At 37.9% G+C, this 60,666-nt stretch overlaps 7 protein-coding genes across 17 annotated transcripts in view; 4 read left to right on the forward strand and 3 right to left on the reverse strand.

Moving 5' to 3' along the window:
- Positions 1-463: 463 nt before the first annotated feature.
- Positions 464-10,153, forward strand: LOC122083055 (protein PIN-LIKES 3-like). Its single transcript, XM_042650726.1, has 11 exons — positions 464-804; positions 1,448-1,616; positions 2,866-2,945; positions 3,061-3,185; positions 3,561-3,682; positions 4,956-5,180; positions 6,349-6,444; positions 6,995-7,095; positions 8,357-8,409; positions 8,528-8,713; positions 9,664-10,153. Exons 2-11 carry the CDS (start codon positions 1,482-1,484, stop codon positions 9,786-9,788), a joined length of 1,248 nt encoding a protein of 415 aa, XP_042506660.1. The 5' UTR covers positions 464-804; positions 1,448-1,481; the 3' UTR covers positions 9,789-10,153.
- A 5,547-nt stretch (positions 10,154-15,700) lies between these two features.
- On the forward strand, positions 15,701-27,755 carry LOC122083387 (protein PIN-LIKES 1-like). 3 transcript variants are annotated; one of them, XM_042651166.1, is made up of 12 exons: positions 15,701-16,407; positions 17,503-17,680; positions 18,916-18,995; positions 19,120-19,244; positions 19,597-19,718; positions 21,205-21,420; positions 22,292-22,384; positions 22,952-23,052; positions 24,146-24,198; positions 24,315-24,500; positions 26,276-26,302; positions 26,424-27,755. In XM_042651166.1, the coding sequence occupies exons 2-12, from the start codon at positions 17,546-17,548 to the stop codon at positions 26,537-26,539; spliced, it is 1,254 nt and encodes a 417-aa protein (XP_042507100.1). In that variant the 5' UTR covers positions 15,701-16,407; positions 17,503-17,545; the 3' UTR covers positions 26,540-27,755. The 3 variants fall into 3 exon arrangements, with proteins under 3 accessions (XP_042507100.1, XP_042507102.1, XP_042507101.1); XM_042651168.1 differs by lacking the exon at positions 26,276-26,302 and having other exon boundaries at positions 15,702-16,407; XM_042651167.1 differs by having other exon boundaries at positions 15,703-16,407; positions 26,276-26,558.
- Positions 27,756-27,988: 233 nt separating this feature from the next.
- On the reverse strand, positions 27,989-30,193 carry LOC122083748 (cell division control protein 2 homolog D-like). The gene is made up of 8 exons (XM_042651640.1): positions 29,914-30,193; positions 29,453-29,594; positions 29,212-29,273; positions 29,002-29,113; positions 28,803-28,896; positions 28,648-28,717; positions 28,423-28,561; positions 27,989-28,309 (listed from the first exon to the last, which is right to left on the reverse strand). Exons 1-8 carry the CDS (start codon positions 30,144-30,146, stop codon positions 28,217-28,219), a joined length of 945 nt encoding a protein of 314 aa, XP_042507574.1. The 5' UTR covers positions 30,147-30,193; the 3' UTR covers positions 27,989-28,216.
- Positions 30,194-35,557: 5,364 nt separating this feature from the next.
- LOC122084089 (DEAD-box ATP-dependent RNA helicase 42-like) lies at positions 35,558-41,257 on the forward strand. 8 transcript variants are annotated; one of them, XR_006141828.1, is made up of 5 exons: positions 35,558-35,717; positions 35,870-39,566; positions 40,083-40,164; positions 40,448-40,481; positions 40,630-41,257. XR_006141828.1 is itself a non-coding variant. In XM_042652136.1 (3 exons), exon 2 carries the CDS (start codon positions 36,007-36,009, stop codon positions 39,538-39,540), a length of 3,534 nt encoding a protein of 1,177 aa, XP_042508070.1. In that variant the 5' UTR covers positions 35,558-35,717; positions 35,870-36,006; the 3' UTR covers positions 39,541-39,566; positions 40,448-41,257. The 8 variants fall into 8 exon arrangements, 1 of the variants encoding a protein (XP_042508070.1); XR_006141826.1 differs by having other exon boundaries at positions 35,870-40,164; XR_006141824.1 differs by having other exon boundaries at positions 39,787-40,164; positions 40,448-41,257.
- A 1,815-nt stretch (positions 41,258-43,072) lies between these two features.
- On the forward strand, positions 43,073-48,066 carry LOC122084090 (protein FAR1-RELATED SEQUENCE 5-like). The gene is made up of 2 exons (XM_042652137.1): positions 43,073-45,801; positions 47,560-48,066. Exons 1-2 carry the CDS (start codon positions 43,660-43,662, stop codon positions 47,725-47,727), a joined length of 2,310 nt encoding a protein of 769 aa, XP_042508071.1. The 5' UTR covers positions 43,073-43,659; the 3' UTR covers positions 47,728-48,066.
- A 1,248-nt stretch (positions 48,067-49,314) lies between these two features.
- On the reverse strand, positions 49,315-55,189 carry LOC122083427 (diacylglycerol O-acyltransferase 2D-like). The gene is made up of 9 exons (XM_042651230.1): positions 54,634-55,189; positions 54,436-54,510; positions 54,186-54,271; positions 53,214-53,320; positions 52,980-53,135; positions 51,854-51,940; positions 51,286-51,383; positions 50,693-50,780; positions 49,315-50,253 (listed from the first exon to the last, which is right to left on the reverse strand). The coding sequence occupies exons 1-9, from the start codon at positions 54,834-54,836 to the stop codon at positions 50,152-50,154; spliced, it is 1,002 nt and encodes a 333-aa protein (XP_042507164.1). The 5' UTR covers positions 54,837-55,189; the 3' UTR covers positions 49,315-50,151.
- A 1,170-nt stretch (positions 55,190-56,359) lies between these two features.
- Positions 56,360-60,666, reverse strand: part of LOC122083663 (diacylglycerol O-acyltransferase 2D-like) — a 5,828-nt gene continuing 1,521 nt past the window's right edge. The window contains exons 4-9 of one of the 2 annotated variants that reach the window (XM_042651533.1): positions 59,757-59,863; positions 59,523-59,678; positions 59,161-59,247; positions 57,830-57,927; positions 57,182-57,269; positions 56,360-56,878 (exon numbers count right to left, since the gene is read on the reverse strand). In XM_042651533.1, coding sequence (XP_042507467.1) covers positions 56,843-56,878; positions 57,182-57,269; positions 57,830-57,927; positions 59,161-59,247; positions 59,523-59,678; positions 59,757-59,863 — 572 coding nt within the window. In that variant the 3' untranslated portion in view covers positions 56,360-56,842. The remainder of the gene's footprint in view (positions 56,879-57,181; positions 57,270-57,829; positions 57,928-59,160; positions 59,248-59,522; positions 59,679-59,756; positions 59,864-60,666) is intronic. The other variant, XM_042651532.1, reaches the window with a different exon arrangement.

Here is a 60,666-nt window from a genome sequence, read left to right on the forward strand (position 1 = left end):
TTTTTTGTTCCAAAAAAAATAGAAACAGACCATAAGTATACCAAACAGAAGATTCATTTTTTCGTTCCAATATAACCAAAAACTTTAAAAACGTGTTTTTAGAACGATACCAATCGGAGCCTAAAGTTACGTGCTCAAATCGCTTATCTACTCTTCTGTTATAGTAAGAAGCCCAACGGTGACGTTGGTGCTTACGGCCTTTTGGTAGAAGAAGTGACGAACAAAGGCCTCAAGGTGATGAGGGTTGCTGTAATTCTTATCTATTTCAATTTCCAGCGCAGTCATTTCGGTGCCCTCGTGATTTTTTTTAGTCCTTTTACGGTTTGTTTCCCTGTTACTGCAAGCAGCTCGCAGCTTTGCCATGCCACTAATAATATTATATATAATTATGGGACACTGCGATGGAGAATTCCTCTGTTTCTGTTCTCTATATAATAAATGTAGTAATGGGTTCTGTCTTATGAAGCTAACTAGTGCCGGTGAATCTCTCAATAGGTTCTACTCTTGTTGACAATTTCGTTTTGGTTTCTCTTTTCCCCTGTAGATTCAGGATATAGATTGTTGAGGTGGCTAGGCTAGACTTTGGACCTTGTTCTTTTTTATTCTTATCTTCACCTTCAAACCTCAAAAGATTTCAAGGACTTAGTTGTTTGTCTCAGTGATCCCATCTCCAGTTTGCGTGGAAAGAGTTGAACTCGACCCCCCCCCCTTCACCATTCTGGGGTTTGTTGGGTTGGAGCAGAGAAGAGGCAAAGGAAGGTTTTTCATATATTTTCAAAGGGCACTCCCTTATTAAGCCACTTGGTACCTTTTTGGTCTACTCTCCACTAATTGTTGCTCAAAAATCTCTATTTGCATAAATTCGTTTTGTTTTAAGAGAGCAGGACTTGTTTTGAGACTATCTAATAACTCTGATAAACTTGAAACTGGTTCTGATGTTTTCTTGCAAGACATTTTAAAGGAAGGATTTTAATAGTTTTGAATCTAAAATGAAGAATTAGAAGAGGAAGAACTATTTATTTTCAAAATTTTTTGGGCAATAATTTTCAAGGTTTCTTCTTCTGCAGCATTGTATTACCTCTAGTTATCTCTGATAAGAAATGCTGGGGGTGGTGGTGTTGTTCTACTTCTACCTAAAGGCAACCTCCTATGTTCCTTAATTACAATATAAATTTTGCCCGTGGGGGAGTTGAGCTATTAAATTATTATTTTTCTTAACTGAATATTGGAGACTCAATGCTATTCTTCTCAAGCTGCCACTCAGTGTATCGGGGAACTCTAATAGAAAACATGATATGCTTCTTTCCCTCCCAACTCTGTTTAAACGTTAATTGTTATTTTTCCTCAAAGAAGTCCAGGTCATTATTTTCTAACTGGAATATTAATGTTTTAGATTGTACATGATAAGAAACTTATTTTAGAAATTTTCTTGTATTGGAATGGACAGAGAAAACTCTTGAGATTTGTAAGAAATTCTCAGCATGGCTATTCTGGATCTCTTCATTGCGGCCTCAATTCCAGTGCTGAAGGTCCTATTAGTTACGTCTCTTGGGTCCTTTCTTGCATTGGACCGCATTAATATTATGGGAGGTGATGCTAGGAACCATATGAATAAAGTGAGTTCTAAGTACCTCCATCTTTTTATTTATTTATTTATTTTTTTTACAAGGTTGAATCTAGTCATTCAATAATTTTACTGAAAATTGATAAATTGGTAGTATAATTCATAAGTTCTGGTCTCCAATCTTCATATCTCTTATGTGCAGTTTTTTCATGATTTATCCTGGGGTGAAGGGCAAGAAGAAATATAACATGGGTCACGGGAGGGTTCTATCTGCAATTAATTTTGTTCCTCTAACAGAAGATTAGGGTGAAGAGATTGTATTTCTTGTCACTTCCAATGTTACATTATCTCACATATTTGTTTGTCTATGGACATCTTAATATCATTTCATCTATAGACTAATCAAGATCAATCAAGCAGTGGGCCACCTCTTGGAACTGCATCTTGTAATGGTCCAGTGTGTGTGTGTGTCTCTCTCTTTCACATCCAAGGGGGCATGCTTGTATGTGTGTGTATGGTCCATGTTTTCTTGAGTGATTATGATAAAATATCAACTTGATTTGTCCTTGGATTTCAACCACGTAATGAGCATCCTAGGTCAATTGACAGGCTTACTGCATCTAGTTTAAAATTCCAGGACTTTAGCTCTCTTTTTTCTCTGTGAGACATACATTTGGCTCTTAATTCTCATCACCAATTAAACTGGTACAATTAGGTCTAAAAGATTCTCTGACTACTGTGTTCAGCATCTACAATTTGGTGAAAATAGAATGAACTATGGGCTGTCAAGCATAGAAAAAAATTACATAAAACAATCCTAGGCCCAGCTGCTGAAGCCAGGTACCCTTTGGCAGTTACATTTATTCTGCTAAAGAATGAGGCTGATGAGCCCTGTAATGCTGCAACCCATCCTCTGTTTCAGAAGAACCTCCACAGGGATTTGGTCAACTGAGTGAACCCTTTAAAATGGGCTGATCAACTTTGTCATCCATTGCTTCTTACATGCAATTTCTGATCTGGCCTCAAACTAATGGTGATAAGGCCTGTGAGTTGTTTCTGTTGTTGTCTGAGATATGTAGGCAAGTTTGTAATGTATCAGTCATATTCGGCAGTTGTTTGAATTTTATTAGAAGAGACAGGAATTACGGCAGGGAACAACAGTTCAATTATTGGACCAATGTTTGAGGAACCTATTTTACCAGTAAAAGATTTGTGTGGGGATTTTTGTTTTCTAATATTTCACTTCTAAAATCAAACTGATTCTTCTTATTAGAAAGCTAATTAACTTTACCTGTGAACAGGTTGCGTTCTTTGTATTTTTTCCGGCACTTGTGGCGTCCAACCTTGCCAAAACAATTACATATGAAAGCATGAAGAAGTTGTGAGTTTCTTCTAATCCTGTTTACAACATCCATTTACGTTAAGATGAAATTTACTGTCTGATTCACTTGGAGATGAATCTCTTTCTCTCTCTGATAATTTTTGGTAATGTGTAGGTGGTTCCTTCCTTTAAATATTTTTATTACATATCTCATTGGTTCAGTGCTTGGATGGTTGCTTATAAAAATCAGCAGACCTCCTTCCCATCTAAGGGGCCTTGTCTTTGGTTGCTGTGCTGCGGGTAATTCTTGTATGATTTCTTAAATTTGTCTGTTAATTCTCTAGGCTCACCCTGTGATTTAATCTCATGCTGAGTTCCTTAAAACATGATTGAAAAGAAGAGTTGGGAGGTTTTATTTATATACTTCCATTGCTACCAGTGTTACTATACAATTTTTGGCTTCTCCAATTCAAGTGACTACTTGGTCCAAATTACTAGCTTGATTTTGGGCCTAGAGAAGCTTGAACTTTAGCACTGCAACCACCCAATGTCTGCTAATTGAATGGTGAACTGTGTAGGGAGGACATGCCATGCTGCCAGTCATTATGAAAAATTTGTACAGTTAGATTACTGTTTTGTGCGACACCTCATCTTTTTTCCCCCTGATTGAAACAGGAAATATGGGGCCTATGCTTATCATCATCATCCCAGCGGTCTGTAGAGAGAAAGGCAGCCCATTTGGTGCTCCTGATGTCTGTAGTACATATGGACTGGCTTATTCTTCACTTTCTATGGCGGTAGATTTCTTACATTTCTTAGAAATAGCTTTCTGGGATTTAAATTTCCAAAAAAATGATTAGGGATGATAAGTATCTGCTTATTATGAAATATAAGAACCTCGACAAACATGTGCATTTAGATACTGCAACCATGAAAGGTTTCCAATGGGTAACTTGCTCATGAGTGTAAAAGATTAAACAATCTGTATAGCATTCTGAAAGAAATTAATAAGTAGAAAATCATGAAGAAAATAACACTAGTTATTTCTTTAATAATACTCGAAAATGATTCTATTTCTCCTAATGTTTTGATGGTGCATTAGTTTGTCCTACTTTTTCCTGTTCTCGTAATTCTTGTATCTTTCTAGTTTCTTGATTTAATTTTTGTAAAATTAAGAATATTGATGTGCTGTTGTGACTAAGTGCATCATAAGCTGGGACCCGAGGCTGGTAATTGCAGTCTAATCAATTGGCCAAATAAGAATGGTCTTGATCTGCCATATGTCACCTCTACATGTGGCTAAAAAAGCCCTGTAACTGTCCTGCAAAACCAGAACAGATAATCTTTGGCCAAAATTAGTTTATTTTAATTTATTAAGCTTTTACTATATATTACTGTTTATTGAGTAATAATGTGTTCTAGAATTTGTCGCATCCTTAGTAAAGATTTAGGAAATGTTTATTGTTGTGGAGATCTCAAAATCTTTTGTTATCCCTTCCTTTCTACAATCAACAAGTCATCCTCTTCATTGACCAGCTGTTGGTTTGGTCGGACACCATTTGGATGGGCATAACCTGCAAATTCTTACCAATTATATAGTTTGAACCTTTGATGTATCAGCTGACTTTAGCCACCAACCCTAGTTTTTGTAGCCATTGAAGTGTAATTCTTTACCAATAACTTTGTAAGTAGACAGTTGAACAATGTGACCATTGGGTAATGACAAGCTTAGAGGCAGCTAATTTCCATTCGTTTCATAGTTGGGCCAGTGCTTGGTATTAGGAGCAAGGAGAAAGAACTCATGTCTGTCTCGTCAAAAACCAAAATTATGTAATTTCTTACCTTCTCCTCTTTCTACGCACCCACCGATGCACATATGCATATAGATCCATAACAGAAGACATTTGAAAACCATTTCTTTGCTATTATGTACATCATATGTATAGTAATCATATGGAACAATAACTAATTTTTTTGCATCTAGGAACATAAGATTTAATATTCTTGCAGTCGTTGACTCTAGGCAAACTTATTTCAATTTGTGTTTTGGTTCTTATTGTGATAATTCAGATTGGGGCCATTTTTTTGTGGTCATATGTGTACAATATTGTGCGGGTATATTCAAGACGGGGCACTGAAGGGATTGATGACTCCACAAGTAACTCTTCAGAGATACCTTCAAAGGTACTCAATGGGAGTTGCACAGAGCCTCTACTTTCAAAAGATTTAACAGTCTTGGATAACCATGCTGACCGTTTTTCACTGCCACGCACTACATTAGAGGCAATACAACAGGTTATTTCCTGCTTTATCATTATTACAATGAATTCCCCTTTCTCACCCCCCCCCTTTTTCTTTCTTTCTTTCTTTCTTTCTTTCCTGTCCTTGGTGATGTGTTTGTGTCCATGTGGACTAAGCATCCCTCATTGGGAGGAGGGTGATAACAAGAAGGATCAATCTAGATTGATCTTTTTCATTATCAAAGAGGTTTCAAAATGCTTTAAGTATTAAATAATTTTTTTCTTCACCCATGAACTTGGGTAACAGGTTTGCATCCCAGAGCAATCTAAAGTGGCTAATGAGTCTGATGTATTTCCGCTTAGTGGGCATCCCACATACACTTTATATATTGGCCATGACACCCTCTCCTCATGCTTAGCGTCAGCCAGTAGTGCAATGCCATTTGTTAAAAAAAAACCTTCTTCTTTGGACACATTTGAACTTAAAATTTGAAATTTAATGGCTGGTATTAAGGAAAAGTATGATAGATGATAGGCAATGGATCTGACAGTAAACCAAATATGTGATCAATCAATAGGGTGCCCTAGGTGATAGATGGCCAGAATCAACCCCATTATCCTTCTGCATGGGTGAAACAAGAGCAATCACCTGGCAATATAACACCTGGAAATAATACAAAACTGATATAGAAAGAAACGGTAAATGAATGAGATATGTTGTAAAGAAAATGGAAGTCAGAATCAGTTGTATCCTTACAATTTACTGTCTCAGAATTCACCTTCTATTTTTTTAGGGAAGTTTTAAGAAATTACCAAATCTAAACAACTGTTTAATGGGGCCTTCATGCTTCCCATTGAAAATGAAGATATTTGCAAGATCCTTACTATATTATTAACAGAACCATCCTTATATGTTTCTGATAATTCTACTCATGGTTCCAAGGAACACTAGATTTAGAAAACATGGAATTTGGACTCTGGAAAGGCAACTGTTACAGTCCATTGAAAACCCAGTCAAGCATCACTCTAACCTATTTCTTGGAGAAAATATTGACATGAGAAGTTCAATTTGGGTTGTTCGCTATTGGATGAATGGACAGATAACTAAATCCTGTTGTTTAATACATGCGCGCATTTCCACTCTAGTTTCCAATATTACTTTATCAATCGTGACAAGTTTGGGAGAGAGAATTGAACTTCTTTTCTTTTATGTTTTGTGACAGGTTTCAATTTCAGTTAAGTTTAGACAATGTTTAAAGATGCTTTCTGAAAAGATCAACAACTTGAAGGAATTGTTGACACCTTCTACCATTGCAGCGGTATGCTTATCATGCTTACGTTTTTCTTCAGTAGCCACTTGTTTTCTTCAACAGAGGTTGATTACTATTAAGTATAGACTGTAGCATGATGCTTGAGGTGGGAACCACATAGTTGTACCACCTAAGTGAACTTCCGGTTTGTGATTCTAGCTTCCATTGGTGTTGTATGGGAGGAAATGTTATGTACTGCATTTGTTACAGGTGTAAATCCTTGTTGAAGAAAGTTTTGGAAGTTCGCCTATCAGAAAGCATCATATCCAACTTATAAGAACATACATCACATTTACTCCTAAACAACAACAAGAAGTAATATGTAAAAAATTTCTTGAGGCTATCCTTTTACTAGGACATGAACTTGTTGGCTTTATCTTTTGTATAAAAAAGACTTTGACTTCAGACTTATTTTAGATTCCCACCTTTCTACTCTTTTGCTTACTTATGTGTTTTTTGTAGAGTTCCTTTTTAAACAAGATTTCATTATGAATGAAAGAAATTGCAAGTGAAAACATCTTCATAAATGTTGGCTAAGCTTATTTTGTTTTCTTTGTAGATTGCTGGGTTTTTTGTTGGAGTAGTCCCTCAAATCCGAAGGTCGATGATTGGTGAAAGTGCTCCTCTTCGTGTCTTTGAAGAGTCAGCTTCTTTGCTTGGGTATACAGCCTACTGAAACTCATGCCTTAGATCCATAGGTCCATATATAAATTTCTTCAGCTTTAGATTACTCATGCTTAAGCTCTAAGATCATATCTGTTCAGTTTAAATCTGCAATTGGCGTAACTCTTATGAATTCCTTCAATCCCTCAGTTCAAAGTAATAAAAGAGAATAAGACGAAAGGAGAGGAGAAGAAGAAGAAGAGAGAAAGCAAAGTGCGTGGAATGCTCAGGGGGAGAGTCAATTTCTCTCCTCTATGTTTACTAACTTGTCAATGTTATGTAGAATTACATCAATATTCACCACACTACCATAAGAGCACCTAGGGAGGTAAAGAAGGAAAAATACAAGATTATAACAAAGTATAGCCAAGTACCCATAATACCCTTATTACATGAACTCTTACACCCCACCCCCCCCCCCAAAAAAAAAAAAAAAAGAAAAGAAAAGAAAAGAAAAGAGAAAAAGTAAAGTGCCATATATTTTCTGTCCTTGATGCTAAACTGTACATATTCCCGGCCTATCACCTTATCAGATCATTTATGGATGTCTTTTAGATAGATGGTCTTCGAAAATCTATACAAAACCGAGACTAGGAAAACTATTTATTGGGTATTGTATATTCTCACACATGGTTGCATGTCATAAAATTTGTTCTCTAAAAGTTTGCAGAGGCTCTTTTGTTTCAATGTACACCACTAAGGTGTCTTTGAGTTCAATCTCTATTCCTAGTATTTATGGGGAAATCCCAAACTTCAAACTGTGCCTCGTTTCGCTTCTTTTCAAACTACTAAACCACCTTTCAATGAAGTTGTCAATTGTAAGTGTTTGATTTCCTTTGAGGAACTACAGATTGTATGCCTCTTAATGCTATACTCGGTATCCTTCCTGACTTGAGGACATTTTGTATATCAAACCCTCAAATGGATGACCATTGAACAACTATATGAGTTGTAGATCTTGATGTTTCTATTCACGTAACAGTTGGCTTTTCACACCGCTAAAGCACCTTTCAATCCATTAACCTATTCTTGAATGGATGGTTAAAACCTATTGGGTGGTTCTGGGGTTATGTTCTCTCTGAGAAAGTTGCTTTTGTTTTGCACTGCATATCGTGACATCAACTACGCAGACCACTTGTCTTCATTGCTCGAACCAATCTAACTCCATGTTTTGTCATGTGTAACTTGGATGACCCATATTTGTGCACCTGATTAAGTTGTAAATCATTGTTAATTTCATTCTCATTTCGATTTGCAGTGAGGGAGCCATCCCAGCTATCACCTTGATAATGGGAGCAAACCTTCTTAGAGGTAATCACTGATTTTGATATTGTACTTTCTGTGGATATTAAAGGAGATAGGTTCTTGGTGAATCTTTTTCCAACTCTGTTAAAGAAAGATCTTTTCTGACACTTGCATTGTCATTCAGGTTTACAAGGGTCAGATATTCGTGCATCCCTTATCGTTGGGATCATTGTAGTTCGTTATATTGTACTCCCACCATTGGGCATCCTCATTATTAAATGGGCATTGCATTTTGGCCTGCTGCACCCAGATCCATTGTATATGTTTGTTCTTCGTCTTCAATTTGCAGTCCCACCAGCAATGAACATAGGTATGCCAATTTATTATCATCCAATCTAACTCCATGTCTTGTTTTGTCATCTTTGCCTCATTTTCTGTGTTTTGTGTCTGCGGATGGGAATGTCTTTCTGATTAAAATTTGAAAGTAGTCCAGTTCTCTTCTTCTTTTCTCCCTCCCTTTTTTTTTTGGGAGAGAGGAACGGTCCAAATATTTTTTTAGGATCAGTAAATTTGGAGCTCCGTTTGCACCTCGGAGTTCTGATCATTTAGAGTGACTCAGGATGGGATTGTAAGGATTTCGCAATTATATTAAATGTTTCTTATGGCTTAGGAAGCAAGGGTCAGAGTTTTAGAATTGTAACATTAGATCGGTTTCTGTACTAGGAACTCCAAAGGTAGGAATAGGACCGACCAAACATGCATATTGCAATTTGATAGCATTCACAGTAGGATGCTCATTTGAAAGTTGCAGCTTGCTCAAATCCAGTTTTCTGTGCATTAAATAGTAACTGAACACCAGAGCATACCACTGTTGAACTACTGTATAAAAAAAAAAAAAGGAAATTACACCTTGGTTTTAGGGATTACGAGTTGTCTATAAGTATTTTTACAAAACTGTTGGTCAAGAATCAGAGATTTAATGTTTAAAAACTAATGGTTAGGTTTGTGTTTGACATGGGGAACTGTGAAGATGGAAATAAGTTGTCCTTTAAAATAAAAATTGGTCCGAGTTTCTCTACTCTGTGGGTGTGGATTGATTGTCCACATCCACTCCCATTGGAACCATTGCATAAGGGATGGGTATTTTCGACTTCGTCAATAAGGTGTGGGAGTGTAATGATGACCTAAGATTCCAATCACATGGTCACATCACTTGTGGAAAAGAAATTTCTCTGTTTCACTGGTGAAGGAAAACTTGATCCAAATTTTTTTAATCATTTTCTTACTCTGTTCTGATTTGTGTTTTTATGAAATTTACAGGAACAATAACCCAATTGTTTGGTACTGGTGAGAGAGAATGTTCTGTTATTATGCTATGGGCCTATGGATTAGCTTCGGTTTCACTTACCCTTTGGTCAACCTACTTTATGTGGCTTGCAGCTTGATATTGCTTCATCCTGAGGTGTTTTGACTAACTAGAAACCTCACAACCAAGCATGCACCATTTCAGCCTTCCAGGGGCAAATCTTTTATTTTTTTTTAAGGGGGTGGGGGGCATTTCATCAATACATGTTGATGATGATGCTGCCAATTGCACCATGAGATGGCACGAAATCTAACTGCAACCACTTGGAATAGGGCAATTTGACTTCTTCTTTTCCAAAAGAGGAGGAAAGGTGCCAAGGGGTTTGTTTTGTCTTTTGCCTTTTTTTTTTTTTTTTTGGGCTGTGATAAATCAAACACTATAATCTCAGGATTGCCTGTGATTATATGTAATTTTGTATATGGCTTCGCTATAGTGAATGTAATGTAATACACAGCTCATTGGAGTTAGAAAATGAGTTTTTCATTTCAACAAGTTGATAATGATAGTGTGGTACATAAACATGTGCTTTAAGATAAGCAAAAGGAGAAGTTTTCCTTCATTGTGGGTGAAGGAAATATCCACCAATATATCGTCCATCATTACTCTCCCGATATGTTGGAGGTCGGAAATGCTCTTCATTGTTCCAAAACACCCTCCATGTGCAATGATGGACCATTTCACCGTGGGTGAAGGGAAACTCAGTTCAAAGTATAATCAGATTTATGAGCGTTTCAAAGGGTTAGATGTGCAAATAACTTAGTCATGTTCAATAAGATGTGTTAATGCATCCTTCTTCATGGTGGATGGCTCCAGATCGTTCATCTCTGGTTGGTAGACCCAACATATTTTCTTCTTATTATATATATATATATATATTTGACTAAAAGTTTGGTTGGTCAGTAAGGCTAAGAATGTGAATTTAAAATTGAAATCGTTTATTGAAATCGAATCGAGCTGTTTACATTGAAACCATAAATTTCAAATTGGTGGGACTTTGAAAGGAAATAGGATGAAGGCCATATCAGCATAAAGGAAAGCTCTACTTTCAATAACCCCATTATAACCAAACACATCACTTTCCCTTGTTTTTGGGAAAGTAAGTACAATTTTCCCATACCTGGAATCCCATTCCATTAAAACTCCTCTACACAAATGGGGCGTGAGGCAAATATTGATTGGATCAAAACGATGAAAACTAAGAAGGTAAAAATGATACTAAAATAAATTTTTTTGTAATCATTTAACATGATTGTGTAAATAATTTCAGAACATTTCAAATTTGATTATAATAGTTAATTTATTTTGAAACAAGATTTCTTGATGTTAAGAAATAAAATAAATATTATATTTAAAAAATATGATTACCATATTTAATAAGAGTTAAATAGAGGGGATCTCAGTGTTGAACTTTGCGATGGCATACGAACTATGCATTACAAATACTTTCTTCGAGAAAAAGCACATTTAGCTACTTATAAGAGTGGATTGCATACAAGCCAAATTGATTTCTTAATGACTAAAAAACCCGACAGAATGCTTTATAAAGATTGTAAGGTTATCCCGGGAGAGAGTCTAACGACACAACATCGACTGCTGGTCATGGATATGCAGTTTAGTATGAAGCAACACAAGAAGTGATCCACTTAAGCTCAAAAATAAATTGTAGACGACTACACAGAGTCCCCCCAAAATCCTTTTCTGATAAAGTGATCGAACGAGGCTCGTGGGACTATGTGGGAAATACTAATGAGATGTGGACTGCAATGACGACTACCATTAAAGAGGTCCTAAGTGTGATTAAGGGAGGGTTGCGTACCCCTAGAGAAACCTGGTGGTGGAACAACAAGGTTTAGAACGCCATTCAGAAAAAAAAAAAAAAAAAAAAAAAAGGAATGTTTTAAGAAGACTAACGAAATTGAGGATCGAACAAGATACCACAGAGCTAGGAATGAGGCTAAGAGGATTGTGGGGAAAGCTACAGCAAAGAAATATGATGATCTATATGAGAATCTTAATACAAGTGAAGGAGAAAAAGAGATCTATAGGATTGTTAAAATAAGAGAAAAATTGAACAGAGACTTGGACTAAATTAGATGCATCAAAAGCGATGAAGGTGGAGTGCTGATACAACATGAGGACATTATGAAGAGATGGGGTGATTACTTTTGTAACCTACTAAATGGAGGCAATGGGACTGAGAGAATGGACATGATTATAGAGGGAGGGTAGACACGACACCGATCGCACTTTGGAAGAGCTTGATGGGCAGTTACGGCAAGTTGATGAAATCAAAATTAGAGAGGCCATGCGAAGGATGAATATAGGGTGAACGACGGGTTTGGATGAGAGAGCTTGGGAGGACGTGGGGTGGCTTGGTTGACCAAGTTGTTTAACAAGATCTTGAGTACAAAATCTATGTCAAATGAGTGGAGGAGAAGCATTGTGGTTCTGATTCATAAAAACAAAGGAGATGTCCAAAACTGCAATAACTATAGGGGCATAAAACTTATGAACCACACTATGAAGCTATGGGAAAAGGTTATTGAGGCCCACCTAAGAAAAAAAACCAAGGTATCAGAGAACTAATTTGGTTTTATGCCATGAAGATCAACAACAGAAGCCATTTATCTTCTAAGGAGGCTTATGGAAGTTTTTAGAGCCCACAAAAAGGATCTACATATGGTCTTTATTGACCTAGAGAAAACATATGATAGAGTCCTGGGAGAACTAATTTGGCATGTCCTTCAGAAGAGAGGTCAGAATAATTATGTGGACATAATTAAGGACATATACGAGAGAACGGTGATGAGTGTGAAAATGAGAGACGGGCAATGTAACGAATTCTCGATCACGATTGGGTTACATGAAGGATCTGCTCTAAGCCCCTATCTATTTGCACTCATTATGGATGACCTAACGACGCACATCCAAAGCCCAGTCCCATGGTGTATGCTATTTGCGGATGATATTGTCCTGATAGATGAAATTGTGGACGGGATTAATACTAAACTAGAGTTATAGAGATTAAACTTGGAATCAAAAGGTTTTAGGTTAAGCATGACGAAGACAGAATATATGATGTGCCCCTTTAGTCAATCTAAAGGAGGGGAGGGAGTGGTGAAGCTTGGGGAACAAGAATTACTTCGGAGGGACTGTTTAAAATACTTTGGGTCTATCATTGACAAAAAGGGAGGTATAGAGGATGATATTGCTCATAGGATTAAAGGGGGGTGGATGAAGTGGAGAGACACATCGGAAGTATTATATGACAAAAGAATACCTATTAAACTCAATGAAAAATTTTACAGGACAGTGATACGATCGGCTATGATGTATAGAGCAGAATGTTGGGCCACCACGAAAAGTAATGTGGACAAACTGAGTGTAGCTAAAATGAGAATATTGAGAGGTATGTGCGGAAAGGCCAGGATAGATAGGGTAAGGAATGAGAATATTAGATATGAAGTGAGGATTGCCCAATCCATGACAAACTCTGTGAGAGCCGTTTGAGGTGGTATGGCCATGACCAACGGAGACCAATGGAGGCCCCAGTGTGGAAGAGTGACCAGATTCATCGAAAAGGTGTTAGAATAAGTAAGGGCAGACCTACGATGACTAATAATGAAGTGGTATAAAAAGATATGCAAATTGTAGGGCTCGATCCTAGTATGACTTTGGATAGAGTTTTGTGGAGGACAAGAACCCGTGTTGCTGACCCCCTATAAGGGATGTTTCCATGATGTGTCTCTATATTCTACGATACTCTCTAAACTTTTTTCTCCTTTTAACTTATCTTTTATGTTTCTTTACTTTCTATTACTTTACTGCATTGGATCCATGTAACCAACCCATTCAGTTGGGATAAGGTTATGCTTATTGTTGTTGTTGTTATTGTTGTATTTAATAAGAGTTAAGATAATTACATAGAAATAATTACAAAATTATTTATTCATTTATTTTTCCCTTTACTTGCAGCACTTCTATGGTCGTTGTATTGGCAATAAGTGTCATAAGCCTGCCAAACAATATAAATTATAAAATTGGTCACATGGATATTATGTGCCTTTCTACACACTCTTCTTGACTTGTGGGACTCTTATATACGAATAATAACATCACTCATTTTCATGCACTCTTCATTCTTGTAATGATATAAATGTTAAATGCTCATATGTACGACTAGATGATCGTATAAACAAAGAATCTAACCTCCTATTCCCATTTGCTTGTCGTGTGAAAATTTATTTCACACATGTAGCATGACGAACCCTTACCTCAAACAATAATAAGTTTCCTTTTGAGTATCGTAGTATCCTCCTAAACCAATGTGGTTAGAATTGTTAATTACTTAAACTTGCATCACTAAAATAAATATAACACATAGAAAGCGATATATAATTTGACATTTGACGATGCTAGTAAAAAGAACTTTTGATAATGAGTTGATGATGTAAAATTGAAAGGATAACATTAACACTTTAGTCAAAGAAGGAACGGTTGAATGGATCATTGTTCACTCATTCACTCATTAAAAACACCTCCACCAATTAACCCCGAAATTTAGAGTTGATAAAGCGACTGAGACCCTTAACTCTCTACACCACAAACATAAAAAAGATCTCAATAATAAGAGCTGGTGTTTTCTAGGTGGGACATAGGAGTCACGGTCAGACATAGGCATAGGGGCATCCGAGCACGTGCCCAAGATAAGCCACAAAGAAAACTTTGACCTTCATAATTAATATGATAATTTTAATGCCTTCATTGCAAGCTCAAACAAGTCTAGACGAAAATTCGAGGCTCTATTATGCAGTATAAGAGTGTCAACATATAACTGAAATAGTTTATTAAAAATTGAAATAAATCAGTTATGATCGAACTGAATTGCATCATAGGAATACAATCCAATTTTGATTTTATAGCCATAATCCTGGTTCGATTCAATAGAGTGTTTTAAAAGTTTTAGAGTTTTAGTGTTTGGACTTTTGATGGGTCTCTACTCAAAAAAAGAAAATATAAAATGAAAGTATTAATCGAAAGAGCATGACGAGATGGAGTTTCACTTTCACACGTCTTGATTTCTTGATTTACATATCATAATTAATTAGTCATCATATGTGTAATATATAGATAGAAAGTATATTGTCCTTAGCAAAAAAAAAAAAAAAAAAAAAAAAAAAAAAAAAAAAAAAAGGTATATTGTCTCGACTCTTTAGAAAATTTATTGTATGTATGATTTACACTAACCTTAGGATTCATGTTAGCTATCTTCTAAGCCGACAAGGCTTATTTAATATTATATCTATATATAACAGTTGCAAAGACAGATTTTGAGAAAATAACATGTTACAACTTACAACAGAGGTAAATTTCTACAATTATACTATCTCGCTCTCTCCCTCTCAATTCCCTACTCTCTCTTTGATATATGATCTATCAACGGGTTATAAATCGGTTGTGAACCGAATAACAAAAATCGATTAAAAACTGCTAAAATTGAAATTAAAAGAAAACGACTCTGACTTCAACTAATTCCTATCTGGTGCAGTTTTGGTTTCACCTTATCATAATGTAAACCGAACTGAAACCATATTGAATAACTGAAACCGCACCAATTGACACCCCTAAATTGCCAATACAAGATATCCACATTTCCCTTTTATATTATACATTCATGTCAATAAATTTTTGTTTAAAAGAGTTTTCTAATTCTTACAAAGAAGGATTCACTTGCAAATCTTTGCATCATTATTCCTTACTCATCTCATCCCCATTAATGTCATCGACATTCTCAAACCCAAACCCCTTATTAAGACCTCTCATTTAATAGATTCCTCCGCTTCACTGGGAGATTCTACCTCTTTGGAAGACTCCACTTTTTTTTTTTTGTTCTTGAAATTCGTTTCTTGGGGCACTTTGCCTTCTTCCACTTATTTTGGAAGACTCTTCTTGAAAACATATTATGATAAAATTCTATAAAAGTGGTCAACCTGGTAAACCATTGACTCAAAATCATCGCTCTCTACCTGAACTTCTTATCATACTTTGCTTTGAAGATCTACTGAAATAATACCTTAACTGCAATACAAACTCCAACACAGATATACTGAAAAAACACAAACCCTAACATGACGTTGGCGCTTACGGAAGCCACAAGGTGACAAGAACAGCAGCTGTTCTTGATCCCATCGGTTTCCGGTGCCAGCGCAGTCATTTTGGTGGTGACCTCTTATTTTTTATAGTACAGTCCCTTCCGAATCCTTCGTGTTGGGATCTTGCCCTGTTCCTGCAAGCAACGTGCCGCTTCGAAATTGTAAAATATAACCGTGACACTGCGATGGAGATTTGTTCTGTCATTTAGTCAATAAATGTAGTAATAATTATGTCTTACGCAGCTTTGCTGGTGCGGGTGAATCTGTTTATGGATTCTACTCCTCGTTAACAATGTCGTTCTTGAGGATCAGGGATTCAGAATATATATATATATATATATATATTCGTTGAGGCGGCTAGGTTGGGCTTTGGACTTCAATTTATTTGCTAATTATCCTCCCCTTCAGAGTTTGAAAGGACGTCAATGACTTAAACTGAGAAACCCATCTCCAGTTCTGCGTGGAAGAAGTAGAACTTGGTGCAGAGAAGAGGAAAAGGAAGCTTAGCCAATATTTTCAAAGGATTATCCTTTCTTGAGCCAGCTGGTACCTTCTTGGTCTTACTTCACTAATTGTTGCTCCAAAATCTTTATTTGCGTGAATTCATTTTGTTTTTTCTTGTATTTCATGAAGTTTTTGCCCAATTATTGACTTTTGACAGAGCAGGACTTGTCCTCAAAGACTCATTCAAGTAATTTTGATAGACTTTAGATTGGTTCAGCTGTTTTCTTGCAAGTTCTCTGTTTTACCTTTCTACCACACTATCAATTGTATGAAGATATGGGATTGATATAGATCAATCTATAATTATTTTCTAAAAGAATTTACAATTAAATTTAATTTTTTATACTATTCACAGTTGCTCTGTATTTCTCCATTAACTTGCACACAGGTGGGGAAAAGTCTATTTCTTTCCAGCAAATTCGAGCTCCATTGCGTCTGACATTTCAAGGGGTGTTTTCAGTTTTGAATCCTAACGATGGAATTTGTAGAGGAAGAACTCTTTTTATGTTTTTCATGGCCACAATTTTCAAGGATCTAACTTTTGGTTTATCAGAATTGATGTTTTAGAATATGGTGAGCTATGGAAATTGTTCCCCTCCCATCTCTACTGTAAAGTTCCAGTTGAACAGCTGAAGCTTCTGTTTCGATGTCTTAAACATAACCAAGAGTCAGGGGTTTGTAGTGTTTCTTCAGTTTTAGATCTTTAAAGTGATGTCTAATACAATCAAACGATCAGTTTTAGATATTTTAGAACCGTCAAACTCTTCTTCTGCTGCATTGTATTACCTCTAATTTAAAATGTAGGGGATGGTAATGTTCTACCTATGCTATGCTTCTTAATTAGAATAGAAAATTTTCCTTGGAGGGAGTTTAGCTATCAAATCATATATTTTTTCTTAACCGAAGATTGAAGTTGCAAAGCTGTTCTTCTCAATCTGCTACTCAGTTGATCAGGAACTCTAATAGAAATTTTAATTTTGCTTCTTCCCTTGTAACCCTGTTTAAATGTTAATTATTATTAGTCCTCGAAAGAAATTGAGGGTATTCTCTGCCTAGTTGGAATATTCATATTGCATGCTTTTGGGGTTTTAGATTGTTCATGTTAATAAACTTATTTTATAAGTTTTCTTTCATAAGAGAGGACAGAGACAACTCTTGAGATTTGTGAGGAATTCTTAGCATGGCGATTCTGGATCTCTTCATTACAGCATCAATTCCAGTCCTGAAGGTCCTATTAGTTACGGTTCTTGGGTCATTTCTTGCATTGGACCGCATTAATATTCTGGGAGAGGATGCAAGGAAGCATATGAATAGAGTGAGTTCTAAGTTCCTGCATCTCATTATTATTATTGCTACTATTAATTTTACAAGGTTGGATCTGGTCATTCAATAATTCTACTGAAAATTTGATAAATTGGTCAAAATTTCTGGTCTTAAATCTTCATATCTCATGTTTGCAGTTTTTCCATGATTCATCCTAGGGTTTGTTGGGGGGGGGGGGCTGCAAGAAGAAATATAACATGGGGGATATGTACTTGCAATTAATTTTTTTCCCACAACAGAAACTTAGGGTGAAGAGACTTTCTTGTCCCTTCCAATGTTATATAGTCTCACATGCTTGTTCATCTATGGACTAATCAAGATCGTTCAAGCAGTGGACGACCTCCTGGAACTGCATCTTGTAATGGTCTTGTCTCTCTTACTCTCATATCCATGCGTGCATGCTTGTGTGTAATGATTAAGACAAAATATCAACTTGATTTGTCCATGGGTTTCAGCCAGCTTCTAAGCATCCTGGATTAACTGACAGGCTTGCTACATCTAGTTTGAAATTCTTTGGGACTCCCCTTTCTCCATCCTCTCTCTGGCTTTTGGTCTGTCTGTGACAGATACCTTGGGCTCCAAATTCTCATCTCTGATTAAACAAGGACAATTAGATATAAAAGGTTCTTTGACTACTACATTTAGCATCTACAATTTGGTGAAAATAGAATGAACTATGAACCAGTGAAGCATAGAACAAAATTTTATAAAGCATCCCATGCCCTAGCTGCTGAAGCCGGTACCCTTTGGTGGTGCCATTTATTCTGCCAAAGAATGAGCACCATACTGCTGCAACCTTTCTTCCATTTCAGTAGAATCTCCGCAGGAGTTTGGTCAACTGATTGAGCCCTTTAAACTGGCTTATCAACTTTGTCCTCCATTGTTTCTTTTGCAACATGCAATTTCAGAACCTGCCTCAAACTAATGGTGATGAGGCTTATGAGTTGTTTCTGTTGTTATCCAGCCATGTAGGAAAGTTTGTACAGTATCAGTCATATTCCCCAGCTGTTTGAATTTGATTAGAACAAAGAAGATTACTGCAGGGAACAAAAGTACAATTATTGGGCCAATGTATTGAGGAACCTATTTTACTTTGAAGTTTGAACATAGTCTTTTGGAGTGTCAGAGTACAAGATTTGTGTGGGATTTTTGTTTCCAAATATTTTCACTTTTAAAATAGAATTGACTCTTTTTATTTCAAAGCCAATTAACTTTCATTGTGAACAGGTTGTGTTCTTTGTATTTTTCCCGGCACTTGTGGCTACCGACCTTGCCAAAACAATAACATATGAAAGCATGATTAAGTTGTGAGTTTCTTCTAATCCTGGTTACAACATCCATACAAGTTAAAATGGAACTTACTATGTTTGATTAACTTGGAGATTGATCTCTTTCTCTTTCTCTCTCTGATAATTTTTTGGTAATGTGTAGGTGGTTCGTTCCTTTAAATGTTTTAATGACATATCTCATTGGTTCAGCACTTGGATGGGTGCTAATACAAATCAGTAGACCTCCTTCGCATCTAAGGGGCCTTATCTTGGGTTGCTGTGCTGCAGGTAAATTTTTGTATAAATCCTTAAATTTGTCTGTTAATTCTATACACTCACCTTCTGATTTAATATTATGTTGAGTTCCTCGGAACATACCATTAAACAGAAGAATTGGAGTATTAGTGTACAATTTTAGGCTTCTCCAATTCAACTGACTACTTGGTCCAAATTACTAGCTTGATTTAGGGGCTTGGGAATCTTGAAGTTTAGCACTGCAAGCACCCAATGTCTATTGTCTACTATGTGAATGGTTGCCGGGGGGGGACATGCCATGCTGCCAGTTATTATGAAATTTTGTACTGTTGGATTACTGCATTGTGTGCCACCTCATTTTTTTTCCACCCCCCAATTGAAACAGGAAATATGGGGCCTATGTTTATGATCATCATCCCAGCCGTCTGTAGTGAGAAAGGCAGCCCATTTGGAGCTCCTGATGTCTGTAATACAAATGGACTGGCTTATTCTTCACTTTCTATGGCGGTAGCTTTCTTTCACTCCTTAGAAATAGCTTTCTGGAATTTAAATATACAAAAATTTGATTAGGGATGATGAGTGTATACTTATTATGAGATATAAGAAGCTCATCTAACATGTGTTATTTGATATGGTAACTGTGAAAGGTTTCCAATGACAAAATTGCTCATACAAGTGTGAAAAAGTGAAAAATTTGTATAGCATTCTATAAACTAATTAGTAGACAACCATGAAGAAAATAACTCTCGTTCTTTCTTTAATAATGCTAGAGAATGATTGTATCACCTGATGTTTTAATGGTGCATTAGTTTGTATTATATTTTTTTTTCCTAATTCGTAGTTCTTGTTTCTTACTTATCTTTGTGGAAAAAATCAGAATGTTCATGGGCTATTATGACTAGAAGTGCAAATTGAGGTGGGTCACGAGGCTAATGACTGGAGTTGACAAGAGAATTGTAGATGTGGCTAATCTACATGTTCCCTAAATAAGGAGTGTCTTGATCTTCCATGGCACCTCTACATGTGGCTAAAAGCCCTATAACTATAGGCTCTAAGCTTTGCAGCACCAAAACAGATAATCTTTGGGCAAAGCATGTCTCTCCTCTCTCCACCCCCCTTGGAGAAGACTCTCTTGCCCTCTTGTGTCCAGCCCTGTGATTGGTGCATGCCAGTAGCTTACTGAAAGCTGGCGGCATGCCCAACCCTCTCCCTGATATATATTGAATAGGCTCTAAGTCTTGCAGCACCAAAACAGACAACTTTTGGCCAAAATTAGTTAAATTAATATTATTAAATTTTCACTATAAATTACTGTTTATTGATTAATGTATTCTATAATTTGTACTATCCTTGGTAAAGATGTAGAAAATGCTTATTGCTGTGAAGATCTCAAATACTTTTTTTCCCCCTCTGTTTTATACAATTAAAAAGTTATCCTCTGTATTGACCAGCTGTTCATTTGGTTGGACACCCTTTGGATGGGCCTGCGGATTCTTACCAATTAGATAGTTCGAACTTTTGATGTATCTGCTGACTCTAGCCACTGGTCATAGTTTTTTTTGCCATTGAAGTATTTAAATGTATATTGCTTTACCTATAACTTTGTGAGCAGACAGTTGAGCAATGTGACCATTGGGCAATGACAAGCTTAAAGATGGCTGATTTTCCGTTCATTTCATAGTTGGACCAATGCATTTTATTAGGATCAAGTAAAAACAACTCACGCCTGTCACATCAGAAACCAAAATTATGTAATTTCTTGCTTTCTGCTCTTTCTATGTACTCACCAGTGCACATGTGCATACAGATCCATTACAGAAGATTTGAAAATCATTTTATTGTTGTTATGTACATCAAATGTATAAATAAATCACATGGACTGATAAAGAAATTCGTGTGCATCCAGAAACTGAAGTTTTTAGTATTCTTGCAGCCATTGACTGTAAGCAAAGTCATTTCAACCTGTGTTTTTGTTCTTATTGTGATAATTCAGATTGGGGCCATTTTTTTGTGGTCGTATGTGTACAATCTTGTGCGGGTATCTTCTAAGTCCACTGAAGGGATTGATGGCTCCACAAATTCAGAAGAACCATCGAAGGTACTCAATGGGAGTAGCACTGAGCCACTACTTCCAAAGGGTTCACCAGTCTTGAAGAACCAGACAGACCATTTTGCACTGCCATGCTCTTCAGTAGAGGAAAGACCACAGGTTATTTCCTGCTTTAGCATTATTGCAATGAATTTCTCTTCCCCCTCTCTCTCTTCCCTTTTATTTTTTTCTTTCCTGTCCTTCTGCTGATGTTTGTGTCCATGCTGACTCAAAGAGAATCCTGCCTTGGGAGGGGGGTGATAACAAGAAGGATCAATCTAATCCTTCTTGTTATCAAGGAGGTTTCAAAATGTGTGGTAAGTGTAAATTAATTTTTTTACCCATGTACTTGGGTAACAGGTTTGCATCCCAGAGTAATCTAGGTGACCAATGAGTCTAATGTATTTCTGCTTAGTTTGCATTCCACATGCACTTCGTACATTGGCCATGACACTCTCTCCTCATGAAATGGTAAATGAAAAGGAAATGTTATAAAGAGAATGGAAGTCAGAATCAGTTGTATCCTTTAAAATTTACTGTTTCAGAAGTCATCTTCTAATTTGGGAGAGAAATTTTAAGAAATTACCAAATATAAACAACCCTTCAATGGGATCTTTAGTCGCCACATCGATAATAAATTTATTTTTAGATCTGTGCTATATTATTAACAGAAGCCATCCTTCTATGTTTCTGATCATTCTACTTTAATTTCAAGGAAGACTAGATTTAGGAAACATGGAATTTGGACTCTGGAAAGGCAACTATTACAGTCCATTGAAAACCCGGTTAGGCACTATAACCTATTTCATGGATAGAATATTAATACGAGAAGCTTGATTTGTGTTGTTCGTGATTGGATACATGCAAAGATAAGCTCCTGGTGTTTAACAGGAATATGCTCATTTCCACTCAATTTTCCAATATTACATGATCAATTGTGACAAGATTGGGAGAGATAATTGAATCAAACTTTTTCCTTGTTTTATGACAGGTTCCAATTTCAGTTAAGTTTAGACAATATTTACAGATGCTTTCTGAAAAGCTTAGCTTGAAGACATTATTTGTACCTTCAACCACTGCAGCGGTATGCTTATCATGCTTTACGTTTTTTCTTCAGTAGCTAGTTGTTCTCTTGAGCAGAGGTTGATTACTATCAGTATAGATTCCAGTCCCTTGTATATGTGGTAAGATGCATGAGGTAGGGAACCACTTAGTTGTACCATTCAAGATATCTTTTGATTCAAAGTAGGTCTGATCGGATGATTCTAGCTATCTGTTGTTGTATTATTGGAGGAAATGCTATGTACTGTAATTGCTTCAGATTTAAAACCTTGGGTAAGAAAGTTTGGAAGTTCCTCCCATAAGGGAGTATCATATCCAACTTATAGGAAAATACGTCACATTTCCTCCTAAACAACAACAAGCAATAGGTAAAAAAATGTATTGAGGACCGTTAGTGGGACATGAATTTGTATAAAAAAACATTTTGAATTCAGATTTATTTTAGATTCCCCCATTCATTCTTCTGCTTACTTATGGTTTATGTAGAGTTCCTTTTTAAGCAAGATTTCATCATGAATGAATGAAAATGCAACTGAAGACGTCTTCATGAATGTTCCACTGTCTAAACTTCTTTATTTATTCTTTGTAGATTATTGGGTTTTTTATCGGAGTAGTCCCTCAAATCCAAAGGCTAATGATTGGTGAAAGTGCTCCTCTTCGTGTCATTGAAGATTCAGCTTCTTTGCTTGGGTATACAGCCTACTGAAAACTCATTCCTTAGATCCTCACATAGAATTTTCTTCAGCTTTAGATTTCTCATGCTTAAAAGCTCTAAGATCATATCTGTTCAGTTTAGATTTGCAATCGACATAACTAAAGAATTCCCCCAACACCTCTCTCCCCCCCCCCCCACCACACACACACAAAAAAAGGTATCATAGAATTTCTTCACTTGATGCAAAACTGTTCACATTCCAGACCTATCACCTTGGCAAGATCATTTCATGGGCGTCTAACTCTTAGATAGACGGTGTTTGAAAATCTATACAAACCATGACGGGAAAACTACATATTTCTGCATCTTATCCAATTATGTCAGACAACTCAAGCTATGATAGCTGAATCTACATCGAGGAAGATATTATATTAGTTTGGGTATTTTATATTTTCACACATGGTTGGATGTTGTATAAACCGTTTTCTAAAAGTTTGTAAAGTCTCTTTTGTTTCAATGTACACCACTTTTTGGTGTTTTGAGTTCAATCTCTATGACTAGATGGGGAAATCCTAAATTTCATATGTGCCTTGTTTTCACTGATTTTCAAACTACTAAGCCATCTTTCAATGAAGTTTTCGATGGTAAGCGTTTTGTGTCCATCTAGGAACTACAGATTTTATACCCCTTAATGCTATAATCCGTAGATGGCTGACCCACTAATCATTCCAGACTTGAGGACATTGTGTATATGCAATGCTCAAATGGATGGCGGTTAAACAGCTATACGAGCTGGAGATCCTGATGTTTCTAATCATGTGATGGTTGGCTTTTCAAGCCACTAGAGCACCTTTCAGGTCTATATTTCTATTTTTGAATGAATTTCTAAACCCTATTGAATGGTTTTGGTGCTATGTTCTATATGAGAAAGTTGCGTTTACTTTGCACTGCATAGCATGACGTCCACTAAGCGCTATGTTCTATCTGAGAAGGTTGCATGTCTTCATTGCTTACACCAATCTGATTCCATGTTTTGTTCTGTGTAACTTGGATGACACAAATATTTTTGCAACTGATTAATAACTCAGAAATCATTGTTATTCATCTCATTCCCATTTTGGTTTGCAGTGAGGGAGCTATCCCAGCTATCACCTTGATAATGGGAGGAAACCTTCTCAGAGGTAATAACTAATTTTGATGCTGCAGTTACAGTGGATGTCAAGAGAGATAGGTTCTTGGTGAATCTGTCTAACTCAACCAAAGCAAGATCTTTTCTGACAGTTACATTGTCATTCAGGTTTAAAAGGATCAGATATTCATGCATCCCTTATCGTTGGGATCGTAGTAGTTCGTTATATTGCATTCCCTCTGTTGGGCATCCTCGTTATTAAAGGGGCATTGCATTTTGGCCTGGTGCACCCAGATCCATTGTATATGTTTTTTCTTCTTCTTCACTTTGCAGTCCCGCCAGCATTGAACATAGGTATGCCAATTTATTATCATCCAAGCTGCCAACTCTAGTGTGCTTCATCTTCTTGTGTTATCTTTGCCTCGTTCTTTGAGTTTTGCATCTGTAAATGGTAAGGTTTTCTGATTAAACTTTAGAAGTCTATTGTCAGCTTAGTCCAGTTCTCTTCTTTTCTCTCTCTCTCTCTCTCTGTCTCTCCCCCTCCCACCCTCCCTCCCTCCTTTTCTCTTTTTTTATTTTTATTTTTGGGGGGGGGGGTGGTTGGGGGGATAATGGTCCAAATCTTTTCCTAGGATCAGTAAATTCATATCTGGATATGCACCTCAGAGTTCTGATCATTCAGAGTGACTCAGGATGGGATTATAGGGATTCCACAACCATGTTTAATGCTTTTTATGGCTTAGGAGGCAGGAGTCATCAGAATCTTAGAATCCGTAAAATTAGATCGGTTTCCATGCTAGGAACTTCAAAGGTAGGACCGATGAACATGCATATTGGATTTTAATAACAAAAACCACAGGATGCTCATTTTGAAGTTGCAGCGTGCTCAATTCCAGTTTTCTGTGCATTAATAGTAACTGAACACCAGAGCACTACTATTGAACTACTGTATGGAACAAAAAGAGAGGGGAAAAAAGGGAAATTACTCGATTGGTTCTTAACCTTAGGGGTTACTTGACATTCAAAGCTTGAAGTTTGGGGTGCTTGAGCACACATGGTATTAGCCTAAACTGATGATGAAATAACCAAATTACCGGGACTTTCTACATCTTTTGAACGATACCAACTAAAAGGGTACAATTCAACCATCATGTTTTAATCTATTTAAACACTGATTTGAATCATGACTGCTCATCTAGCATTTTAAATTATAGCGAACACAATGGTATGGTCTGATTTAAGATAAGACCATCAAAAGCTTCTAAAAGATTAAAATAAAAGCATGTCATTCAATCCCTTAGTTTTGAATTTTTCGGCCTTTGATTTTGATCATGAAATCATGATAAGCATGATGGACTGCCTGATCTATGGTTAGATCATCAAAAGCATCGATCAAACAATCAATGATCCAATCATATTATGAAGTTTCATATGAATGATCTCAATGATTATAACTATTGATCTAATAAAGCTTAGTAGTTGCAATGATTTAAAATGCTACATGAATGACCATGAACCAATTCAAAGATTAAAATGCTACATCCAGTCAATTGGTTAACTTTCAAAAGATGTAGAGCTTAGGGTTGTTTTTTTTTTTATGAACTGTTAGGGTATTGTGGGAAAAATGAAGTTTTTACTATTTCACCAAACAAAATATGAAAGAACAAGAGATTAGCACATGATTTTGGATGTCATACGTATGAGTATGGATTGATCCTTGATCATGGTGAAAAGAGAATATCTTAAGACAAATGATTTTACCCATATTTGAGCTGGGGAAGGGTAGTTTTGACTTTGTAAGGATGGGAGTTAATGATGACAGTCACTATTCTAGGAGTCCATCATAGTGTCAAATCATGGAGGACAAAGAGAATCTCTCTTTCCACTGGGCAGAAAACTTTCACTAAAGAGTATTGGCCTTCTTAAAAAAAGGCTAAATCCAGGTGTGTCTATAAGTATTTGGTCAAAACTGTTGGTCACGAAGCAGATGATTTAATGTTTAAGAACATGTGGATTGGCTAATGTTTGACATGGGGAATTGTGAAGAGGTAAAGTAAATTAAGGTGTCCCTAAATAATAAATCATCTTATTCTTCAGTTCTGATTTGAGCTTTTGCATGGAATTGACAGGAACAATTACCCAATTTTTCGGAGCTGGTGAGAGAGAATGTTCTGTTATTATGTTGTGGACCTATGGATTAGCTTCGGTTTCACTTACCCTTTGGTCAACCTTCTTCTTGTGGTTTGTGGCTTGATATTGCTTCTTCCGGTGTGTCAGGTGTCTCAACTAACAAGGAACTGCAAAACCGAGCATGCACTGTTTCCCAATTCACTGGGAGCATTTCATCAATATATATACAAGTTACATTGATGATGATGCCAGTTGCACCATGAAATGACACAGAATCCAAGTACAACGCCTTGTTGTATCGTCGGGGTGCGAGTACAGTAAAAGCTTCCATTTTCCCTTTAATGCACTTGCATTTTATCCTGTTTTCCTATTTGTTTAATTGCAAAATTTACTTTGCAAATGTCATTTTGCATGTAAAATTTCCTCCATGTAAAATTTTCCTACTTATTCAATGTACTTTTTGGCATTTTTCGTTAAAACAAACAACGGAAAAATCCTAATTTACAAGAACGCTGAAAGTTTATTCTGACTTTTGAGATAAAATCACATGGAGCATTAAAGGCTTCCTTGGGTCTAACTACTGCTAGATTTTTTACAGCATCCCACTTTTTATAAGGCTCTCTTGGTTGGATTTCTATTTCAATTTCAAATTCATTTTGTAAAATATTTAGTTTTTTTTTTTTTTTTTGTCAATAAATTGAAATTGTGTGGATGCGTCAATTAAAAGTATTCTAAGGAAGATTGTCTTCTTCTTAGACACCGCACTGCAATTTCCTGCACCCCCTCTCTCTCTCTCTCTTGAGATAGGTTACACAATAGAAAATACTGATCGCTTCCAACAGGGTCCTGTCACAAGAGAAGAAGATCATTCGCCATAGCAGGATCTCTTACTGAATTCTTCCATGAATCCGTGAACTATATGATGAGTTTATCCAGCTGAAGCCCACCCTGTAGGCAAGTATTAGTTTGGTGACCAAAACTCTACCAAATGAAAGCAGAGGAGCTTAAATTGTGCCTCCATAAAATTCAAGGTTACGGAAATTTGTAGACCAAATATGGGTTTTGGATGAGTCTGTGGAGAACATTAGGAATTTCAGTTGTGAAGAAGACTTTGCCTCCCAAACTTTCTGAGATCTTCCCGTACTATGCCTATGTAGTAGCACTGAGATTTATTACCTGTGCTGAAAATCCCTATTCAAAGTTCCCACCTGGTTCAGAGACGGTGGTCTCCAGAAATAGATTCACCAGTGGTGTTACCTCCATTCAACATTTGGGTCAGAGATCCAAGATTTTAGGTAAATGACATGTTTTGGACCTCCGATAGACCTTTTTGGAGGGCATGATCCGACCCCTCATTTAGATGAGATTTTTCTATTTTGTTGTGGTGTGTGTTTCCTCTCCTTTTTTCTTTTGCTATCTTTGATTGGATCCATGTAGTCGATCGCATTTAGTTAAGATAAAGGCTGAGTTGCTGTTGTTGTTGTTGCTGTATACACGATTTTTGGAATCAGCGTAAAGTTTTTTTTTTTTTTGGAAACATTGCTCAAGGTGGTTTTTAGTTGGATTATCACCCAAGAAAAAGAAAAAAAAAAAAAAGGGGGAACAATTCCCCGGGGGGAAGGGAGTAATTTGCCTGGATGGATCAAACGGTATGATCTCAGGACTGCCTGTAAATTATCCTGGTAGTGGTGTGCAATGTCCTGGCCTACTCATGGTCAATCTGTAGTTTCACACTAGCCTTAATTATAGTCATTGTGTGCACACAACACATGGGAGTCAGACAATGAGTTTTTCAGTCCAACCAGCGTTGATAACAATCAACAACTTTACAAACAGTATGGTCTACATGTGCTTAGGAAAAGCAAAAACAGATTGTACTTAAAAGACTCTGAACCATTGGAACAACCTTTCAATGGTGGTGCGCGCTCCATTGCTTTCTCCTAGAGGTATGTTTTATCAAGATCATCGAAGTATGGATGCTCCATTGCTTTCTTTGCAGAGATTCGCTTTGAAGGTTCATACTGCAACATATTCTGATAAACAAGACATATGCATTAGCTGTGCATGTAGTATCAAATCGTAGACATTATTATGGCTAACTATTACTGTCTTCTGGGTCCTAACTAACATGCCATGCCTCACTTACCGAGAGAAGATCTAGCCCATTGGCATCCAGATTTGTAACAACTGATGCTAGATTTTTTGGGATCCATTGGGGATACTCATGCCAGTTCATTAATTTGCTTACACCTGGCCATACTTCTTCATTTGGAGTACCCAATAACCTGCATTAGAATAAAGAAGCCATCAGCCATGTGAGTTAACAAATCCAATGATAGATGGCATATGTGGTCAAGACAGTAAAACAGACCTGAAAATATGGAGGAGCTGTTGCAATTCGGAATCTCCAGGAAACAATGCTTGATTTGTGACTAGTTCGGCTAGAATTCATACAAGTAAAATCCATCAGATTGGAATTTTAAAGTCTTTGCAAAGTAAGATTTTCAGGAAGAAGGGAATTCATACCAAATATACAGCCAACAGACCACATATCTACTGGGGTTGAGTAATGTGTGGCTCCAAGAAGCACTTCGGGAGCTCTATACCACAGGGTCAGTATCTGTAAATATGGCTCTAGTTAGAGTTTCTTAACTGATAAAATTGGAAAAATTAACCAGTTTCTAGTTCTGAAATTTGAAAAAATGAAGCATACTAGTATGTATACCTCATGTGTATACTTCTTTAGTGGAACAGTGACTGCTCGAGCCAGTCCAAGATCTGCTATTTTAAGCATCATTGTCTTACGATCCATTAGCAGATTATGAGGCTTCAGATCCCTATGGTTAAACAATAGATATATAGAGATTAAATGAACATTAATGGATTCAATGCAAGTATGCATTTGAGAGGCTAGGGCAGAAGAGAGAAGGAAAACCTGTGTAATACTCCATGACCATGGCAGAAGGCAACACCCTTGCAGAGTTGGTACATCAGACTCTGCATTAAGGATCACAAAAAAACATCATCAACTATTAATTGGCTGGGATCTTGTACTTGCCTCAATAACTACACTTATGACATTTTTTTGGGGTGGGTGGGTGGGTGGTGATATCTCTCAATCTTGTCCAGAGGGATTAGACTAATTAGAAATTGGAATGGAAATTTGCAGCAGTTACCTTGACGTTCGCAGGGGGGACGGTTCCTCCTCTTTGCCGAAAGCTACGGATGAACTTCTTAAGATCAGTGTCCATGTACTCAAAAACCAGGTAGAGAATTGTCTTCCCGTCCTTGTTCTGCCCTTGTTTTACATCAAACAATCTGCAGGACCACCAAGAAGATCAGAAAATTTTGTTTGGCTTTTACAAAAGGAGAGGAATAGAGCAAACTGAAGAAAAAAAAATAAAAATCCCAGGCACAAACGGGACTTTGGAGCAAAAGGGTAATCGATCACACAAGAACATTCAGGATTCGAATGCAGAAAACTAAAGAAGTGTACTAAACGGAAAGAGGTATAATAACCCTAATCATAATTCTGGAGATAAAACCCTAGAAGAACAGAAGAAGGTAGTGGAGTGCAAGAAAATCTTGGTAATTCAAATGGAAGAAAACCTCGATTGAAACAAAGATAGAGAATTACCTGACAACATGGGGATCCCTGGAAAGCATTCTCAACAGGGAAACCTCGCGCAAAGTAGTAGGGGGGACTCCTTCATCGTCTTCATGGAGACGAGTCTTCTTGAGAGCTACGATCTTTCCTGTGGCTCTCTCTCGCGCTCTGTAAACTTTCCCGTATGTTCCTTCTCCGACCTTTTCGAGCTTCTCGAAAGCATCCATTGCAGATTTCTGGTTATCTCTGAACTCTTTTTCCATAGCGTGTGTGTGTTTATGCTCCTGTCAAAGAAAAACGAGGAAAAGAAAAAAACTGTGAGATATTTTTATAGCCGTTGGTGGTTTCTTGCTCGTTGGCTAACGGCGTCCTTTTTGAAATTTAAATGTTGAACGTAAAATCACTTTTTTAAGTATGGACGCTGGCTCATAATTCATAAATCATAATATGCATTTTTTGTCACCGGATGGTTTATCCTCATGCACGAGCGGATTCTTTCTCATAACGTCTCACAAAAATTGAGGGTCCCACACATACAAGGATTGACCAGATGATACGGATAGGGCTCCTCTATTGTGCAACAGAGGCGGCAGATCATATCATATGCCCTAGGTGCCTCGACATGAAACTTAACACATGGACACATGCTGCCACCACCTCTATAATATGAAAAGTTTAATTTACAAGAAGGTAAAAATCTTGTGTTGAAAGTAGGGGTGTCAACGGGGCTGTCTGGCTCAATTTTGGTGTGAAAAGATTGAAATGGAAACCAAATCAATAAGAAAATTTTGATTTCAGTTTCATTGCGGTTTGGTTTTAGTTTATCTTCGGTTTCTTAAATCGGTTTGTAATCGGATTGGTTTTAGTTTTTAGTCCAGTTTAGATTCGATCATACAAATTTATACAAAATTATGCAAAATTTGGTTTTTTTTAATGAATTTTAGAGTGTTTCGGTTTCTTGCCAGTTTGGTTTTGATTTTGGTCTAGGTTTTGAGCTTGTTTTGGTTTGATTTCAGGTTCATTCGGTTTTCGATGTGGTTCAGTTTGATTTTGGGATTGTAATACTCCAAATTGAAACCAAACTAATAAGGCTTCGGTTCGATTTAGTCTAGACTGTTATCGGTTCGGTCTAGCTGATTTTACCAGTTCGATTCAGGGTTTGACACCCCTAGTTGAAAAGATGGATGCACACACTGAGTGAGAGTTTTTTTTTTTTTTTTTTTTTTGCCTGGTAAATGAGTGAGAAGGTTTGGAATATGCCTCTTCAAGAGAGAGGGGGAATTTGTTGGGTCCCTTCTTTTCTTTATCCTTCCATTCATATGCATTTCATACATTGCATATCTGGAATTGGGTCAACTTTCATGTGATTCAGTAAAGTAAACAGAGTATACGTTCCATCATAGCTAAATAGCTCTGTAGGGTTTGATGAAGAATGAGTTGATAATGAGATTTTTTTTTTTTAATAGGAGATTTAAGATGCTCGGGGATGGAAATAAGGGAATGTCTACAATACCTAAGTTTAGTCATATACAATTTGAGGGATTTTTGTAGGTTCATGATCAGGATTTAATGGAAGAACTTTATAAATTTCCAAAAATTGAAGATACGATCAAGAAATGGAATTTCAATTATTTGTGGAAACATATCAATTGGTAGAACCTTTGATAAAAGAAAGAGATTTTGTGTATGAATCACTCACATATGAGGACGTACGTAAACCATTTGATAATGTTACTAAAAACTCCCCTTCTTTATATCGCCATGTATATAAGAGGGAAGATAGCGTGAGGTTATGGACTTTGGAGTGATTTCTTCTCTTCCGTGTTGCTATTATGAAATATGGCAAATCCTTTTCTCATCCACTAGTTGAGGCCATTAGTGAAGAGAAAAGAGAGAGTGATTGAACCATTGAGAGGGTACTCTATGAAAGAGATTTGTAAGGGTATCCTTTTCTCATCCTTTGTCGGTATGGTAGGCGAAATACTTTCCTATGCAGGTCGTAAAGTCCTTACCCAATCCACATTGTACTTAATCCCATCCTATCTTATGTCATGTTTCAAGTCTGCTCTCGATTTTGGAATGGAGAAAATCCTGAGAAACATAGAGGACTACGTCTCATTGCCGGGGATAGAATTTGCCAACCAATACACCAAGGCGGCCTTGGGATGAGAGATGCAACCACCCAGAATAAAACACTTTTGTTAAAACTAGCTTGACGATTTGTTAGTGACCATGAGGCTAAATGGGCTAAAGTGTTGAGAGCTAAGTATTGTCAAGGTCTTTTAAAGACGCATCATGGATATAGAACAATATAGTTTCAATGTTTCCCACCCTTAAAAAATACATTGTCTCAAAAATTGGAAATGGAGTTGACCCTTGGGTATGTTTGGAAAATTTAGTTTCAAATTTATCACATCTCAATTTACAGACCATAGCTGCTACTGAGAAAGTCAATCACTTTGTTGAAAATCAATCGTAGAATATGGTGGTGTTAAGAGCTTCAATTCACCCAACTTTGATTCCAGCCATAACCCAAATTTGTCCTTCATCGTAGAATGATCAATGGTTGTGCTTGTTAATACCGCATGACTCTTTCTCTACACTAGCAGTTGCCGTTTTTATCCAAAAAAATCAAGGACAACAGGCGAGAGTAAGAGGTATATCAAGTAGATGGTGGAAGTTTCTTCGGAAACTAAAAATTAATCCAAAATTAAAAAAAAAAAAAATTTTGGCAAACCTTACATAATGGAATACCAGTTAAAGGAAATTTTGGGATATTGGATGACCATTGAAAGGTCTTTTGTTTATTGCAATTACTTTACAGAATCCTCTCTCCATTTATTTATTAATTGTGAATTCTCAAGGCATCTCCATTTATTTATTAATTGTGAATTCTCAAGGCATATTTGGGCCACAGGACCTCTTGGGCTAATGTTACAGAATATCAATGCGATTTCATTCTACATGAGATGGTAAAGTATTTATTTCTCAAAAAATCTTTCAAAATCAGATCTTAAATGGGTTTTCAATGTTTTTACAATCACCATTTATTTTATTTGGCAACATCAGAATGACATCAATGCATCCAAAAGTAGTCCAAATCTAATGCATGTGTTACATAAAATAAATAAGTAGATTGTTGATTTACATATCTTTCCCAGATGTACTAATGCTTCACTTGATATAGATGATCCGACACGAATGAACATAAGATTTTGATATACCTTTTTTTACCTACCCAGTTTTGATTTGTGCTGGTGCAACCAATATTTTGAACTCAACTTCAGGATGGGCACTCGGAATTATATCACAGGGCCAGTTTATGCTCATCAGCCCAAATACTACCATAACTATTCAAGGTGAAGCAGTGGAAGCGAAAGGAATTCTGTCAGGATTGAGCAAAGCTGCTACCAAAGGATGAAATATACATGAAGTTTGGTACACAAACAAGATTTAATTCACCTAATTCTATTCCCTATCAAAGAAGTTTAGCCTCTCATACATTTTGTAAAATTCCATGAGATTTCATCTCTTTCACAAACAATTTCCTTCCACCATAATCCAGAAGAAAATTATCCAGTTATGAACTTATTATGTCATATGGCTTGTAACTCTAATGGACTGTATGACCATGATGTAAATACTTTAGCTTAATCTAGTTTTCTATTATTTTATCAAAAAAAAATAAAAATGAAAGTGACACAGTACAAGAAGTACTGAAATGACAGTCATAGTATGCACAAATAACGGTGTACATGGGATGGGATATACATGCAAGGTGATACACAAATTATGCACAAAATGAGTTAGTGGGAGTGGCATGATGATATTCTCTGTATCATAAGAAGAAGGAAGGGGATTACAAATATTCTTATTTTTTGTCATGCAAGTATTGAGACGAGAGTATTGTATTCTTTTGACTCCATCTTATAAGGTGTGAATTATTTTACTATTTCAAAAATTGTTTTTTCTTGATATTGGTTAGCCTTTAGTCACCTCTAGCATTGACTTGAGAAGACTTGTTTGTATCACTCTATTATTGTTTAAAAAAGACTCACATTTCCATTATTGAATTAGTGGAAGGTTTTATCTAGACTTGGTCTATTATTTTTCCCTTTTATGTTGAGAAAGGTTTCCATGTTAAAAATTGATAGGTGAGAAATAATTTGTTTTTCTTAATAAGTAACATTAGAGTCAAAGCATGGAGAATATCTCTAAAAAATTATTTGTTTTGATGTATGCTCCAGCATAGAGGAGGAGATTGTTAGGGCTCCACATGAAAACAGTGATCCACATTGGATGTGAGTATCATGACATGAAGGCTTAAAAGAACTTGGAACCCTCTCCTTAATGGTTAACTTTTCAAGCTGATTTCTAATCAAATTCCAACAAAGGATGGTTATTCTAATTAAGTATGGTTATCTGAAGCATCCAAACCATGGTTTTCAAGACATGAGGCTCCGACCCTAGTGGTCTTATTGTATTTTTTAACACATTTGCATTCTTTTGTTTCCAAATGTTGCGTTTTTCTTTAAAGATATATTGAAGTGTCAAAGGCGAACGGGGCTCTCAGGCCAAGACGTTTGATAGAATGCTTGGCCTCCTGCACTGGGAGCAACATCTGAAGGGTGGGCTTCTAGAGACTATAGTTGTAGGCTAGATCCAATGGTGAATGTATGCCCAAAAGAAAAACTACCTGGAAGTCCAAGGATTTTTAGTACCATACCCTACCCCTGAACCAGCTGCCTAAAAGAAAAACTACCTGCTAGATTGCGCTTGCCCCTTACCTTTCTCCATTCAGCTTCTTTCCACACAACAGTTGCATGGGCTTCAAAGCACTTTTGAAGCTCAATCTTGGTTAGACTTGACTTTTATAAATGCTTTTATGCAAAAACATAGGAAAATCTCTCTTTACAACAAATAAGCAAAATTTGATTTGTGATGTGTCAATGGCAACCATGATATGATTTTACCCTCATTGAAATAAGAAGTGTTTTGTACTTAATCACCACCCAGCTTTGAATCGTGTGCAACTAGATTCACTTCACTGTATGGAAAGTTACATCAAGATAACCCTAAATATTTGTTTACTTTCCATTTTATAATATTAAAAATGTGTAGAAAAATGACACCTTTAGGCTATGTTTGGTAGCCAAGAGAAGAAAAGAAAAGAAAAAGGAATCTAGAAAAGAAAAGAGAAGAAATGGTGAGAAAATAAAAAGAGTATGTATGTTTGGTTACCAAGAGAAGAAAAGAAAAGAAAAAAATTTTGAATTATAAGAGAGAGATAGACACATAAGAAATCATTGTGTAATGATTCATTTTTTGTCATATTATATTTTTTATATTTTTCCCATGTTTTCTTGTGTTTTTGGCAAGAAAATTTTTGGGAGAGCAAAAGAAAATTTCACAATTTTCAAAAGAAATTTTGAATTTGAAAAAGGGAATCTTCTCTTGGGTGAAAATATACCAAATGCAAAGAAAAATTCTTACATAGAAAAAAAGTACAAAAAAATGTACTTTTTAATTTTATTTTATTTTCTACTCTTGGCTACCAAACACAGCCTAAAGTTCGGTTTGAGTGTAATCGGTTCAGAGTCTTCAGACTAAGCGGTTCAACATCCGGTCCGGTTTGCGTGCTCACTTGCCTGGCGAGGAGAGCAGCCACAAAATAAGGCATAGAACGTAGCCCCCAGCAAGCGAGTTCCGCTAAACACAACTCCGTGGGAGACGCCTGGAGTTGGCTGCGAAGCTTCGGGGACGGAAGGAGGGAAGAAGAGGAACTGTCTCGGAGAATCTCATCTTTTTATCTCTGCGGCGATTTTGTCTTCGTGGTAACGTAATTAGGGTTTTTTTGTTTCTTTCTTTCTTCCAATTTTAAAATCTCTAAAGTTCTGCGAAGATTCCTTTTTGTTTGAACTAGATTTTGTCTTCTGTATTGATGTTATTGATGGCAATCATTCTGGGTTTGTATGAAAACTGACAGGGATTGAAGTGAACTCGCATTCTCTTCTGGAGTTTTGCAATTCAAAAACAATTCTGAAATTGCGGGAATTCAGATTTCTAGGGTTTTGTTGCTTTACAGGGAGATCCTATAGTTTTTGTTGAGTTAATTTTAGTGGGATGGATGAAGTGAAACACAAATCCAGGAGAGAAGATTCTGACCGGAAGGAGGATTCCAAGAGGAGCCATCGGGACCGTGACCGAGATCGTGAGGACAAGGAAAGGAATGAAGACAGGTACAAAGATAAGGAGAAGGTAAGGGATCGTGATTCCGAGAAGAAGGACAGAGAAAGTCGGCGCTCGGAGAGGGAGAGGAGTGTCGATGACAGGTATAGGGAGAAGCACAGGGACAAGTACAGGGAGAGGGAGAAGGATAGAGGGCGGAATCGAGATGAGGAAAGAGAGAGGACAAAAGAGAAGGTGAAAGACAGAGAGAGGGAGAAAAAAGATAGGGAGACCAGAGAACGCGAGAGGGAACGGGAGAAAGAAAGGGAAGACAGAGACAGGGAGCGGGAGAGGGAGGACAGAGAGAAGGAGCGCGAGAAAGAGAAAGAGAGAGACAGAGAGAGGGAACGGGCAAGAGAGAAGGAGAGAGAAAGGGAAAGGGAAAGGGAAAGGGAAGAAAGAGAGCGGGAGAGGGAGGAGAGGGAAAGGGAAAGGGAAAGGGAAAGGGAAAGAGAAAGGGAGAGGACTAGGGAGAGGGAAAAGCGTCGGGAACTGGATAGAGATGAGGACAGAGATGGTGATGATAGCAGGGAACATGAAAGAAAGCGGTCTCGGAGGGACGATGATTATAGGGAGAGAGAACGAGAAAGGAGCAGCAGATCAGATAGGCATAGGGATGACAGTGATGATAACCGAAGGAAAAGGAGTGAGGATGATTCTGAGAACAAAGAGAAGAGAACCCGGGAAGAAGATTTAGAGGAAGAACAGAGGAAACTTGATGAGGAAATGGATAAGAGGAGGAGGAGGGTTCAGGAATGGCAGGAATTGAGAAGGAAAAAGGAGGAATCTGAGAGAGAAAAGCTGGGAGATACAAACGCTGATGAACCGAAATCTGGTAAGAACTGGACCCTAGAAGGTGAGTCTGATGACGAAGATGCTGTTCCTACTTTGAAATCAGAGAAGGATACGGACATGGACGAAGATGGTAAGCCAGCTGGTGAAGGTGGAGATGCTATGGTGGTTGATTCGGAAAATGGAACTGCTGTAGCTGGTACTCAAAATGGAGGTGAAGGAGCCAATGGGGAGGAGGAAATTGACCCATTGGATGCTTTCATGAATTCAATGGTATTACCTGAGGTCAAGAAGCTGAATGGCTCTGAAAGTTCCTCTAAAGCGGATGATAAAAAGTCTGATCCCAAAAAGGATCAGAAAGATGGGCAAAGTAATGGGGTTCAATCCAAAAAGGGTACAAATAAAGCTATGGGAAGAATTATGCCTGGTGAGGACTCTGATTCTGACTACAGTGATGTTGAGACCGACGAAGGTCAACTTGAAGATGAAGATGACGATGAGTTCATGAAAAGGGTGAAGAAGACTAAGGTTGAAAAATTATCTATAGTCGACCACTCTAAGATCCAGTATCCCCCCTTCAGGAAAAATTTCTATATTGAAGTGAAGGAGATTTCAAAGATGACAGCTGAGGAGGTTGCTGATTACAGGAAACAACTTGAGTTGAAGATTCATGGGAAAGATGTGCCAAAGCCTATTAGGACATGGAACCAAACTGGATTGACGAGTAAAATGCTGGATACTATAAAGAAACTAAACTATGATAAGCCGATGCCCATCCAAGCTCAGGCACTGCCAACAATTATGAGTGGTCGAGACTGCATAGGTGTTGCAAAAACTGGTTCTGGTAAGACCCTGGGTTTTGTTTTACCAATGTTGAGGCATATCAAGGATCAGCCACCTGTTGTTCCTGGAGACGGGCCTATTGGGCTTATCATGGCTCCTACTAGAGAGCTTGTCCAGCAGATCCACAGTGATATCAAGAAGTTTTCAAAGGTGCTTGGTGTTAATTGTGTCCCTGTATATGGTGGCTCTGGGGTTGCTCAGCAGATAAGTGAGTTAAAGCGGGGTGCTGAGATTGTTGTTTGTACTCCAGGTAGGATGATAGATATACTTTGTACCAGTAGTGGAAAGATTACTAATCTCCGAAGGGTTACATATCTAGTTTTAGATGAAGCAGATAGAATGTTTGACATGGGTTTTGAACCTCAGATTACTCGGATTGTACAAAATATCCGACCAGACCGACAGACTGTACTTTTTTCTGCTACTTTTCCTCGTCAAGTTGAGATACTGGCCCGCAGAGTATTAAATAAGCCTGTTGAAATTCAGGTTGGGGGAAGGAGTGTTGTGAACAAGGATATTACACAGTTGGTGGAGATGAGACCAGAGAGTGATAGGTTCCTAAGACTGTTAGAACTATTGGGAGAATGGTATGAGAAGGGGAAGATATTAATATTTGTCCAGTCACAAGAAAAATGCGATTCTTTATTCAGGGACATGCTAAAGCATGGTTACCCTTGCCTTTCGCTTCATGGGGCAAAAGATCAGACTGATCGCGAGTCAACCATTTCTGACTTCAAGAGCAATGTCTGCAGTATTTTGATTGCAACTAGTATCGCTGCTAGGGGCTTGGATGTGAAGGAGCTTGAACTGGTAATCAATTTTGATGTCCCGAACCACTATGAAGACTATGTTCATCGTGTGGGTAGGACGGGGCGAGCTGGCCGGAAAGGCTGTGCTATTACCTTTATCTCTGAAGAGGATGCAAGATATTCTCCGGATCTTGTAAAAGCTTTGGAACTCTCGGAGCAGGCTGTTCCTGCTGATCTGAAGGCTCTTGCTGATGGGTTCATGGCGAAAGTGAATCAGGGAATTGAGCAGGCTCATGGAACTGGTTATGGTGGAAGTGGTTTTAAGTTCAACGAAGAGGAAGATGAAGTGAGGAAAGCTGCTAAGAAAGCACAGGCAAGAGAATATGGTTTTGAGGAAGACAAGTCAGATTCAGACTCTGATGATGATGGGATTCGGAAGGCCGGAGGGGATATCTCTCAGCAAGCACAAGCTGCACTTGCTGCCATAAGTGCAGCATCCAGGGTAACTGTAGCTTCAATGGCGACCCCAGTCTCAGCAGCCCCGTTGTTGCCAAATGGAGGATTACCTGTATCTCTCCCTGGTGTCCTTGGTTTGGGTATACCAGGCACGGCTGCAGCAGTACCTGGGGTGGCTCTGCCCATTGGGCCAGGTGATGGAGCAGCTCGAGCTGCGGCAATAGCAGCTGCGATGAATCTGCAGCATAATCTTGCAAAAATCCAGGCCGATGCACTGCCTGAACACTATGAAGCAGAGTTGGAGATCAATGATTTCCCTCAGAATGCTCGTTGGAAGGTGACCCACAAGGAAACTTTGGTGCCAATCTCAGAATGGACTGGAGCTGCTATAACTACCAGGGGGCAATATTATCCACCAGGTAAGATTGCAGGACCCGGGGAGCGGAAGCTTTATTTGTTCATTGAAGGTCCGACTGAACAGTCTGTAAAGAGGGCAAAAGCAGAAGTGAAGCGTGTTCTGGAGGACATTACGAATCAGTCACTGTCACTGCCTGGTACTGCACAGCCGGGCAGGTACTCTGTACTGTGACAACCTGGTTTTGGCTATATGAATAGGTAGATATTATATTGCCTTTGGATCTGTTCATTCTGGCATCTGTTTCATCGATTTGTTTTTCATTTTACCATTATACTTTTGTCGGAAAAAGGTTTGTTATAGATACCTCATGTTTTGTAAGGGTTTTGGGTTCAACTTCAAGAATGCTTTACTCAATGGCATATGCCTAGAACTTCCATTTTATTCTGCAATCTCATGAACATTTATTTTTCTCTACAGTAACCTTTCATATAGGACGTGTGCGAGTGTGCGGGGGGGGTTGTAATCAGGAATTCCCCTTTGTTCTTTGACATTTTCACACAAGCTTTGACTAGTGAAATTATAGAATACATCAGTCAGTATGATGGTTGGGTAAATTACAGAAGTGATTGCCTTTGACCTACAAAATGAGTTTTGTTTGCCCTTTCTTCTCTTTTATGTTATTTGGTTAAATTTAATGGTTTTCTTTGGATTTGGACAAGGCTTCCATCCTTTGATTTTATTTCAATTATCATTTTCTTTGGCATGAGGGGAAGATCTGGGCCTCTGCTTGTGTGTGCCAAGTACGTCTCAGCGCCTTGCTCACTCTTGGAAGCTTTTGATGGGATGGCGTTCACGGTGGGACCATGTTCTTTTGTCCCTATTTTTTCATTCGAAGACATAGTTCAGAATTTCTGTTATATTTTTCTGTTTTTCCCTTGGTGTGTTTGGTTGGCAAGAAATGGATAGAAAAGAAAAGAATAACGTAATGAGACAAAATTAATGATGAAACCAATGATGAGTCTCTCTCTCTCTCTCTCTCTCTCTCTCTCTCTCTCTTTTACTTTTCTTGCCAACTGAACACACCCTGGTCATTGTCTCTGTTTCTTACTGTGCTATTTCTTTTTTTTTGTGTTTGTAGGTCTGATCCCAGAAGCCCATTGCATACTTCAATGGTACATGTATCAGTTCTACGAGGCATTCCCTTCATCCCTATTTTGATTTTCTCGCTCCCTATTTGACCCTGTAAACTTATGCCTCATTGCCTGATGTTGTACTTCCTAATATGAAGATTCGTGTAATGCATAACACCCTATGGCTCAGTGCGGTAATCCATGCTTTGCTGCTTTGACATTGGTGATGGTAAGGAAAGAGCACATTCTCCACATGCCTTGTACCTCTGTGATTGGTGCGGCCAATGCATGTATTCATGCTGGACAGTTGATCTGGACTCATTACCTTCGGTCTCACATTCTCGGATTGTGCACTAGAATTGCTGGTTTCCTGACATAATTGGATTTACCGGTGGATCCGAACTGTGCTGTCTATGTGACTACTTTATAGAGTTTCTGTTGGTCAGTGGGTGCTAGTTGAGGCATGGTCTATGGTATCATGCGGTATTGGGAGTTTAAGAATCATTGAGCATAGTTCTGTTTTCATATTCTTTAGGATCGTCATTTACCTGGAGAACACTTACATTATTACCAATGAAGTACATGGCTGTGGATATGAAAACTTGGATACTGGAATCTTTTCCCCTCTGTTTTGCTCCATAATTACTTTCTGCTTTCCTGCAGCTGGTTCAAGTTGTATTTCTTTTTGCTGAATAACTAACCTCATTTTGTTGGATGGTTGTACCTGCAATTAACTTTGTTCTTGCAGTATTAAGCAACGACTTATTTATGATCTTCAATGTTAATATCATGCTGCAATTTACGTTGTCCTTTTTTAATTTTGACCCTATCTGTGGAAAAGACTTGTTTTTAATCGTCTATGCTCTTAGAGACTGCCTGTGGGCGACACAGCTACATGGACTTTGGGAAGGCAACTTCACAGCTGACGGCCAGTCATCTATTCTGTTAGAAAAGCCATGGTCATCTATTCCTACTGATGCAAGCATATTGGGGAGTATGTATATGTCTGAATTTGGATTTGAAATGTGATGTGGCTAATTCAAACAACTTATTAAATATTTCACAGTTGGTATTGTCGCATCTCGGATACATGTTCATGGCATTACTAACAAGTATTGATTTTTTTTTTTCCCTATTAGAGTTGTATCTTGATTGCTATTTGACCTGAGGATGACTATATATGTTCTTTCTTACACCAGACTTCATTTGTGGACTCTTTAAAGACCCAACTCGGACTCTTTAAAGACCCAACTCCCCATCTTTTATGGTTTGAAACCTAATTGCTTGGGGACTTATGGATTTGCAATTTAGACACAAGCTTGGAGAGGATGTTCATCTTGTTTATGAGGGAGAACCCAACATCTATATTCTTTGTGCGGGGGTTTGGGTTTGGGTTTGGGTTTGGGTTTAGGGTTTGAAGTTTTAATTAGTGAGTATTCTCATTTTTGCAGATCAATACCTCTGTCATGAAATTGTTGGACTCGATTGGTTTGCTTCCATTGTGGTTGTCTTTCGAGTGATTACTCCATGAAATCAGTAGACTTGATGCGCTTATAATCCTGAGTTCTTTGAACTATTTTTCCTGTTTTCCATAGTGTACAAGATAAAATTGTCGAAATCCGTTGATTGACATTCACTTGGTGCTGAAAAGGATTGAGTTTCGTTGTCAAAAGCGTGTAGCATGCTCTTAGCTACTTCTGTGTCTATTATAGGACGAAGATAGACAGCGGCTACGGTAGGTTGGCGCCTCCCAGTGCCTATCATAGGAGGGAGATAGACAAAGGGAAAGAGGAGAGAAGCACAAGGAGTGACTAGCGGTAGGTTGGCGCCTCCTAGTGCCTATCATAGGAGGGAGATAGACAAAGGGAAGAGGAGAGAAGCACAAGCTTGGTACCATTCTTTCTAATTGATTTTGGTTAATATGATAATTTCTCCAAAAAAAAGTCTCTAAGAAGGGGAAAGCATGTTTCAGGGTTTGAAAAACAAGAATTGGGATCTGGATCCGTCCCTACCAATAAGAATTAGTGGAAATTGGCTGAAAAAAACCATTGCAACCTAATTTCTGTACACATGATCTGATCAACCAATCCAATCCAATCTGATTTATCAAACTTTAACATTAGCATTCACTCTCTTTAGCTCTCTCTCTTCGCATGAAATGCCTCTTATGTGTGAACACTGTAGCTCACTGATGCATTCCTTGTGCAGCTTGCTTTCGAGTGCATCAGGTAAAAGTAAAACACATCTAACAGCAAAGTGTATATCTTCAAATGTTTTCAAATGTTGTTAACCGTCCGATGTCCACTGAAATCACTAGGCCACAAGAGAGGATCCAGGTCCCTCCATTTTCTCACTATAGTATTTTTTTCTAATAAAGATTTTCCAATATGGTAAAGACCATAAAATGGTCAAATGATTGAGCTGAGAGCCTGAGAGGGGTTAAGTGCTTTCTGTTGCTCCACGTGCTAACCCACAGAAAGGATAGACGGGGAGTTTGGAATCAGTCTCATTCAACTTCAAGACCTTTCGTCACCATTGTGATATACATGTTAGTGTTCCGTCGTTCGATCATAACTTGATCCAACGGCGAATAACCCCAATCTCCTGCTTTAGTCAAATACTGGATCATTGCCCTAGACGTCATCGTCTCTCTGTTCTCTGTTTCTCTCTCTCTCTCCTCGCACGACACTCACACGGTGACATCCTGACCCCGGCCCTTCTCCCTTCTTTCTCCTTTCTGCTGCAACTGCCCTCAAGGTCCCTCCGGTCTAGAGAAACTCTGTTTCCTGAAATCACGAAGAGAGGGCAGGAAATGAAAAACACTGGAAGCCAGGTTCTGGGGTCCTGAAATTTTGCGGTTTCCTTCCTTAATTTGCTTCCTCTATCTCTATCTTTCTCTCTCTCGTCCTCACTGCCTCTTCTCCTCTGTAATCTCTCCGATGAAACCCTAGACACCATAAACACTTACCTTCTGTATTATCTTCACATTACCTTAAGTAGAAACCCTAGAAGCTTATATCTTTGTCTCTCGTCGAGCCTCTGTTCTGAGATTTTTGCTTGCGAAGATCCTGTGGACCTCAGTTCGTAGGCAATTGGCTGTGTATCTGGATCAAGATGACGGTCAGTTATTTTCTTATATTGGGTTTGAATAATTTGTAATGCTTAACTTGCATGTATTTCATCTGGGATTATAGTGGAAATAATCAACTGTTGATAATCCATGGAGTTCGAACCATTGAACATGGAAAATGAGGTAATTGAATTCGATATGGGCTTGGCCGATGATGCCGTGGACATCGAGCATCCCGTTGATGAAGATGATCATGAGATGGTCGAGAGTTCTGCTGGCAGGGAATTGTACATCCCCGAGGGTGACATGAACCTTGAACCTTATGAAGGGATGGAATTTGAGTCCGAAGAGGCAGCCAAGGCCTTCTATAATTCTTATGCTCGGAGGGTCGGCTTTAGCACTCGTGTCAGCATGTCCCGTCGCTCCAGGAGGGATGGAGCTATCATACAGAGATCCTTTGTGTGCGCCAAGGAAGGGTTTCGGGTTGAGAAAGAAAGGCCTGGCAGTGAGAGCAAGGTCAAACGGCCGCGAGCAGTGACCAGAGTTGGTTGCAAGGCTATGTTGGTGGTTAAGATTCAAGAATCGGGGAAATGGCTTGTGTCCAGCTTCGAGAAGGAACATAATCATGAGCTTGTCCCGCCAGATAAAGTGCATTGCCTCCGTTCCCACAGGCATGTCTCCGGCTCTGCAAAATCCTTAATCGATACGTTGCAAGGGGCTGGAATTGGCCCGAGTGGGATTATGTCTGTGTTGATTAAAGAATATGGCGGAATCAGCAACGTGGGTTTCACGGAGCGTGACTGCAGGAATTACATGAGAAGTAGTCGCCAGAGAACCCTTGGTGGAGACACTCAGACCCTTTTGGATTATTTAAAGCACATGCATGCTCAGAACCCGGCATTCTTCTATGCCGTTCAGGGTGACGAAGATCAGTGTATGAGCAATATCTTCTGGGCTGATTCGAAGTCCAGAACTAATTACACTTACTTCGGTGATACAGTTACCTTTGACACGACTTACAGGTCAAATCGGTATCGTCTACCTTTTGCCCCCTTCACTGGTGTAAACCACCATGGGCAACCTGTATTGTTTGGTTGTGCTCTTCTCATAAATGAGTCTGAAGCATCTTTTGTTTGGCTTTTCAAGACCTGGCTTAGAGCAATGTCTGGACGCCCTCCAGTATCAATCACTACTGATCATGACCGGGTGATACGGTCAGCCATCACACAGGTGTTCCCAGAGACCCGTCACCGTTTCTGCAAGTGGCACATCTTTAAAGAAGGCCAAGAGAAATTGTCTCATGTGTATCTTGAACATCCAAGTTTTGAAGCAGAGTTCCACAAATGTGTCAATGTAGCTGAATCCATTGAAGAGTTTGAATCTTGTTGGATGGCCCTCATTGATAGGTACAGCCTCCGGGAGCATGAATGGCTTCAAGCAATATACAATGCTCGCTGGCAGTGGGTGCCAGTGTATCTACGGGATACATTCTTTGCAGAAATGTCAATAACCCAAAGGAGTGACAGTATGAACTCTTATTTTGATGGCTATGTGAATGCTTCAACCAATTTACCACTGTTGGTTAAGCAGTATGAGAAGGCACTGGAGAGCCGGTATGAGAAAGAAGTGAAAGCTGATTTCGATACGATGAACACTGCCCCTGTTCTGAAGACCCCTTCGCCCATGGAGAAACAAGCTGCTGAGCTTTACACTAGAAAATTATTTGTGAAATTTCAAGAAGAGTTAGTTGAGACTCTTACTTTCATGGCAACCAAAATAGAAGATGATGGGGTAATGACTACATATCGAGTAGCAAAGTATGGCGAAGATCATAAGTCTTACATTGTCAAGCTTAATGTTTTTGAGATGAAGGCAAATTGTAGCTGCCAGATGTTTGAGTTCTCAGGCCTTCTTTGCAGACACATATTGACTGTCTTTAGGGTCACAAATGTTCTCACCCTTCCTTCGCACTACATTTTGAAACGATGGACGAGAAATGCTAAAAGTGGGGTTATATTAGAACAACGTGCTAGTGATCTGTTGAATTCTCGAGAATCTGTTACTGTGCGATACAATAATTTGCGTCAGGAAGCCCTAAAATATGTGGATGAAGGGGTGAAAACTATTGAAATCTATAGTGTTGCAATGGGTGCTTTACAGGAGGCTGCAGGAAAAGTTGCTCTCGCTAAAAAGAATGGTGGGAGACTTCCATTGGTCAATGGAACTAGTCGGGCAGACGGTACGACTGATGGAAGTCAGGGTTGTTGGGTTTCTGGTCAGCCACAGACTGCAGTGAGTTCATTTCTTTGCTTGATGTTCTAATTAACTGCTTTTCTCTGCTTTTGGTTTATTCCCTAGCATCCCCTCTCCCTCCTCATATGTTTCTTTACTTATTCCTTTTCCTTGAGAGCTTTGGAAGTCTTGAGTTTGTTGCTTGTTCTTCCTGGAGTTAACTTGCACTCCCTAGAGCTTTAGACCTACAGTAGCTTGAGAAGAATACCCTTTTTGTTCCATTAATTTGATCCTTTTTTAGCTCGATCAAAGTGAGCATCATTTTCTTCTTTGTAAATGGCTTTAATTGGGTATATTTTTCAATATTTTCCCACCTGTTTTAAGACATTGTAAAAAATCAGAAAACATATATTTCATAAAGATAACGAGAAATTAAATGATGAGAATATTATCATGTTTGCTTACCAATTAAATATAAGGAAGAGAATTCCTATACTAATGACAGTTTTCCATTCAGCTCTATCTAATTGTCATATTGCTGGTCATCTTGATGTATTTGGTTTGTGTTGTTAATCATTTTTATTCATTTTACGGAGTAACATAAGTGGTTTAGTTAGTTTTTTTTAATAAGCATGTACACTAGAGTCATTGATTTTTTTTTATTTTTTATTTTTATTTTTTTGAATTCTTGCTTTATAATTTTGTGGAGTGAAAGTTAAGTCATCAAATAGCATTGTTTTGCATACAGTGAGATGCTCTCAGTGCTCATTGCAAATATGAAAAGTTTCCATGCAGTAAGATTTTCATGTAAAGTATCATTTGCAGGGAAAAATTTACATCGAAACAAACATGGTTAGCTGAAATTTGGACACGGCCCTTAGGGCCTGGTTGGTAGGATATATCCCCTTCTGATATAATTTTTCGAGGGCAATGCTAGTGGATCTTCCCCCATCCCTGGACTGGTCAACTGTACTGCATTCAGAATTTAGTAATATGACCTACTGTCCTCCAAAGAAGTCTATTGTTGGACTGTGACTGCCATGATCCTGGCATTTCAAGTGGCAATGAAGAGATGAGATCATTCTCTTCAGCATTTCTTATTTCTGGAAAGGTGACTGGTAGGTTTTTGTTTTTTTTTTTTAAATAATGGAAAGAAAGTGATTTCCTAGCAAAACAGTCTTATCATCTAATGTGCACCTATATCTATATTTTCATTTCTTAACGGAAAAATTATAATCTTGCCTATGTGAATGACGGTGTCTGTATCCTAGCCAACTGATTAATTATTGGACATGGGTGCTGTCTATTTTCTAGCAGGTGATCCTGTATTCTGTTTGCGTTCCTTTGGTTAGGATTACTGCAGATTTTTCTTTGAGTTGGTTGGTATCAACCTAACTTCATTTTTCTTGAATAAGAACGATATGAGGATTATGGATTAGATATGATCTTGACGTCTCATGCATATTATGTTGCTGTTGATAGGATTTCCGCTTATTAGATTTCTGGGTTTTTCCCATATCATTGTCGCCAATACTTTGCTGATGAAAATTGCAACATGATGAAATGATGATTGGTTAGAGGAAACATCAGTTTTGGCACTATTTAGTTTTGTTTTTGTGCCTCTTTTTGTTTTGGTCTTCTTTTTCACTACTTCCAAAGCTGCTACTCGAATACTGGTGACAATCCCCATGAGCCAGGATTGGGGAAGGGCGGTTTGGAAATTGGACTTGTACATCATGTTTTTGAAGTATTTTTTTTTCTATGAACCGATCTGTTTTCCGTACTTAATGAACAATTTCTGTTAACCATCTTTTTTAGGATGAGAAGGACAAAAAAATTCAGGAACTGTCTCGTGAGCTGGACCGTGCAAATCGGAAGTGTGAGGTGTATCGAGCTAACCTGCTTACAGTGTTGAAAGATATCGAGGAGCAGAAACTACAACTATCTGTTAAAGTTCAAAACATAAAGCTTGGTATGCGAGAATGACTCACGAAAAGGAATCAACATAGTATGTGGGTAAGGTTTTCTTGATTTTTATCCTGTACGTAAGGTTGTCTAGACTAATTTATCTGTTCATTTTCCTTTTGGTAAGTCTAGGGACTTTTAGGTTTTGGTCTTAACAATATCACTTTGTTAGTTGGGAGTGAGAGGCTTATATTGTAGCTCTGTCTGAGGATGGGGTTTCTTGCATCTGTAATTCTTACGGAGGATGATCGATGATCACTGTCTTATTGACTATATAGTGAGGATCTGTAAATGACATGTATTTGTACATCAGATAGGCTGGAGTGGATAGAGAAAAGGTGTGAAGTTATTGGTTGGCTATGTTCAGGATTCCCATCCAGGATGAAAAGAGGTTTATCTTTTCTTAGCTCTACACTATGGAAGTATAGAAAATTCCTCGAGGAAACTTCTCAATGGGGTTTTTTTTTTTTTTTTGGGGGGGGGGTGTGGGGGGAGGATTATTTACTATGTTTTCATTGTTTTCATTGGCATTATTTCCAAACAAATGAATAGTTAGCACTTGTCTACTAACAAGTGAAATGAAGGAGCTCCATAGAGAAAAAAATGAAATTTATTATGGAATATAAAGTTTTGCAGTGAAATTTTTGTATAATTAATTTAAGATTTCACTGAATATGGTAATTAAACTTTTAAAATATATTCTTTAATTCCATATATTTTTCTGTTCAAGTTTAAGTAATTCAGTTTAAAGGTAAAATAGAGTTGAAGGGGGGGGGGGGTTTGGGTTAAATTATTATTAGTTTAAAGGTAAAATAGAATTTAGTTACTCCTCTTACCTCCTCGGGGCCCTTACACAGGGTGTTTAATGCACCATGGGAAAATTGAATGGTTCTCATCCAATCTCAATATGACTTGGTCATGCAATTGTGGGATCAGTATGAGCATATGAGATCAATTTTAGTTCGGATATTCCATTGTTAGCGGAAAAAAAATATATAAAAATATTTGATAATTTTGAGGTAGTTATACAATCAGTGTTGGTAATGATTACCAAATTTATCATTTTTTTTTCTACACTTGCAATCTGATGGAACTCATATTTATATGTTTTTTTTAGTTAACTATAAAATCTCTCAATAATATGAAAAACGTTCTTTATTTTAATAAAAAAACATTCCAAATTTTTTTTATTTTTTCAAATGAGGCTCAGGTTTCAATCCTTTTCCTTCCCACCTCTTCCTTTGTCTACAAATTAAAATACTCAAACTGGTTCCTCCCATCTAATGCAAGAATATGACTAAAACCATTTCATCAACATTTAAATCTCGGAAATGGTCTCAATTGACTCTGATTCGGATTTGACAAAATCAACCAAAACCTTGGAAAATAGAATTGGGATAGATTTCCACAAATTTTTTTTTTTAAATTTTACAGGGTTTTGATTCAAAAGTTCTGTAAATCCAACTACAACAGATAAATTCAAATTGGGATAGATTTCCACATTTATTTAGTGTTACGGGATTTTGATTCAAAAGTTTTGTAAATCCAACTACAAGAGATAAGTTCAATTCGCATTCTCCACTTAAAGTAACTAAAAGGAAAGGAAAATGACTAAATGGAAAGGACTGTGTGCATTCATAACTGATCCAAAACAAATCCAAAGCAAAGTTTTAAGAATCAAACATACTTAATTGAGGTTGATTGATTCAATTAGAAATGGCCAATTCTGCTGATTCGATGTTATTCCCGCTTGTATTCTAAAGGAAAAAAAAAAAAATCTGATTTCATGCCCGTTCCAGATCAGATTATTCATCGACATCTGAAAGCACCAGATGCCTACCATGGCATCTATTGAGGCCAGACAAACTGACAAGTCCAGCATAGAGTTCTTGATTGCGTCCAGAATCTCTTACTTGATGCACAGATCTCTGAAACCCTGGACCTTCAGCATGCCAAAAACAAACCTCCAATTGTCATTCTCACTACCTGACTGATTCTCGCTCCTGCATCCACATTTGAAGGCGCGATTCGACATGACAGCTGGCTTTGTGGTTTTGATATCTGAAAGCTTACTACAAATATCATAAGTAAATGGATCCCGGTTGTTCAATCATTTGTTAACCAGAGTCATTCTTTGATAAACTATCACTATTGAGTCAGACTCAATAGAATTTGATCAAATTCAAAAAGTCTTGCAAGCACGACCGTAACCCTTCTGAAAGAGCTGTACCAGTAGTAAATCCGACTGTCCCATTCTTTTCATTTTTTCTGACTGAATTTTTTTCTAGTTGGGGCCTTAAGTTGGTGGCGCAAGGCGTATAAACAGATATTAATCAGAACTTCCCATGCCCTAGGGGGAGGTTTTATCGGTTAAAGTTATATACAAATACAAGCAGATGACAATATACATGTATGAAATTGAAGGTGGAAACAGAGAGGCTTTTATCAAAGAATTCTCAACTGGAGATCAGCTTGACCAACCCTAGCTTTGTGCTTTTCAAACAGCTCTTGCATGGCTTCAACAAACTTGCTGTGAATTTCATTGACCTGGAGAGATGGGAAAAAAAAAAAAAACATTAGAAATTTCATGTATTTGCTCAGTTCACTTCTGTATTTCTCTAGGGGACGATCACTTCAAAGCTACCTATGTAAATCAATGTCGTGGATTTTATTTAACTTGACAATCAATGGGACCAACCATGCTTCAGCAGGATTTCTGTTTCCAGCAGCAACAGACTCCTCAAGTAGAGTGCAGGATCCATGCATAATGAAGTGTTTCTACTTTATCTTGTTTTGTACTCTTTTTCTTAGTTTCTTAATAACAGTTTAAGCCACTACTGGATGAAAACCAACTTCACAACTCCCCCCCACCACCAAAAAAAAAAAAGGCGATAACCAGCTTGACTGGATAAAGTAGGAATATACATGCATCTAAGCCATGCAGTAAACATAAGCAACAAGAACAGGATTTGTAGAGTTTTATTACCTCTTCAACTGTAGGTTCTGGATTTCTCTTCAGCTCAATCGGTCTACCCACCACGACATGCATGGGTTGTTGATATGGCACAGGTGTTCTACAAAAAGTAAAGGAAATCCAATGAAATGTTATAGGATAACTCATTTGCCAAGACATATGCATGGGACCAATTTCCCAGACTATCTTCCCAGATCCTCTTATCTGGATGGTGTGTGCTTTCATCTAGTTGATGCCAATTGCCACACATGGCGACTGTAGTCCAAGGTTACGTTAGGCAGCAAAATGAGCAGAATTTCTTCTGTCATTATTTTCGTGTGCTTATTTAAAATTTTTTAATATCAACTGCAGTGCTTATTTAAATTTTTTTAATATCAACTGCAGCCATCATAAGAGGCAGAAGTACAATACAGGGCATGGACAAGCATATAATGGCACTGTCCACATATCCGGTTGGAGGTTTGCCCATTAAATGGATAAATCAGCATTGAACTCATCCACCTCCACATTGCAAGGAATGGAGTGGCAGAACCAATGTCCTCAAGAGTCAGATTGAAAAAAATGGTACTAGAAAATATTTAATGTTCAGGTTATCAAATTCGTACCCAAAAACACCCCAGAAGACAATTGGAGTGAACTTGATAGCTCTAGCCAGTTGCAGGATCAACTTCCCACTGGGCTTCCACCACTTGTAAACGTTTGTCTGCACTTGGAAAAGTGACATCATTTGGGGAAAACAACACATGTACATGAAAAGTCAAATTTACAAGAGTCTCCAACAAGTCTAGATACCAAATATTGAAGGGGTTTGGGTCTATGATTCTGCAATGAATTAATTGCATTAAGACCACAAGAACATCAAGGATGCAATTGTGCATAAACCATAAACAGGGAGCAACACATGTTATTGTGGAGGAAAAATGGGTAGAATTGGTTTACTGGTACAGGAAAGTTATGCCCTACACGATCATGTACTTATGTGAAACCACCAAAAATTATGATGACATACATAATGAAAGATCAGAAAATTATAATACAACAATGAAAATAATGGCCAAGTACCTCACACATGAGATGATGCTACATTCACATCATAAAATAGATGGTCAAAATATGAGAACATGAAACGAACTGAAGCACCCCATGGACCTTCTATTAAAAAAAAGTCAATACCTGACCAAAGCAGAAAACTGGAACCAGAGGTCGGCCTGTCTCCATAGCTATGCGGACAAATCCTTTTCTTTTCTTGAGGAAGGCAATCTATAAAATAACCAATATATTAACTCAAAAATAGGAAAGACATGAAGACCAACATTTATAACAAGGACCTGAGCCTGCAGCCCCTGTAAATGATTTATCCTAGATATGACTTGAATAGAATGATTTCAGCTCATCTGTACCAAGGAAAGGGAAGATTTGTCAATAAACATTAACTGCCATCTGGTCTACTGTGAGTGGGCATAGAAATGGATGATTAATTATCTTCCAGTCACTGGAGCAGCAGGCAAAGAAAGGGGAGACCCAAGAAACTCTTGATTAGTCACCAAAGGAAGGTTGTCATCAAGGAAGTTCACAGTGCTTAAAGGTCACAAAGGAGAATGATGCATGCATTCAGAGGTCTACCCACTTTGCAAATTATAAGTTTTGGAATTCAACGTATGTGTACAGGGATAAAATTTGTTTTGTCATAGCAGTTTTGTTCACTTCTGAGAATGCTTCTTGGCAGGCATAGATAAAACTCCAGCACCAATGCTAGAAGGTTTTGGACCATGCAGTTACTAACTTACTATAGAAGAGCGTCAATTGGTGCAATAGTAAAAACTTGGCTACCAGCATGAAGACACCAATTTGAGTTTGAGGGCCGCCACTTCATGCCAAAATGCTAGGTTAGGACCAAATACCAGGTTATGCCCCTTAAGAGTCATCACTCTGAGGAGGTCCTTGAACTTGACATTATCATTTCAAGGTTGAAGAAATCATACTTACAAAGTCTACTTGCAAAAGTCTGGATATTTTGGGATAGCTCAGTTGGATATAATGGAAATTTTAGAAGATTTTAATTTCTATGTATTGTATATTCAAGGATGGTTGGGTTGGAGAAATACATTTGAAATCTTAGAAGCAAAAATTTGAAGAGGAAAAACAAAAATGTAATAGAACTTGATATAGGAATTAAACTTGAAATCCATTATGAATTGCACTTCTAGGACAGCTATGAACAGAAATTTTAGTACAAAAAAGGGTGAGAGCATTTTAATCAAAATACAAACAAAAGAAGTGCAAGATAGAACAAACAGACCTCAGAGCCATGTTCCATTAGAAATGTCTCCTGCACCCCACCTGGCACTACAATGCAACTATAACCAGCTTCCAAGAGAGACGTAAAATTCTTCCTAGTTGCAGGTGTAAGCCCCAGCCATGTCCATATATGCCTCAGGAAAGGTGTATAGAAAACCTGATCAATATTGATTTGTTAATAAAGGCAGGAAAGGCTCCTCAGTAATTACAGAGACTGAGTTGTAATGAATCTTACAGCAGTGCTAGCAAGGACTCTGATTTTCGGTAGAGGCATGAAACCCGTAAGATCAGCAAGAGAAACAACGGCAATTGGTAATACTGAATGTGGTTCATAACCAAAAACTGCATAAAGAACATTAATTAATTGATCAAATGAGGATGAAATATATTAAAAGCATTGAACTGTAATTATTATGGCAGAATTCAACAAGATCTTGCAGTAGCCAAGGGCCCAAGACAATCCTCATAAGATAGATTTTGAGCAAAGTCAAAGAAAGATATATAGGCTTAACCCACTCAAAATGCAACAAAAATAATAATAATTTTGGTGCAATTACCAAACTCTTTTCGCTTGGCTTCTTAAAAGTGTATATGATGGAGTTCAGATAGACATACAGTAAGATTATCTCTTTCTCCTGTTCTCTTACAATTCCTACTTACATTAGTTTTATTTGTCTAAGAATTTCCATACCTTACCTAACCTTCTTCACTTTCTACTTCCAAACCTTTTTTTTTCCTCTGCTTTTTGATCTGTTTCTTTCTTGCTTCTCAACGGCCCAGCTAACACCCACCAAAACCTAGTTCAAATTCAGCCTTTCCTACCCCTGTAATTCCCCCAAAAGAAATCAAAAGCTTTATCCACCATTAATGGAACCGTTTCCCTTCCTTATTAGCTACATAGTCAGGAAACGGCAAGGTGAATTTTGTGATCAATGGAGCTAGGCAGTGCCTCCCTAGTTCCCCCCCCCCTCCCCCTCCCAAGTTCAATGCCATTACAGGATAACCCAAGCAGAGCGCCGTAGTTCATACAAAGTACCACCCGTTGCTCAGATTGAACAGGTGTAGCGTCTCGGATGCCGGGGAACCAGGCACCGTCCATTTCAGTGGTGCATTGACGACGCCCGAACCGCTAGAAATCCCCTTCAACAGAGAGAGAAGTTTGAAAAGAAAAAATGGCCACTATTCATTGAAATCTTGAATTGCTTACCATAAGCTTCGTTCGGGTCAAATGCCTCAATGTCCTCCACATAAAGAATCAACGGAAAATAACCACAGACGTGCTTACAGATAAACCTGGAGAAAAGCCATAGTAATCCAAATAAGAAAGTGCAAGAAGCAAAAAATGTAAACAGTTTGATTCTATTAGAACTGGATTGGAACAGATTGAACCCCTCCCCCTCCAAATCCCACGAAAAATCCAATTAAACAAGCTAGCTAGAAGATGATGAAAGTGGTACCTGGCCAATCTTCGCCCTGTTTTGCTCTTCTCGTCAATCGGAATCAGCATTAACAATAGAAGAAGCGCAAAAACCCTGAAAAAGAAGATCGAATCGAATATGGGTAAAGCCATAAAAAGGTTGCAGAAAATGTGTGAAAGCTTGAAAAGAAAAAGGTTGGATCAGACATTCAGAAAAGAGAGACATAAAAGTACGGACGTGAAACCCAGACACTTAGAGAGGAATAGGAGGGCCATCAAGACTAGAGCCACATTCAAATGAAACGATCCCAACCATAAGGCGAATGCGGTTATGGTTTTCAGCATCGAAGATGGTTTCCCCTGGATCACTGTCACCTCATGCTCATCCTCTCGGTTGACAGAGGAATAAGATGGCTCACGGTTTCCATTAATCTCCTCCATCGTATAACTAAAGAACCAAAGATAAAGGGACAACAGAGAACAGGATTGGGACTTGGGGTAGGACTGGTGAAGGACTCCGAAGGCTCTGCTCTCTCTCCCTATTCTCTGCCTTTACAGCCGGAAAGTGAGAAAGAAGGTCCCTGCAAATACGACCTACTACCAATATATACAAAATACGAAAATCCCCGCGTGGCAGAATGAGATGGAATGTGGAGATTTTGACTTTGTAGAGAGGAGGGGTGGCCTCGCTCGCCATGTTTGCCTGGTTGCGTGCCGTACGTCATACGACGAATGCCGCAAAGCCTGCATTAATTTCTTCTTTATCTGATGATGGGTCCACTGTCCCAGTATGAAAACAGTAGGATTCAGTGATCCAAGATGTAAGGCCTTGTAATGACCCCTGCCTTAACTCTGTTTTGCTCGTAATGATTCGTTTTTGTGAAAACATCCTTTGTTTGCAATGAGTGTAGTGGCGCGGTGCGTATCAAATGAGAATAACTGTTCATTCTCTTTCTACCAAATATATATATATATATATATATATTTTTTTTTTTTAATGTAACATGTAAATCTCTGTACATTTGCTCCTCATAGACCCTATAGTAGCGATTGGGTTGTTTTCTCTTTCTATACCTTTAAATTAAAACAAATTATTTTTTTTTCATCTCTTGACATCCAAACTACCAAAAGTAGTAAAGGAGGAATTCTTTCCCGAATGAGTGCAAAGTAATACTTATGACCTTTCCACAAATAAACACGCAAATGAAGGATATATATATTTTTTTATGACATTGGTTACATTTTTTAATAGGAGAAATTTTTTTTCCACCGTCAATGAAGGAAACATACATTCATCTAAGATTGTTATTACTTCCCTTATTTTTTGAAAGGAAAAAGAAAACCGCACTACATAGCAGCAACACCTAAACATAAAAATGGTGAAATGTTATGCTCTTTTCCTGTGAAATCCCACCTTGACAGATTCTCCCACACAAGTGCAAGGGCCACATAGCCTGACAAGGATTCCCTTCCATTGATGCACAATGGGAGGGGGATCCACACTAATCGGATACGTAATTCCCACTTTGTCGTGGGTGAAGGGAAACTACCTCCTTGTTTAAGTATATCTCTTTCGATGTAGAGAGATTTACTAACTACGTCTACAATCTACATGTTCTTTGAATCCCTAATCCGTACTATCTTTATTATTCTTTACAACTACCTCAATGGATACCACCCTAACAACCATATGGACACTATTTATTGCTGGATGAAACATTGAATGAAAATTTAACTGCAATTCCTTCATCACATAGCTCCCCTCAAAGACACCCACTCCATCAATTAAATCACAGAGACTCACAAAGGGTATAAGATCCAACGTTTTAGTATGCAGTATTGGCGGCTGTATCGGCCTTGACTGATACCAATATCGATACAGATTGGCCGTATCAAGTTAGATTGAGCCATTTTACTCTTTAAAATAAAATAAAATAAAAGGACACAAATGAATAAAATAAAGATGATAAATAAGGTAGTGCAGTTCTTTATTTCCCCTGCATTGTTATATATACACAAAATACCTTATTTCCAATCCCCACACCCAAATTCTAATTTAAAATGACTGAATTGTTCTCTAGCTGGGGCCTTACAATGATGGCACAAGGCGTATAAACTATAAACAGAAACTAAATCAGAACTTACCATGCCTTGAAGGAGGTTTTATCAGTCAAACTTACAAATACAAGCAGATGAACATTGAAGGTGGAAACACAGAGGCTTCTATCAAAGAATTCTCAGCTGGAGATCAGCTCGACCAACCCTGGCTTTGTGCTTTTCAAAGAGCTCTTGCATGGCTTCTACAAACTTGCTGTGGATTTTATCAACCTGCCCAGATGAAAAAGAAAAACAATATTTTCTCTGTTCACTTGAGTATTTCTCTTGGCGACGACCACTTTAAAGCTGCCTATGTAAAACAATGTTGCGGATTTATTTAGCTTGCCAAATTATGACACCTCCATAACCATGTTGCAGCAGAGTTTCTGTTTCCAGCAGCAACAAAGTCCTTATTTTGTATATTGCGGGCACCATAACAATGTTGTGCATTGCTTTTTAATTTTTCGCTAATCACGATGAAGTTATTGAACAGCCCTCTCCCTCTTGTTTTGAAGCCTCATTGTGATTACCTCTTAACAATTCAGCACCATAAAAAGAAACAAGCTAAAGCTGTCCATATATTCACCTACTTAGGTGGTAACCAGCTTGATTGGAGAAAGTAGGCATACAAATGCATCTAAACCATGCAGTATACAAATGCAAGAACAGGGTTTATGGAGTATTCTTACCTCTTCAACTGAAGGTTGTGGATTTCTCTTAAGCTCAATCGGTCTACCCACCACAACATGCATGGGATGTTGATATGGCACAGGTGTTCTACAAAAGCAAAGGGAATCCAATGAAATTTATTCGAGTAACTAGTTTTCCAAGACATATGTATGAGGCCAACTTCCCAGGCTATCTTCCAAGTTCCTCTTATCTGCATGGTGTGTGCTTTCATCTGGTGGATGCCACATATGGCGTGTTATGTCCAAGGTTAATTTAGGCAGCAAAATGAACAGATTTTCTTGTGTACGTTGTACATCATGACCCTCCCCAGACCCCACAGTGGCAGGATCTTTATGCACTGGGTATGCCCTTTTCCAAATATCAATTACAGCCATGGTTTGTTTTTTCTTCTTCCTTTTTTTGGGGGGGAGGGGGTAGAGCAAAAGTACAATACAGCACACCATTACTGGGCATGGACAAGCTCACAAGCATATAAAAGCACTGCCCACATAACTAGTTGGAGGTTTGTCAATCCAACTAATGGAAATCGGCATTGGCCTCATTCCCCTCTGCATTGCAAGAAATGTAGAGGCAGAACCTATGCCTCCAAGAGTCTATCAAAAGATGGTACTACATAATATTTGAAGTTCAGAGTATCACACTCATACCCAAAAATTCCCCAGAAGACAACTAGGGGGACCTTGATAGCTCTAGAAAGTTGCAGGATCAACTTCCCTTTAGGCTTCCACCACTTGTAAACGTTTGACTGCACATTGCAAAGGTGACATCATTTGCGGGGAACACATGCACATGCAAATTCAAATCTACTACACTCTCCAACAAGTCTACATACCAAATATTGAAGGGGGTTTGGGCCTATGATCAGTAATGACAAGATAAATTGCTTTAAGAACACAAGAACCCCAAGGATGCAATCATGCATAAACAATAAACAGTAACACATGTTACAGAGGAGGAAAAATTGGTGGAATCATATACCGGTAGAGGAAAATTATGCATTATGCCCTACATGATAATGTACTTATGGGAAACAACCAAAATTATGACAACAAACTGAAAGAAAAGAAAATTAAAACACAGGGTACTTGATGCAGATAGAACACATGATAAAGCTTATTTTAGTGGAAATAAGCAGTGGGTTGAGTTTTATACATGCTGGGCCTTTTGGTCCAATGGTTATTCATTGTAGTGGGCCACTTTAAAGGGCCTAAAATATAGGCAGGAGGTAGGAATACATACTTTTTTTTTTTTTAGTCGATGTAGGAATATGTGATTCACTTCATTAGTCTAGTCAGAGTCCTTTTCTTTTTTATTTTTTTATTGTAATTAAAGTGTCTTAGTTGGGTAGGATTAGGTCTCTATATGCATCCAACCTTTTTTGAACTGTTGCCATTTATTATAGGCTGAGTTTTAGTAGCAGGTTATTGCCTTTAAAGTAGGCTGAGTTTATTACTTGGGATTTCTGAAATATGTTTTCTGATTACTTTTGGATTTCTATTACTGAAATTCCTGCCTATCTGGTTGTTCTAACTCTCTGACCTTGATTGCCTATTTCCTGCAGATATTGAGTTCTGATTCGTTTACTCTATTCTTGAGAATCCTATCTTTAGAAGGAATCTCCCAGATCTCAGAATCCGATCATTTGATCAATCTGAGATTTCAGTATTCTATTATTCCCAATTAAATATATTTTCAACCAGAGTTTGAGGCCTAACAGAGATGCAGATTTGAATTCGTTGAAATTCTACAAAGCCTGGTTTCTAAACGATCACTACAATTCTGGATAATTTTGGATTTCTGAAACCAATCATCCAAGGCTTCTAGTAACCCATCAGTACTTGCATGAAACAATGAAAATAATGGCCAGGTACCTCAAACATGAGATGATGCTGCATGCAAATCATAAAACAGGAGACCAAATAGGAGAACATGAAACAAACTGAAGCACCCCATGCAACTTTTCTTAAAAAGTCAATACCTGACCAAAGCAGAAAACTGGAACCAGAGGTCGGCCGGTCTCCATAGCAATGCGGACAAATCCTTTTCTTTTCTTAAGGATGACAATCTATAAAATAACCAAGTTATGAATAAAAAAATCAGAAAGAATGAGTGAAGAACAATAGATGTTAGAAGATTTTAATTTCTATGGATTGGATATTTAGCGATAAATTAATTGGCGAAATACATTCAAAATCTCAGAAGCCAGGCTTTGAAGAAGAAAAACAGAAGAACTTGATATAAATTGCACTTCTAGGATTGTTATGAACAGAAATTTTGGTATAAAAAAGGGTGAGAACATTTTAATCAAATACAAACAAAAGAAGTGCAAGAGATACAGACCTCAGAACTATGTTCCATTAGAAGGGTCTCATGCACCCCACCTGGCACTAAAATGCAACTATAACCAGCTTCCAAGAGTGATGTAAAATTCTTCCTTGTTACAGGTGTAAACCCCAGCCATGTCCATATATGCCTCAGGAAAGGTGCATAGAAAACCTGATCAATACTGATTTGTTAATGGAGACGGGACAGGTTCCTCAGCACTTACAAAGATAAGAATGTAACGAATCTTACAGCGCTGCTAGCAAGGAATTTGATCTTTGTTAGAGGCATGAAACCCGTAAGTTCAGCAAGAGAAATAATGCCAACTGGTAAAACTGAATGTGGTTCATAACCAAAAACTGCATAAAGAATCCAGCCAGTAGTTTATTGATCAAAAGGGGATGAAAGATTAAAAACATTTTAACTCATATTATTGTGGTAGAATTCAACAAGATCTTGCAGTAGCCAAGACAACCCACATTATATATATTGGGAGAAAAGTCAAAGATATATAGGCCTAACCCAGTGAAAATGCAACATCACATTAAAGTGAACAAGCATACTTTTAGACTTAAGCATATGTTCCTTGAAACCAACTAAAATGTTAGTAGATGTATCTTGCTTTCAAATTCCATTTTGGGCAATTACCAAACTCTTCTTGAAGTTGTCTATAATGGAGTTCCAACTTCCAATAGCCATACAGAAGGGTTATATATTTCTCCTTTTCTATTACAATTTCTATTTACTTATTTTTGTATGAAATTTTACATAACCTAACCTTCTTCACTGTTTACTTCGAAACCTTTTTTCTTTTTTTTCCTGCTTTCGTTCTGTTTCTTTCTTCTCAACAATCCAACCAACAGCCCCACCAAAAACTAGTTCAACATCAGCCTTACTGCCCTTGTAATTCCCAAAAGAAATCAAGACCATAATCCACCATTAATGGATCAGTTTTCTATTTTTATTTGCCACATGAGTTTCATTTGATTGGTTCTGCACCAAACACTTCAATGATCCCTCTCAAGAACCCCATAGCAGCAGCCTTGTAACACCCCCAAGGCCCCCAATTAACCGAATCCTCTACCCCTTGTAAAACTGTAGGAGAGATCCGGCATCAGCCTTTGTCGTTGTTGCAGTGCTTCCCTAGTGCCCCCCCCCACCC

This window comes from Macadamia integrifolia, chromosome 7 (genome assembly GCF_013358625.1).
Source record: "Macadamia integrifolia cultivar HAES 741 chromosome 7, SCU_Mint_v3, whole genome shotgun sequence".
NCBI lineage: Eukaryota > Viridiplantae > Streptophyta > Magnoliopsida > Proteales > Proteaceae > Macadamia > Macadamia integrifolia.

Coding starts and splice junctions, on each gene's coding strand:
- LOC122083055 (XM_042650726.1), top strand. CDS start 1,482: ATGGCTATTCTGGATCTCTTCATTGCGGCCTCAATTCCAGTGCTGAAG. Junction 3,186..3,560: donor CTTTGGTTGCTGTGCTGCGG/GTAATTCTTGTA, acceptor TGATTGAAACAG/GAAATATGGGGCCTATGCTT. Junction 5,181..6,348: donor CATTAGAGGCAATACAACAG/GTTATTTCCTGC, acceptor GTTTTGTGACAG/GTTTCAATTTCAGTTAAGTT.
- LOC122083387 (XM_042651166.1), top strand. CDS start 17,546: ATGGCGATTCTGGATCTCTTCATTACAGCATCAATTCCAGTCCTGAAG. Junction 21,421..22,291: donor CAGTAGAGGAAAGACCACAG/GTTATTTCCTGC, acceptor GTTTTATGACAG/GTTCCAATTTCAGTTAAGTT. Junction 24,199..24,314: donor GGGAGGAAACCTTCTCAGAG/GTAATAACTAAT, acceptor ATTGTCATTCAG/GTTTAAAAGGATCAGATATT.
- LOC122083748 (XM_042651640.1), bottom strand. CDS start 30,146: ATGGAAAAAGAGTTCAGAGATAACCAGAAATCTGCAATGGATGCTTTC. Junction 28,718..28,802: donor GTCTGTTGGCTGTATATTTG/GTATGAATTCCC, acceptor TATGAATTCTAG/CCGAACTAGTCACAAATCAA. Junction 28,310..28,422: donor ATGGGCTAGATCTTCTCTCG/GTAAGTGAGGCA, acceptor CTTGTTTATCAG/AATATGTTGCAGTATGAACC.
- LOC122084089 (XM_042652136.1), top strand. CDS start 36,007: ATGGATGAAGTGAAACACAAATCCAGGAGAGAAGATTCTGACCGGAAG.
- LOC122084090 (XM_042652137.1), top strand. CDS start 43,660: ATGGAGTTCGAACCATTGAACATGGAAAATGAGGTAATTGAATTCGAT. Junction 45,802..47,559: donor CTGGTCAGCCACAGACTGCA/GTGAGTTCATTT, acceptor CATCTTTTTTAG/GATGAGAAGGACAAAAAAAT.
- LOC122083427 (XM_042651230.1), bottom strand. CDS start 54,836: ATGGAGGAGATTAATGGAAACCGTGAGCCATCTTATTCCTCTGTCAAC. Junction 54,511..54,633: donor TCTAAGTGTCTGGGTTTCAC/GTCCGTACTTTT, acceptor CTTCTTTTTCAG/GGTTTTTGCGCTTCTTCTAT. Junction 54,272..54,435: donor ACAGGGCGAAGATTGGCCAG/GTACCACTTTCA, acceptor GCTTTTCTCCAG/GTTTATCTGTAAGCACGTCT.